This window comes from Lytechinus pictus, chromosome 4 (assembly GCF_037042905.1).
Source record: "Lytechinus pictus isolate F3 Inbred chromosome 4, Lp3.0, whole genome shotgun sequence".
In the NCBI taxonomy this organism is placed as follows: Eukaryota; Metazoa; Echinodermata; class Echinoidea; order Temnopleuroida; family Toxopneustidae; genus Lytechinus; species Lytechinus pictus.
The window spans coordinates 28947277-29019365 of record NC_087248.1 but is presented as its reverse complement, the minus strand read 5'-3'; the positions used below and the strand labels follow the sequence as shown (position 1 = coordinate 29019365).

The 72089-nt window shown below is 35.9% G+C and overlaps 4 protein-coding genes across 5 annotated transcripts in view; 3 read left to right on the top strand and 1 right to left on the bottom strand.

Moving 5' to 3' along the window:
* LOC129258727 (zinc finger protein 585B-like) overlaps positions 1–2404 on the top strand; it is a 3998-nt gene extending 1594 nt beyond the window's left edge. Inside the window, exon 2 of the mRNA XM_054896957.2 lies at positions 1–2404. This exon is cut by the window's left edge and continues 278 nt beyond it. Within this exon, the coding sequence (XP_054752932.2) occupies positions 1–1809 (1809 nt within the window). The 3' untranslated portion in view covers positions 1810–2404.
* A 3941-nt stretch (positions 2405–6345) lies between these two features.
* On the top strand, positions 6346–14443 carry LOC129258737 (dual specificity protein phosphatase 14-like). 2 transcript variants are annotated; one of them, XM_054896966.2, is made up of 2 exons: positions 6346–6494; positions 9935–14443. In XM_054896966.2, exon 2 carries the CDS (start codon positions 10147–10149, stop codon positions 10693–10695), a length of 549 nt encoding a protein of 182 aa, XP_054752941.2. In that variant the 5' UTR covers positions 6346–6494; positions 9935–10146; the 3' UTR covers positions 10696–14443. The 2 variants fall into 2 exon arrangements, with proteins under 2 accessions (XP_054752941.2, XP_054752942.2); XM_054896967.2 differs by having other exon boundaries at positions 6346–6506.
* Positions 14444–23788: 9345 nt separating this feature from the next.
* LOC129258674 (spermine synthase-like) lies at positions 23789–62524 on the bottom strand. Its single transcript, XM_064098781.1, has 10 exons — positions 62348–62524; positions 53662–53785; positions 47890–48060; positions 42026–42201; positions 40458–40612; positions 37408–37497; positions 36171–36282; positions 29705–29784; positions 29159–29274; positions 23789–27114 (listed from the first exon to the last, which is right to left on the bottom strand). Exons 1-10 carry the CDS (start codon positions 62406–62408, stop codon positions 27075–27077), a joined length of 1125 nt encoding a protein of 374 aa, XP_063954851.1. The 5' UTR covers positions 62409–62524; the 3' UTR covers positions 23789–27074.
* Positions 32350–35956, top strand: LOC135153917 (uncharacterized). Its single transcript, XM_064098780.1, has one exon. It carries the CDS (start codon positions 34739–34741, stop codon positions 35891–35893), a length of 1155 nt encoding a protein of 384 aa, XP_063954850.1. The 5' UTR covers positions 32350–34738; the 3' UTR covers positions 35894–35956.
* Positions 62525–72089: the final 9565 nt, after the last annotated feature.

Here is a 72089-nt window from a genome sequence, read left to right as displayed (position 1 = left end):
GAGGAGATGGAGATGGGGGAAGTAGAGACGGAACACACTGTTGGAGGAACAGAGACACCAGATATGGCTGAAGGGGACGCTGGAAATGCTTTGAAGGGTGGTGTCTTTGGTAGCGAGGCAGAGATCAAAAGAACCTGCGAGGAATGGGATAAAGAAGACTGTACTGATGTTTTTAGAATAAAAAGTGAAAAGATGGCTGATGCGAAAGACTTGTCTGTACGTCCAGATGTCGGAGATCTTGATATGAGCGACAAGGAAAATAATGATGTTGATTTGGAAGACAGTGGCTCTGGGAGTTCTTGTATGGATACTGGGTTGTTGGACAATGCAGCTTCCAAACCTCACACTGATGTGGTGGAAGCTAAAACAGAGGTGGATGAAGAGGAAGAATATGATGTACAGAATACAGAAGTATCAGAAGATTGTCTACAAGGGAGGTTGAGTCCTTTCAGCAAGTTACAGGGTGATACTACTCTAGATTCTATACACTCTGATCATTTAGAGGAGAATGATGATAGCAATACTTTCATGGAGCAGATACACCTTGAGACAGGAGATAAGTTTGAAGGTAATCTCAGTGATGGTGATGATGATCATGAAGAAGAGGCTCCACTTTCAGATGGGGAAGCACTTGAGGTAATGCCAGAGTATGAGGAAGGAGACTTCCGGTTTATATCTGGACTCCGACATCGACAGATTCATATTGCTAACTCCAACATGGTAACAGATATTGGTATGCAAGTATTTATATGTCTCCACTGTGACTTTCTAGATAGTGAAGCAGGACTTGTCAATCATATGAAAAAGATTCACGAGAAGATATTAGCGATGGAGTACACAATGCTACAGTTTTCCAGGGAAGTGCCTGTTGATCGGGTCTTTCCAGAAAACGTCACAGGAGAAGAAGTAATGATGCTCTCCGAGTACCATAAGAGAAATCTTCAGCAAAAGCATTTGTCGGGTGGAAGCAGAAAAAGATCTTTCAGATCTGATGTTGTAGAAGGGAAGAGACGCCATGCATGTATCAAGAAAGGAGGCACTGTAGAAAAGAAGAAGAGGTACGTTGAGAATCGGGTGCCCAGTTTATGTCCAGAGTGTGGCAAAATCCTGTGTCGAAAAAGTGCCTTGAGGACACATATCCTTGGAGTCCACAGCCGCTCCAGGAATCATCTGTGTGAGGTATGTGGGAAAGCGTTCCGGGCATCTTACCATCTCAGCCAGCACCGGAAATCTCACAGGACCAAAACCTTTAGCTGTGATCTATGTGACTTCACGTCCGATGTGCGCATGGATATCTTTGATCATCAGCAGTTGCACCCAAACAACTTTATCCTTTGCCACGTATGCGGAACAGTGCTCAAGAGCAAAACTGCCCTCAAGCGCCACATGATGGTGCATTCTGATGCCCGACCATTTGCCTGTACTGTCGAGGGCTGTACGTGGCGTTTCACCAGTGAGGCTCTCTGCAAAGGACACATCGAGGCACATAATTCCCCTGGAGAATTCATCTGCCTGGAGTGCAAACGTCGCTTCCGGAAGCGGCATCATGTCCGTCGCCACCTTAAAACGGTGCATGGTAAAGAGTCTAACGCTGAAGCTGATAAGTTCATTGCAGTGGATGCCAAGGAGATGCCTTCTGCTGAGCAGTTCGATCAGATACCTGTCACGCAGCTCAGCAAACAGCATATTGTGATAACCACAGATGAGCATGGTACTCCAATCTTCTGTGATCAAAATGAGGAACTTGTGTTCGATTCCAAGACATCATCTCTCTTGCAAGTGACTGTTAAACATTCTGATGAAATATGAAGTTTTCAGTGACATGTCTAGTAGAGCATGTCTTGCTGAAATGCAGCATCTGAAATAGTATTTCCTTTTTGTAAAGTTGTACTTGTACCTCGTCACGAGTGCCACTCTATGCAGCGAAGGCTTATTTTTAGATATGGCACATTGAACCTCATTAATTAGTGGAGACTGAAACCCTTAGCTTGTGTGAAAACAGGAAAGCAAAACAAATTAATCAATGAAACTTCGAGAAAAATTGAACCAATATTAAGAGAGTTATGAGCATTTGAATGTTTACATCACTATTAAATGTGGATTTCCTCCCATTTGCAATGCATCCAATTTGTTTCATGTCACAGTTGTACTACTTTTGACATTCAAATACTTAGAACTTTATTATTATTTGTCCAATTGTTCTCAAGCTTTCACTGATCTCATTCTTTTATTTTTTTCTGTTATTATACAATGTAACTTGATCCACATGTAGGTTATGAATAGACCAAATTTGAAATTTCATTATTACAGCTGTCTTTGATTGAGAAGGTATCTCTTGTACTGGTTTTTTTCACCTTACAGCAACCGTGTGATGGTGATTTAAAATCTAATTTGGTCATCTGAATTGAAATTGTGTGTAAGATTCATATTTTCGCTGCACTGTTCAAACCTCACATCTGAAAATTTAAAAAAATGTGGCAAAGCTCCGAAAAAAGGTTCAATTCTGGGGATTGGGGTGACAGAAAGTTAAAGAAAATTGCATTGCATATGGTACATGTATGTGAGAGTTTGATTGTGTTTTGTGATTGTTATGTGTGTTTGTGTGTGTGTGTGGGGGGGGGGGGGTGTCAGTGTAGGATGTTTCTGAGAGATGTGAGAGAGAGAGAGAATAAGACAGGGAGGGAGAGGGATGGGGGGCTGGGGGAGGGGGGGGGGGAGATTTCACCCTGATGACAAGTTGGTATGAATATCTAAGTAAAAATTTGAGGAAATAGATGCATGAATGACGGTTCCATTAAAGAATAAAGAGAGTTTATGAATTTTAAAGTTTTGCTTTAGTGATGTCTGTGCCAGTGGTATAGGACACAAATTCTATTAAAAAAAAAAATTCTCAGAAAATTGAAATTGGATTTACCTTGTGCATTCATGTATCATCAGACAAAAGTATTCCATATAAATACTTCTATGACAAAAGTTATATGGACCATCAAAAGATTGAATTCATATCTTGGATGGGGCAGCTGCTCACATGTCACATCAAAACTACTACCTGTCATCATTCCTGATCGAGGCAAACTTATGTCGCACAAAGGTGTGGATCGAGGGGGGGGGGGGAGGAGGTGTACAGCAGGGGTTATGTCCATACATGTATGTGCCCCTTTAGAGTTTATACCAGGCCCAAAGTATTACCCTGTGTGTAGGCCAATGTAGTATAACTCGTGCTAGTGAAAATGTCCCTTTTTTGTGATATTCATCTTTTTTCCTCTTTCACCGACAATGAGCCAGTTCGTAGTTCCTTTCTGCGCATGATCAGAGGAAGGTCATTTGTACTAAAGTGACATGGTGGTTTAAAATCTAATGAGATAAGCACCAACTTTGATGTCTTGATTATTCATATATTCTTTTGAATAGTGATTTTCATTTACATCCACAAAAAACAATGCGTCCACGAACGACTGGTATTTCACAGTTTGCCAAGTGCATTGTGCAACATGCTATGATATGCATTCAAATAATGCACCAAATACCTTCATAAAGTGTTCATTGGTGTGCTATTCTAGTCACCTGGTCTATTTAATTTCTTCATCCTGCTATGTAAGGCAATTAAGCTTACGTAATATCTTGCTTTGAAGTCTGCCTATCATAATAAAAAGAAATGAAAGGTCATTTGACCAAAATTGTCCATGAAGTAACTACGAACTGGTCTATTTCCCAATTCCAAAATAAGTGGGGTGAGACCAACTGATCTGAATAATTCTAACAATAATAATATATTCAGAATTCAGATCAGTGGGACGGTTTAACTGCATGCGCGCCATGGACATGCATGGTCCTCTCATTATGGACCTATATACCGTACCGGCATATAAGGCGCCCTAAGGCGGCCCTCAAAAAAAGTTTGAGTCAATTTTGAGGGCTGATATATTTTTTGTTACTGAGGTATAAAAGATGAAACTGGTATTAGTCTTTACAATGATGTGCATGGCATTTGCTGTGATTATTTCATCATGGAATGTGCAGTTTCCTGAATATAGGGGAAAGTCAAGTGGAACGCGCTGAATGCATTGTTTTCTAACCAGAGTCTGACCGTGCAGGCAGCACAGGTGTTGGTAAATGTTTTCCAAAAGTGTCAGTGGTGAATGGTGCTTTTTTAAAGTCAAGTCCACCCCGAAAAATGTTGAGTTGAATAAATTGAGAAAAATCAAACTAGCATAACACTGAAAATTTCATCAAACTCTGATGTAAAATAAGAAAGTCCGGTATTTTAAAGTTTGGCTTATTTTTCACAAGACAGTGATATGCACAATTCAGTGTCATGCAAATGAATGAGTCAGTCGATGTCTACCACTCACTATTTCTTTTGTTTTTTTATTGTTTGTATTATACAATATCATTTTTACAGATTTGACAATATGGACTAAGTTGACTGAACCATATAGTATTAAACAATGCTCATTCCACGCAGGGAGGAATTAATCGTTGTTTCACTTGACAATGAGGAGAAAATTAGAATATTTCATATAATAAAATGCAAAAGAAGTAGTGAGTGGATGATGTCATCGATCAGTCACCTCATTTGCATACCGACCAGGATGTGCATATAACTGTTTTGTGAAATTAAGCGAAACTTTAAAATATCATAACTTTCTTATTTGACATCCGAATTTGCATGATTTTTCAGTGTTATGCTTGTTGAAATTTTCTTTTTTTAACTTTTTGTTGGGGTGGACTTGTCCTATAATGAATGAAATGAGCTTGAATCAGCTTGAATGATACATACACGGGTGCATGGTCACGGCCTTAATACCCCCGTCACACTTATTCGGAATCAGCAGGAATCGAGCAGCAGCTGGAAAGAAAAAATATTCAAAAAATCTAGAAATTTTTGGGAGGAACTTATGAATTCATCAAACTGGAGTTGAAATTAAGTAAATTGACCAGGTGTATCATCATACACTAGTCAAAATGAACCGCAATGGAGTCAGATTGATAATTCGTGCTACGTTCTTGGACATTCTAGGGGCATTCTAAATATTCTGAGTGCATTCGAAATATTTTTGTCATTTCTTTTGGCCGTCCCGAAGGTTTTGGTCATGTTCAAAACATTCGAGGGGGTATTCTCGAACGATGTTGGAAGTAGATTTAAATGACCAATTGGTGGTCAAACAATACTCCTTTCATTCAGGCCAATTCTGCTTGATTCTGAATAAGTGTGATGGGGGCTTAAAGGGGAATCCAGCCTTGGCCATAAATAAATGTTGTGTTGGGAAGGAGAAAAATAAACTAAACAGAATGGTGAAAGTTTGAAAGAAATCGGACAAGCAATAAGAAAGTTATAGCTGCTTTAAAATTGAGATCACTAATAGTATGTAGATTTCAAATTGGCAACTGGGTAAGTAAATTATGACAAGGGGCAAGGACAACTTTCCCATAGGCCATGTACTTTATTATCAGGGATTTGTGGTTTTCTCCTAAGTACCCATTCCCCTGGGGCAGTAATCTAAATATAATCCAGGTAGGCCTAGTATATTGTTTTATGTCCTCATGAAAGAAAAAAAATAATTTGAAAAAAAACTTTTGGGAAAAATGACATTTTTGCCATAATATGTATTGAGTACATAGAAGAGTAGTCCTTGCCTTACATCAATATGACATCTCATATGCGGCCAATTTGAAGTCTCCACGGGTATAGTGATTACCAATATTTACAACTTTTAATAATTCATAACTTTCTTGTTGTTTGTCCAATATTGTTCAAACTTTCACCTATCAACTTGTCTGATTTTTCTCTTTCTTATAAATACAAGTTTTTATTTGGGTTGGATTCCCCTTTAATTGTCGTTGATGAATGCTATAAAAGACATTCAATATCCTGAAACTTTTTTGAAATGACAATGTCAACATTATTCCAAACACATTTAATCCATTGCGCAAATAAAAATAGAAAATGTGTGGATTTTCAGGCATCAATGCATCAACATCATTCAAACTTGGTCCATCCTCGAAACAATTGGGATTCTTGCAACATCATTTTTGATTCTGCATAATTATACCGGTATATTAATCGTGTCTGCGCATTCCATGATATTGATAACATAAGCATTACACATGATTGTAAAGAAGAATATTCATGCTTTCCAATGATACCATTTTTACATATGATGATGAGTGACACATTAAGAAATGTATTACCGCACAAACTTGAGTTGCAGAACTTTTTTTGGTATTGGGGTTTTAATAGTTCTACACCGTCGCGGCATCCACGGCGCATCTCGCAATCGCAGCTTGCTAGCTAGCTATAGCTAGCTAGCGCTAGCTCGAACGCGAACGCGATCTTGCGCTCCGATCTTTTGTAGATTGACGTGACTAGCATTGTATGACTGACTGTAAACATTACGCAACCAACGGATTGATTGAACTATTTTGACGCCTGATGCGGACGTTAATACTTTGATGATCAGATGAACTCGAGTCCAGGACTGGTAACATACCTGGTAGGTGTTGAAGTAAAAGTCTCACGATAAATGAACTTTTTAAGCTAAATAATGATCATCAGAAAGTGTTCGAATTAGCTTCGCTCAAACTTTCAGCTGGTCGAGATCTGTTGCTGGGTGGTCACCATGCCGGTGCATGCGATTCTCACGCACACATGTCGAATAGGGATATCACGATTCCATGATATACTAATGCATATTGCACAGGAGGCAAATTGCCGGGCTTGATAATACGTGTGAAGCTGAGAGAATACAGTTCTTTGCTAAACAATAAATAACAAGTTACAAAATTACAGACATGACCTCCTTCCTTAATAATCCTTCCTGTAATTTAAGCATAATAGAGTCAGATTTAAGGATGACATTGTCATGATTGTGATGATGATGGGTGATGATGTTGCTAATGCTATGCCTATGTTGATGACTTGATTTGATTCAATCATTCATTGAAATTGATGACATTTATTGATTGACATACAGTAGGCCTACATGTATGTCTGAAAGTGAAACTCTGCATCTGATTAAGTCTGATTGAATGATGATGGTTGATCTGATGGTCAGTTGCCTTGTTGGGCCTACATTACAATAATACATGATTGATACATGTATTGTAGGCGTTGCTACTGCTGGTCCAAGCAAATGCAATCTATAATTAGAGCATCGGTGGTAGCATTTGTCTCATCCACCAGCGCTAACATCTAGCCAAACTAGCCAACAAAACAATTACCTAGCAGTTTTTCTACCTTTGAGTTCTCAACACTAAGTGTCTACCGAGGAGACTACTAGGGCGTGAAACAGGCCCAAAACGAACAACAACAACAACAACAAATGCTGGTCCAAAAAATAAGAATCGTCTCAGAAAACAAGGATATCCTCATAAACTAACATTATTAATGATTAAGACAAATCATGTCTTGATAAATTGAGATTGTCCGGACTTGACTTGGGGACAGTTTTTTCACTTACCCCGGCTGCGGGCCATAGTATAGACATAGTCACTCATACTCATAGACAGAAATTACAGGGATACCGATCTAGGTAAGCATGCTAAAAGAGATTCAGTGACATCAAGTTTCAATTCCTTCCATGAACATGATGAAATTTTCTTTTCAGGCAAAGTATACGACCATACTGATAGGTGTGCTGTCATTACTATTAGATTTGGGCGACGCTCCACAAATGGGGCGAGTTCAAGACGCATGGTCATATGGCCTCTTACACAAATTACAACACACTTGATTTAAAAAAAAAAGATTTTGTGTTTTTTTCGTCAAAAATTACATGTAGGAAAAAATAATTCCTTGGAAAGAAAATATTTTTTTAGATAATATAAGCAGAAAAAAAGAATCGTTTCAATTAAAAAAAAGGTAAAGTTTGACATTGAACAGTTAAAAGTCAGATTCCAAGCTGGTAGCATCGCATTGGTAAGAATGAAAATGGGGAAAAAGGGGCGTTTTTCATGGATAGGTTGGGAATGTGAATACCCGGTAGTGTGTCAAAAACACAAAAATTAAGAAATTACAACTACATGTAGGCCTGTATGAAAATGGGAATATCCTGGTATAGGGTAAATATTCTAACGGGGTGGAGTGGTCTTCCCATGAGGCCGAGAGTCCACAAGGCCGAGGACGATAGTCCACGAGGCCGAGTATTCACCAGACCGAAGGTCCACAAGGCCGAGGGTCCCTGAGGCCGATTTTTCTCAAATCACATTTTCTTTTATCAGGATGTAACTTGTCTTCATCGATGTTCATCAACTAAGTCGCAGCTAATAACATGGGCAATAAGTGTCTTGAATAAGTTGCAGACATTTAGATGAAATTTCATTAGTTTTTTGACAAATCCAGATTCGGATTGTATTTATTTTTTTTTAGATTTCTTTCTAATATCAAATAATTTACATTGAAATTTGACAATTCAAAGGTCATTTTTATATTAAGCTCCTGATCTTTCTTTAAAAATTCTATATTGGACTTTGTCGATTTATGTTTTTTATATCTTGATTTTGTGGAATGGAATAAATATTCCAAGAAAAGAAAAACATAACCGAGAAAGAATAACAATAAAAAAAATGTTTCAACTAAAGATTCAAATTTTTACAAATAATAAACAGCCGAAAAGGGATTCAATGGCAACATTTTTGAATGATGGGTATAAAGTGAGTCTAATGAGATGATACTCTAGTATACATGAAAGTCATGTTTTCCTGATTTACAAAAGCTTCACCAAATTAATGTCCATTATCATCCGCAACTCCTAAGATTATATCCAATTTGCATTGGAGAATGTGCTAAGCCGAAACTTTTATGAAAGAATATACACTATGAGAAAAAAATCATCCTCGTGGACCCGCCCCTATTCTAACAATCAATTAAATCACTGTTCAGAATGTGCAAATCTGTGGTGTCTGCACAAAACTCTATCTTTGTTAGAGTTTAGAGTGCATGTTCTAAAACAGCTTTTTACGGGATATTCTTGCGGATGCTGTTCACTAGCAGTGACTACCTTCCTTGGTGGATAACTTGATTTTCCAAAAAACTCTTTTTTAAATAGGAAAAAAACCCAAAAAACTATGCCATACTTTGGCAAAAGGAAGCAAGTTTAATACAAAAGTATCATTTGTTGTAAATGAGCAATGTGTGTTCATTATTTACATAGGTGTCAACGCAGTTTATAGGGTAGACCTAACATACATTTATGAACCTCAGGAATCGGGAGATATTGGGTACTGGTCAGATGGTAATCACACCAAAGTGCCCTATTTGCTTGCTTGAAATGGCCCTTTTGATTTTTCTTCCATTATAAATCATTACCAAGTATTTTTTTTACTAATAAGCAATGATGCGTAATTTTATGTTTAGACTCCCAACTGCTTACTACATGTACATGTACATGTATGTACAATAAAAAAAAAGAAGCCAAATCTTGAAATGTGATAACCTTTTTGCTTTTACCTCTGATTTTAATGAAATTTTCAGGAGGCCTATCTTGGCATTGTGCTAGTTTGATTTTTCTCTTTATATTCAAGTCATTTTTTTGTTGAGGAGGACTTGACCATATTATAGGAGGAGTCCATTAGGAAGCTCCGCATACAAAATGGTACTTTTATCCAACATAATTACTACTTTAGCTGTAGGAGAGTGGTGAAAATCTATCTAAAAATAGGTACATTTAGATTTTTGTCCTGATGTGGGTTAACTTTTTGTTACAATTCAAACAAACTCAGCAGGTATTTTCTTTTGTCCATGATGCTTCAACAATTAGAAAATCTATTCAACTGTAAAATATCTCATCTTCACAGAACCATGATATGATTCGATAGCAATTATTCTTTGGATTAGATCTGTACTGCTATTCAGTGAATTAAATTAGTCATTCAAATGAAGTCAAAAGTAATTTGTTTTTCTTTTTTTTTTTCCCCCCTTATTACGCTTTAATAGATTTGGCTCCATGACGGATGTTAAAATGGAGAGGTGCTGAGTTGAAATGCAGATTATCATCGGTCACTAGGAGGTGCCCACTATGTGAAAAGATCAGTCGGGTTAAACAGTGTACATGTACGACTGAACTGAAGGTGTGCAGATCAATACTGGTATAGATTTACTTGTTTAGAAAGCTGAATAATTAGTGAAGAAACAGTGGAAGTGCCATCATGGCATCTGCTGGACATGCACACTTCCATGTCATTAATGAGATAACCAATAGCCTTTTCCTGACCAGTGCGTACGGTGTCAGTAGCCCAACAGCTCTTCGCACCAAAGGAATAACATGCATCATCAACATCTCGCTGTCGTTTCAAACCCCGACGCCCAAACTGCGCGACATCGAGTTCGTCCGGATTGCCGTGGACGACATCCCCACGGCGCAGTTGGGCGTGCACTTTGACCGGATCGCCGACAAGATTTACAGTGTGAAGAAAAGCGGCGGGAAGACCGTCGTGCATTGCTACGCTGGCCGCAGTCGATCGGCATCGTCCGTGATGGCGTATCTCATGAAATACGAGCACATGACTCTCAAACAGGCCCACAACCACGTGAAATCGCGTCGTCCGGTCATACGCCCGAATCCAGGGTTCTGGAAGCAGTTGATCACGTACGAGCATCGACTTTATGGTAAGAACAGTGTGAAGATGATGTATACCCATGCTGGTGCCATCCCGGATGTTTATGCGCAAGAGCTGAAAAATTTTGTGCATTTGTGAGCAGGGTTCCTCACTGAAGTGATGATATTTCAATTATTGCTTCTGGTCAATTCCAGCCAAAAGTTGCATTTTTCCATTTTTAAAAGTTTCTTTTCTGAGCAATTTTGTTTATACTGTTTATAAGTATACAGTTTAAGGTTTACAAAAGCACATTTATATTTACTATACCCTGATTCATTCATAAAATACACAATGTGCACTCTGTTGCACTTTGGTACTAAGATTTCATAGAAAGTGTACAACTTTCACCCATCTCTGGCTCCTGGCATGCAAAGGGTGCTGATGAAAAATTCCACTGTCCATGTGACCTCCAAGCAGTAATTTACCATTACCTGTATTGTTTTACATGCTGCAGTGAAACGGCGAGGCACAAAATACATTGCAATGTGTGAATGTTCGATGTCCCATAAGTCACAGTTTTGAGCATTAAGTTTACCTCATATGCTGCCATTGACTCCTGCAGACAAGCATTGGACTTTTTTATCTACTACAGTACATGCATGCATCAACAAATCAAGCTGCATCTGCATTGGACTTGAAATAGCTCTACTGGGGGGACATACATTTAAGTCCCATAAGTCACAAGTCCCATAAGTCACATATACAGTTCGTAAACCATGCCACCTTAAAGCTGTCCATGACAGCAAAGAGAGAGACAAGAATGCTTAAAAGCTGGAGGGTAGTCTGCTGACTGTCAGAAAAAACAGTCAGAATATCATAGGCAGTGCATGGGAACAAAAAAAACTTGCAATGTGTGCACAGCCCAGAAAGAAGGAGAAAACTGAATATGAGATATCTCGCTAAAATGCAAAGCTGAATACAGGTGAATTGGGTTTGTTTCGCCCTAGCTTTTATTCATTTTTTAGGTCCAGATCACTCTCTTGGTTTTCTTGTCCCTTGAAGTATGCATCCACTGTTTTACATATGATGTGAACTTGGTATATAGTCCCATGGAAACTCGACCTATTGCAATGTCCCATCAGTCACAAATTTTGTAGTTGAGGGACCCTCTGGATCCTGTCAAAATAAAAGCACCAGTCTTCAGATGCATAAGGCTACCATGAACAGAGCTGTTAAAAAGGCACATACAGCACTCCCTACCAGCCCCTGTAAATGCCAAAAAGTTGTTCAGAAGCTTGCCATCAAGTTTTCTCAGAATCATTCCTGCCGCCTGTCAATAGTAAGGAACATGCGCATATAGAGTACCGAAGTGTGACATGGTGACATCACGATTTCATGACATCGAATCGGCCGGTTCTAAACTGAGTCGCAGCTGCACAATCGTCTATACACATCTGTATTTGCAAAAATGGTGATGTGTGTTGTCCCTGGTTGTTACCATCATTCTGAGAGTCGTAACAGGGCACCGTTTCATAAAGCTATTCATAACTTAAGAGCGACTTTAAGAACGACTGGTGATCCTTGTGGTGAATGTTATCATAAATTGGCAATGTTTTAGCGTGTATAAAGAAAGGATCACCAGTCGTTCTTAAAGTTGCTCCTAACTTACGAACAGATTTATGAAACGGCCCCCAGGTTCTTTTAGAACCAGGCCGCCATTACACCATGGCAACTGACGTCATTGCTTCGGTACTCTATAAATGATGATGTCCTTACAGGCATTCTGAATTTCTATGAAAGAGATGACATATCAACCCAAGCAGCTCGCAAAAAAGAATTTGTGATAGGGTTCACATGCACCCCATGACATATTTTTAACCTTTTTTTTTGTATTGCCTGAAGTGTATAGTTAATGAATCTTGTTCCCTTTGCCAAACCGTGTTCCATGGGGTTCCAAATTGGCAATTTTTGGTGGCCATCTTGGATTTTCATGAAAATCAATCAATTTTCATATTTTTTGCACAGACAATGGTAAAATCTTCCATGTAAATGAATACGCTTTTTACTATACAAGTATAGATAGTAGAAATCGATTGCAATCGTTTTCTAGACAGTCCAGTTAATAATTTTTAAAAAAGGTAAGAATTTATGCCAACATTTTCATGTTTTTTGTCAAAAATTTGCATGTGCACTGATATCTGTTTTATCATAAACATCAACAATTAATGAAAAATATCAGCATTCGACACGAAAGAGAATATGTTAACGAGAATATTGATATACTTCATGGCAGTATTAATGTGTTAATTTGCTTATATGTAACACACTGAAAAGGTAACTTTCTTACCATACTGTACGAGACGGATAGAGAAAAGCAACATTTATTTGTCCCTGTAACAAATATGTCCTATCATTATGTCCCATCAGTCACAACGGAAAGTGTGTACATTCTTATTCTAATTGTTCATTGTTCATCTCTTTGCTAAATATTTATGATTGTAATTGTTTATTGATTATTTTGTACTTATTTGATTACAGTTTTTAAAGCCTGCTGACAAGTTAAGAAGCTTTTTTTTTGGGGGGGGGTTAATGTTCCCTTTATATACATGAAGTGCATGAAAAGATGTTTCTGCCCTTTGTTGAATTTATTTCTGACACAATGGCATGAATTATTAAAGGTGTCATCTAATTAGGGAATATTTTTTTATGCTGAAATTAAGTTTGACTTAAAAAGTCATTGAGAGGAAATGTAAATTCCATGAAATGAGATAGGGTCCCATCAGTCACATTCACTTGTCCCATAAGTCACACACGATTGTACACAACTACTGAAACAAATGAAATGAATCAAGTCCAATTCAAGTACTGTTAGTGAGCCCTATCACTGGTTAATCTCCAAGCCCAAATCTAAAAACATTGTCATAAAACTGAGATAGTTATGGCACTTTGAACAAAAGAGCTCAATTTGTGTGGTCCATCGACGTCCCATAAGTCACAGTGACATTTCTGAAGATCTAGCACCCTATGCAACCAAGCTGAAAGCATACATTTTTGTATATAGTAAGTTTCAACATTCTTCTTATAGTTTAATAAAGTAAATCCATGTTTGTGCAGCTACTATTCCAGATATGCACTTCAGTTATGTGGAAAAAAGTATCAAATGTCCCATAAGTCACAATGGAATTGACCATCTACATGTACAGAAAGGAATGCATAATATGCTGTATTCAAGAATGGATATTTGAAATGTTGTTTGCCTTTGCGAATTAGACATTCTTGACTTCGATCTTACTGTAAGTGAAGAAACATCATGTTCAAAACATTGTAAGTGTAATATGATGAGAAAATGCATACATGTACATCTGAGAGCCACATTGTTCATAACAGGAATTGTCCTTATTCGCAGTGAAGTGTGAATTGATCATCATGCAGACTTTACAGTTTGGAGCGATGCACTGTGCCACATGTACATGTACATGTATCCTAATGGAGCTCAAATTTTATGTGTTTCAAACTGGAGTGATTTTGTGAGCGAAATCAACATGGTATATAAATGAAGATTGAAGATGATCCACAGCTTTGATGGGGCAATTTTAGACATTTTTTTTCAAGCAATTGTAGTGATGTCACTGAATGCTATTTACCATGTATGTACATGTGTGTCACTGCATCTTTGAGGATTACTTCGTATTTGATGTAGAGTTCAAATTCTCCATGGCGATTTTTCTGATTTTCACACCACTGGATGTTTGGTCCACACACAGATCTGTTGTATATAAAACTGTGTGTAACTTGATATACAGTTACAGACAGCTTTATGAAGCAGTGCTTGCCCTGTTCGTGTACGTGAATATTCAGTGAGATAATTGAAAGTTTGCTTAATAAAATTTGTTGTACATGGACATAGTGACAAGTGTTCTGTAAATTGATCTTCATCCAAGGCTGAGAAATTTTGACAAGGCAGATGGAATATTTTAGAAATAATATTTATTTACATGTAGTTTTGTTTTGATTGTGCATTCATGTATCTATGCATGATTATTATGATTTTGTATGATCAGCATTTCCACAGCAGCCTATTGTATTGTGTGATGTGTGCCTGGGTGTGACCTCCGAAGGAAAATCATAAACTTGCCTCCCGTAACACAAAGGTTAACGATTAATCATACACTTGATTTCACGATTGATTCTACATTATAGTGAATGCAATCAATCGTAGAAAATGTTTCTACGATCATAGCTAAGCTTTGTGTTCAGGCCCCAGGGCTCAAATTAATCATGACCTCAGAATGGCCTTGATGGCCATGTACATAATTTGTAGACTTAGGCCGAAATAAGCTCCCTTTTTGACTGAGGCCTTGATGCCCTTTGAGCTGTGGTAGTCCAGATATTAAGTACATTTTATTATTGATGCCCTTTTTTATGACTGTAGATGCCTGTGTGCACCACCTTCCATTTCCTTATTAAAAGTGCCCGATTTAAAAAACGGCCATGTCTATTTATATTATATTATAAACCTGTATTTGAATTTAAATTAAACTGAAGAATTCCCACTACATATGCATTGGAATCTATTGTATTATTTGTCTTTTGAAATATACGACACTTGAAGTGACACAATGGGCATGGTTCTATAGAATTCAATATTGGATGGTTGTTTATGGGAGGAAGAGGTGGAATTGTGTAAAAGTCTTGTATGTTCGATTTGTTCATGAATTGACTTAATATGACCATGGAGGTACATACATGTACATATGTAGACAGTGTATGTGAATGTAGTTGTCTGCGTCCAGGATTTGTGGGGAAAATGGGGCACTCATTTTACAGGTACATACATGTACAAGGGGTTTTGAACCAAAATTAGGGATAGTAATTTCTTCAGATTCTATGAAGATTAGTTTAGTACGGTATATGTTTTGATTCTTGTGTACCAGTTTTCCTAGCCAGGGCATACCCTCTGTCTGCATCCTAAATTAAATAGCTTGTGAAAAAGATTGCATCATTGCAGTGAGTTAATTTATTTAAACTTTAAAGTTTGACTCCAAAAGGTATTAAGTTTAATGGAGAGTTTTTGTGGTGCAATATGTACAGTTTTTCATTGATGCTACCAAAATGTGCATTTTTGTGCTTTATTCTTGTCTGAAATAACCTGTAATGGTATGTCAGGGTTATGTGCTCAAAGTATGCTTTATACCAACATATCATTTGCGAATCATCTGCCATTTGATTTGCCACCATTCTGCATTATGGAGTCTACATGACTATCGCATTGATTTGTCTACTGGGCCCCGTCTTACAAAGAGTTATGACTGATCCATTCAATCGTAACTCTATGGAAATCCATCAGTGTCATAATTTTTTCTACAGGAAATTTGCACAATGTCCTTTGTAAACAAAGAGAAGCACAGTGAATTTTCAAGAAAAACAATGAATGCATGAATATACATGTAGTATACATCATAGTTGGAAAATAATTTGAACAAACATGAATATAAATAGATGTTGACGTTGCTGGCCGCCCATAGTTGTGATTGATTGGATCAATTGCAACTCGTTGTAAGACGGGGTACAGGTATTCCAGTACCTGGAGGGTGTTTCACATAGAGTTATTAATGCCTAGACTTTGCATGCGTTATGAAAGGCATGACCTCATTGGTCAGATCATGCCAAGAGGACACGCACTATTGCGTATTGATCAATAAGACTGGGCGTTCCATATCGTGTACGCGTTTATTTTTGTGCGACTCTTAAGTCATGCTTAAATCTTTGTGAAACACCCCCACGTTTTAAATCTGGTCCCTGACTATGGATCTCATACTTATTATGTATTACATATATAGTTCTGGAATAGCTGTGGTGTAGTGGTTCTGACCCTTGCCTTGTAATGAGAGGATTGTGTGGTCCATCTCGGCCTAGCATCTTTTCGCAAGGTGTTTGTTAATCCACCCTTTGCCACTCTCCACCTACAGTAGGTGCTAAATGGGTAACCCGTAGGATGTGAAAGTCACTGTAGCCTGTCTGGCATTGTTGGGGACTGGCTGGAATACTCCCTAGGGAGAGGAGGATGTGCATACATGTACATTGGGTGATTTCAAGTTCGGTGTTGACCTTTTGGTGTTGGTGTTAGGTCAATTTTTACACGATTATAACACCTAATATAAAATGAAGATGGTCCCGAAAAGTCACTCACTAGTTGTTGAGATGTCAATTATGTGATGTGAATCAGTTTTACAAACTCTGAATAAGTTTTGGAGCAAGGGGAAGCAATCCAAATTTCAACACCTACACCAACACCATTGCCAACACCGAACTTGAATCACCCATTGTGTGTGGGAATCTGTAAAGCGCCTTGATCAATGTATGTATTAAGCGCATTGTTTGAAAATAACCAGACTGATATAAATGAAGTATAATTTTTACTTTCTTTGATATTTAACCATTTTACATACTCAATTTGTGACAAATACATGTAATTGTAGTGAATTTAATTGCAATGAAAGAAAGAAGTCAGTACATGGCAAACATAATTTTATTTGGTACATGATTTGTTTATTTTCACTGTGATGCTTCAATAATAATCTTGTACAGTATGCATGCCCAAAGATTTTGTTTAAAAATACACTGTATATCATCTTCTCTGGAAAGTATACCCTTAAAGGTCAAGTCCACCCCAACAAAATGTTGATTTGAATCAATAGAGAAAAATCAGACAAGCACAATGCTGAAAATTTCATCAAAATCGGATGTAAAATAAAAAAGTTATGACATTTCAAAGTTTCGCTTATTTTTAACAAAATGGTTATATGAACGAGCCAGTTACATCCAAATTAGAGAGTCGATGATGTCACTCACTCACTATTTCTTTTGTTTTTTATTGTTTGAATTATACAATATTTCAATTTTTACGAACTTGACGATTAGGACCTCCTTGCCTGAACCACAAAATGTTAAAATAATGGAATTCCACGTATTTAGGGAGGAATGAAACTTCATTTCACATGACAATGACGAGAAAATCAAAATATTTCATAATTCATATAATAAAATACAAAAGAAATAGTGAGTGAGTGATGTCATCAGTTCCCTCATTTGCATACCGACCGGGATGAGCATATAACTCTTTTGCGAAATGAAGCGAAACTTTAAAATGTCATAACTTTCTTATTTTACATCCGATTTTGATGAAATTTTCAGTGTTATGCTTGTTAAATTTTTCTCTTTTTATTCGAATCAAGTTTTTGTTGGGGTGGACTTGTCCTTTAAATAAAACCATTAAATATTATGTTGAATGCTTCGATTCTATTTGATGTAGAGTGTTTTTGCATGACTAAACAGTGATTAAAAAAAAAAAAACACTACAATTTTTTACTTGTGTTTTTTGTATGCTGTTCAATAGTGGGGATGGGGCTATATACAGTATAAATAACAACTGGAGTTCCCCCCCCCCCCCGGTTTTTCAAACTACCATAACTTTATAACAAATTGATTTCACTTTCAGCAAATTATACATGTACATTCTATCAAGTATGAGCATGTGAGGTCGTATGACGTGGTTGAGGGAGAACACTTCATAGGGAAATTCAAAATTCAAATTAAAAAGACTTTTGTATTACTTAAACCATGGAGCTATTCTGCTTAAACTATGTACCGGTAGCTGTTGGGTTTTAAATACATAAATTTATGTGCTTACTGATGTATAACTTGAGGATCAAGGAGACTAATTATACAAAGTATTTATAAAGTCCACAAATTATTGAGATAAAAACAATTTTGAAAATTGGTTACTTTTTGTTGTTTATTTAAAGATTTGCTCAATTCTTATACATGTACATGTACACCACGATAACACAACATTTGCTCCTGCGACAATTGCTCCAGGCTTTAATGAGGTTAGGGTTGCAATAGTGTTCTATGTTTAGGTATAGGTGGGGTAAAGTGTTAAACCCAGGGTTGAAGTTGGTCATTTGATAGTGTGTGGAATTTAGAGCGGAGTAATTGTCACTGGAACGCATGTCATGGAATCGTACACCACGGCAATTATTAGTGTATACAGCTTGGTATGATAGACCCCCCCCATATTAAAGTCTTACTTCATGCCATCATGTTTAAAATAGGGGCACATTACAGGTCTGTAGTGTAGTGTGCGATTGTACAGGTACTGTAGTTTTCAAGTACATCTTTTAAATCTGTGTGTAGCTGTTCTGAAATGTAAAGATGACTGCACTGTATGTATTCACACTTATAAATATGTTTTATTATTGTGATGATATTATTTCTATTATTACCATTTTTACTATTGCAAATCATTACTTTGACAGGAATACTTCATCTTCTGCCCCATTTACGTAAATTGCACATTTAAAGACTTGGGTACGCTGTACAGTGTATAAAGAACAGTAGGCCCTCAGTTACTATAATAGGCCCAGTTTGCTTCATGAATTTGCATGCCACATTGCAAGTCAGTGCAAGTCATCCATGGATCGTCTTTCCAACGGAAGGATCGGTTTTATTTGGATGTCGTTCGGCACTGCTATTTGACATTTTGTTGGATCATGTCCTACTGATTATCATTTGTACATGAAGTGTGTAAATAGAGACCATCAATGTTAGTCTCTTGATAAGGCTCTGTGGTACTTCCTGGGGCCGAGTAATGACTGACATGCTAGTGACAGAAAATATATCTAGATCTTGGCCCCGTAATACACAAAGGTAGTGATCAATCATAAATTTGAAAGAACAGTTCTGATTGGTTCCTAGTCAGTCTACGGAGCAAAATGCTCCTGTAACAATGATCTTGATAGGCCACTCAATTAGGAATGAATCACTGAGCTTTGTGTTCTGGGAACCAGAGATGGGGGGTTGGTGAAGGCACCGGCCCTGTTCACACTTTCCTTCTCTTGTCAGATTATGGCAACCAGGGCCCCGTCTTACAAAGAGTTTCATTAGATCCAATCAAACTCAACTGTATGGAAATCCATCAATGCCACAATATATTTTCTACAGATTTGCACAATGTACTTGTGAACAAATAGAAGCACAATGTATTTTTAAGAAAACAATGACTGTATGAAGATATCAACATATCTCTAGAAAATATTTTGAATTAAATTTTAGATGTTGACATTGCTGGCTTTACATAGTTTTGGTAGATCAGATCAATTGCAACTCAAAAGACGGGGCCCTGGTCTGTATTCTGAAGTCTACATGTAGTTTAATATCTGACCATATGGTCTAATTCTGTGCAGAAATTATGGGAAGCTGAAAATGTCAGAAGTTTGTTTACATTATTTGTTTTATACCTCGCTTTTCCTCAATGCATTAACGATGAAGAAAACAATTTTAGTTTTTATTTCCTGACTATTATGAATGATTTGACAGCTAGTCAAACGAGCTGATGAATTGAACTTGAAATGTGAGGTATTAACGTCACAGTTGGCTTTCCATAGTCAAATCACAACTTAAGGGTTGAAATTCAACCAGAGTTCAGAATACTGACCTTAATTTGTATCCAAAATGGGTAAATTGCCAATTCGTCCACTGCCAACTTTTCCACTCACCACATGGTCTACCTTCATTTAGTCTAATGCCATTCCATCCATCAACATTTCGTCTCGCAACCATTTGGTCTAATAACCATTTTGTCCAATCATCACTTCGTCTAATCACTATTTCGTCTTTTCCCATTTTATCTAATAACCAGTTGGTCTAATACCCATTTTCTTTTCCTTCATTTTGCACAATTAACACTTTACTTTAAATAGACCAAATAGTATATGGACTAAATGGCTATTGGACCAACTGGTTATTAGATGGGGTGGCATTAGATTATGAAAGTAGACCATGTGGTGAGTAGAGGAACTTATAATAGACCAAATGATACATGTAGTAGACGAGTTGGCAATTGGATGAATTGGCATTATTAGATGAATTGGAAATAAACCCCAAAATGTAGCCTTTTGTTGTGATATAAAGACACAGAGCCTTGCATAAAGACTAGAAGATCATCGATGAATGACGTTCTTCGGTAATGCATGCCTGCCACTATATGTGTATTATGCTCTAATTAGTGATAAAAAACCAATGAGTCACGTCAGTCTACATTGTCCATAGCTCATTACATTAGGGAGCATTGATCCTGACCTTGCCCGACATCAAATTATAAAAAATTCATAGATAAAGTTAAAGAATGTAGTTGCAGCAAACAATTATTTCATGAGAAAGTCTTCCAAGGTTAATTGTCACCCTATATTATCATAGATGATCTAGTAATGAAATCTTGGCTGAAAATTGATGACACAGTTTAGTCCACCCCAACAAAAAAGTTGATTTGAACAAAAAGAGAAAAATCCAACCAGCATAATACTGAAAATTTCATCAAAATCGGATGCAAAATAGGAAAGTTATGACATTCAAATTTTGCTTTATTTCACAAAATAGTTATATGCACATCCTGGTCGGTATGCAAATGAAGGGACTGATGACATCACTATTTCTTTAGTATTTTATTATATGAAATATGGAATATTCAAATTTTCTTCCCCATGAACATAGGGAATTACAATTTTCACATATGCTTCAGTCAAGCTGGTTCTCATTGTCAAATCTGTAAAAACTGAAATATTGTGTAATTCAAACAATAAAAAAACAATAATAGTGAGTGAGGGACATCATAGACTGTCTCATTTGCATTTCAATGTTTTGTGAAAAATAAGCGAAACTTTTAAACGTCTTAACTTTCTTATTCTACATCCGATTTCGATGAAATTTTCAGCGTTATTCTTTGATTTTTCTCTTTTTAATCAAATCAACATTTTTCTGGGGTGGACTTGACCTTTAAGGTCACTCTTAGGAGAAAAGCAAATGTGGGTCAGTGTATTAACTGCTTGGAAAAATACCAGACACTTTATTTTGCCTATTTCTCAGCAATTACACATTTTCTTACTGAGCCAGGATTTGGCATATTTTTTTTAATCAATACATACAATCCCTTTGGTGATAATTTTATTGGCTTCTGTTGAAACTAATTTTGAGATCATATAACTGCAAATGGCATCTTTTCAAATCCATAACTCTCTTATCCTTAAATCAATTTTGATGAAACTTGCATTAAATTGCTCTTCTTATTTTACTCTTTCTGATAAGATTGAAACTCTCCTTGGGTTTTGGATATTAATGAATGACATTTAAGAGTTATAGTATCATGCGCGCACTACCACTATGTTTGCTATTCTCGCCACCATCAAGGCTTTTCGCACTTAAAGATACAAGTTCAGTTTAGATTTGTAAATATATTTCAGTAAAGAAACGCCACTATAAAAATAAACTAAATTTGGCTGGTGTTCCTCAAATTAGCTGAAATATATAAGGCACTCCCAAATACATTTTGGATAAAACACAACTCTTTATAGCGTACATGTACATGCGGCTGAAAGTTTTATTTCTTCTCATTTCTAATATGAAAGCATATGAAAAGAAATACTTTTCAGTGAAGCCTCTCACCATGCTATTCTTCTTCAGTGAAATGAAAATGTGTAAGAAAGTCCACATATTCATTGGAAACTATCCCAGGGGCAAATTTCCCTTTAAACATCATTGATCAAGTCCCCCCCCCAAAGTTGGCAACGTATTTTCAATCATTTAGCCAATGTAAACAACTATGTGCCAAATTTTGAAAGACAGGAATGATTATTGTCAATCCACACAATGACTATGTTTGATTGCTGCAGCTATAGATAATTCCCACCCAAAATTAAAGGAAACCAAAACCCAAGAAGAGAAGCAATCTTATTGGAAAGAGTAAAATGAGAGGAACAATTTAAACAAAGTTTCATCACAATCGGTTTATATGAAATAAGCAAGTTGTGGACGTTTAAAAAGTCTTTTTGTACTTTCTATGGGATCCTCAGATTGGCAAACGTGCTTCAAAATGGCTGATTTTGTGGACAACTCTCCATTTGTTTTGTACACATATTTCCCCCTTTATTTTACATATTTCACATTATCTCCTACTGACCTTGATATATGTGATGTGAATTATATTTTCCCATGACACATGTTGTGTTCAGAGGGAGGCAAGATGCAATTTGAAAGATATTTAGGAAAATCTGAAAATGTGTGTTTACCTGTCTGTAAAGGGCATACGAGGTACTATATGTGCTCATATTGGGTGATCACTATAGGATTCACTGTACCACTTTTTTTCTACTAGAGTAAAATGCATGATATACACTGTGGCCCGTATTCTGAAGTCAGGTTTAACTTAAACTCGGGTTGAAAGTTGTGGTTTAAGTATGAATAGCCAATTGTTACATAAATCACTAACAGTAGAGATATCATATTTCACCTCATTTGGCTCTCAAATCATTCATAATTGTCAAGGAAGTAAATAAATGATTGTCTTCACCATCGATGAATCAGGAAAGAGCAGATCGAGTGAACATAAGAAACATACAACTTAATAAAAATGTTGACACCTTTGGCTTCCCATAATTCTAGCACAGAGTTAGACCTGACTTCGGAATATGGGCCTGTATGTCTCCTTCTGTACTGCATTGGCAGACTGTATCTAGGCTTAATTGGCTATCACAGCAGCTGCTGTACCTACAATATTATACTTGGAGTTATTCAATTTGACACCCACGCTCCAACAATGTACATCATACATCTCATCAATATTAAAGGGCAAGTCAACCGTAATTGAAATTTTGTTCTGATTAAAGCAAAAAAAAAAAAGCAAATGACCCCCCCCCCTAAAAAAAATGATAATAATTGGTAAAACTTCTGCAAATTGTCATTTTTTATGATTCATGTTTGGGATTTTTTTTTCAAGTTTCTCGGAATATAGCGCATGTGGGGAGCTGCTTGATATAACATCAAAAATCAAAATCAAGATATCAAGTTTGCAAGTCTGTTTAATTTTTTTTGGTGGATTATTTTTTTTAAACCAAAACTTATTCAAAAAGTTTCTAGAATTTGTCTGCTTTTATTAAATTCAAATTGACATCAAGAAGGAAATGCGTCTTTAAAATTTAAAGGGGAAACCATCGTACCTAGTCAATGTGGCTTATGACAAGGACAAATTGATTATGTAACTTTGGTAAACCACTTGAATATTTACACTTTTGACAGCACATTCTGACCCAAGAGTAAACAATTTCTCTTTGCTCGTGCCCCAACATAAACAGAAAATGACAATAACCCATTTATCATGAACATACAGTGCAAATACATACAAATAAACAAATTAAACAAATTTCAGTAGAATATAAAAAGAGATTTATTCAAAATTGATCACAGATTTATTTTCCAAATGAAATATCCTCTACAACCCCTCTACAGAAAACCCTGTGTATCAGCATAAAAACATTAACTATCCATAAATTTTTCATCCCGCTACACCACAATTACCGTAGCTAATTCTTTCACGATTTATAATATATCGCCTACAATGAAAATGCCAAACTCACCTTTATACACTGTATTTCATCTACAAACATGTAGGAATGTCTGAAACATGTCAAATTTAGACAAAGTCTACCCCAATTTATGCATAAGTTGAAAACAAATCAACTTAAATTGTATGCAGTGTACACAAGAATACTTGTAGCTGCACCCCATCAACTTGCCTCAAATAAAATCATCAAACATAAAACAAAAGAGTGGAAAAGACAAAACAAACACAAAACATCAAATGAAATTACATACTCATTATCAACATCATCACCTGCCACTTTAACCCTAAAAGGACTGGGCTATTTGAGATCTCTTGAGGACTGGGGGGGGGGGGGCATGATGGCCCCCCTTCTGATACCGGCCGCCGTTAATGCGATCGCGCTGAAATTTGGCAAGCACATTCTTTACCACATAAACTACAAGCCAGTTTAAAAAAAAATTGAAATTGATAAATGGTTATTTTTTTTTTATTATGAATAAACTGCAAATTTATTCATGAAAAACATTTTTTGCATATTTAACACCCAATTTCACTTAAAATTTTTTTTTTTTCTAGATGTCATCTTTGTAATCTAATTTAAAGGTTTCCAGAAAGAAAATTGCGAAAGCCAATTTGTTCCTTATGTGTTTCTTTGTTTTTAGAATTTCTTATGTATTTCTTTGTTTGTTTCATTGTTTTATTCAATGTAAATTATTACCGACCATTTAACAACTAAATCAAACCCTAAATTAATTAAGCAGTCCAATTAGAATGGAAAATAATCGCCCTTTTATGAATTTCATCTCCCATAGACTTTGTACACAAAGTATAAAAATGAGCCATTTTCAGCATGACTTTGTCTCGTAAAATATTGTAGCGTTGCGATGCTATACCTGTATGTCGTGAATTTGGTCTCAAATGTTGCATGAGACTTCAAAGAAAAAATTTCGTGTGGCGTTCTTTTTGCGTTTCAGAAGTATCGCGTGAAGCGTTGGGGGGGGGGGAGGGCCATGATGGCCCCCCCTCAATGCTTCACGTTTAGGGTTAAAAAGAATGAATTACCATACTCACATTTTGAAGATAATCATCACTTACATAAATACTTTCATACACTATTCAATATAACATGCACTAGCATTGTTTTTTTAAAATGACTAATAATTTCAAAATATTTGCATTGTTTTTTGGCAAAATAGATTAAAATTATTTAGTATCAACACTGATTATACCTTTCATTAGTTAATCCATTGGCATACATAAATAAAGTTGGCCTACAGATATAATGCTTCTAATACTGTAATCTTAGTACATGTATGCAGTACTGTACAAGGGGTGAACCAATTTCTTTTGATTTTTTTTAATTTACTTCATCGAAGTTTTCCACTTTCCCTGGAATTCTTTTCAATGCAATTTTTACTCTGAATGAAAGTTGTTTAATTACATTACAGTATCATATAAAAATAGTATGAATATAAAGATATTTGTTTAACATGGAGAAAACAACATGCACTGTGATTTTGTAAGATTTGTGTGTGTGGAGGGGGGGGGGTGGTAGGTGAATGCCCCTTCCCATTTGAGGGGGATCCCCCACTTTATGGCCCATAGAATATACCGATTGAAGGATTCGTCTCAGGTCAACTGAACACTGTCTTCATACAGATGACATTACCCACAGGATTATGTAACATTCTTTTGGATCAAATAAATGAGGGAATGAAAATGAAATCCATATTTTATGAATTGAAATGGAAATCTGAAATGGATATACTCCAAAGATTCTTCTTAAAGCCTAATTGATCGTTGGCTGGCAACCACTGTGCAGTGCCAGATCCACATTGTTCTATCCCTCAAATGGTTGAACGCCAAACAGAGTAGCAGCACCTCCCATCTTTTGATGTTTATTTGATCTGATGTGGCTAACCGGGGCTTGAACCCCCGACCTCCTAGTTGTGAGATGGGCCCTTTATCGACTGAGCAAACACACCAGGGGCCCGTCTTACAAAGATTTGTGATCGATCTGATCAATCGCAACTATGGAAAGCCAGCAAAGTCAACATATAAAATGCATGTTTGTTCAAAAAATTGTCCATATATGAATGTATATGCATAAATTAATTGATTTCTTGACAATTTGGTGTGTTTTCCTTTGTTTACAAAGGACATTTTGCACATTTCCTGTAGAAAATATTATGGATTTCCATAGAGCTACGATTGATCCAATCGATCGTATTGGAAATCCATTAGTGTCATAATTTTTTCTACAGGAAATTTGCAAAATGTCCTTTGTAAACAAAGGAGAACACACCAAATTGTCAAAAAATCAATGAATTCATGGATATACACATATTCATATCTAGAACTTCTTTTTAACAAACATGCTTTTTATATGTTGACTTTGCTGGCTTTCCACAGTTGCAATTAATTGGATCAATCGCAACTCTTTGTAAGATGGGGCCCTGATAACTGACTAAGACATGCATTCATCATCAGTTTTCCTGAAAACTCTTAAACACAGATCCTGAATCTCCAAACTTTGATCCTTTGCTTTGCTTGTCCCAAATGTAGTTATCAAAATGAGTAAAAGATAGTATAAATATTGCATGAACCTATTTCATAATTTTAAAATAACACCCCCTCATACAACAACAACATGCATTTACACATAAGCCCTCTATCCTCTGGTTAGTAATAACAAGCGTTCATGTTAGTCTGGAAGCACAGACTCAAAGTTGACACTTAAACAAATTATACCAAGTCAAGGTGTGGAGACTAGACACTCCAAACCCCCTGTGTCAAATAAAGAAGCAGCCACTGTACAAGAGCGAATCTAGTCTACTACTTCAGACTTTGCACTATGCAAATTGCAACCACTACGGGTCTGTGCCTGCAGACTATATTCATGTTTTCTCAGCAATCGGGAAACATATCCGCACCACCATATCAATTTAAAATCCGTAAAATATCCATCGAGGCAACAAGCCGACAATACCCGACACCACATTCATACACACACATATATCCAAGGTTGCAATTATTATTGGCATTATAAATAAAGATTGAACATGTAGAAAGCATGAGCTAGTTATCTATCCTTGTGATGCGGATTTCAGCTATCGGTTTGCTTCCAGATTTCGTAGAATACCCACCTGAAAGAGGAATGTCTGTCAAGGAAAGTTGACAACTGTAAAATATATAATTGATTCCCTGTTTGCATATGTGACCTACCACCCCAAAACCATCAACAAGTTGCCAGGTAAGGTTCTCTGTCAATAGCCAAAATAGTAATTTTGTCTCCACCCCCCCCCCAAAAAAAAAAGCTTATCTGAAAGAGTGATTCTTCTTCTTCATACTGTAAAAATTTGAAGTCGTGAAGTTGAATAAAAGAAAAGAGTTTCTTGGGCACTTCTTTTTCGGACTGCTTGGAAGTTTCACTGAGATTACACAGTATGCATTCTCATGCCTGAGTCAACCCCAAGCTTCAAACCTTGTTTTCTCCTATTTTTTAAGCTCTTGCTGAATTTCCTCTGCATTCAATCAAGTAATTGTAATGGTTATTGTTGGTCAATTTTAACATATTATATATCACTTTAAAGCTTAGGAAATAAATTTTCAAGCTCAATAAAAATCTCAATATTCATTTTGGTCGACTTAATGTTGGTTTTGGGGTGGCAGGTCACATATGGTTTACGATCATCCAAAGGCCACAGCACACCTTACGATTGGTCTGTGAGTCCAACATCTGGTCACAGACTGTGACCCAATGTTAGAATGTAATGTAGTAAGATTTGATACAAATGCAGAGACACGGAACATGTTACTATGTAAAGTTCTAAATCCTCATTGGAATACTTAAGTTCAAACCTGTGACAGTGCTTCAAGTATAAATGACACAATAGCGATAGTTTATTGGTTACCATTTGAAACTAATTTGGCTTTGTGACAACACCAAACCAGCCAGAACACCATACTTGAAATGCAGACCTGCCAACCTCTGGGAATGAAAAACTGTATTCTGTGATAAAATAAACTGTATTTTTCCCCAAAAAAGTGTATTTCATATTAAAATGCTTGGCGCACTCGCTCATCGCAGCGCTCAAGCTGCAGGCAAGCTAAAATGCGCACTGCTCTTGCATGAAAAACAAATACATTGAAACATCACCCTGGTTTAATAAACAAAATGATTGAAAAAAAAAACAAGTTACCTGAAATTACATTGATCCAATAACCATATTTGTGTACGTTTAATGAAATAGAGACATATAGAGATGATTTTTCTCAATAAATTACGATTTAGTAAAAAAAAAATTAAAAAAAAAATTATTATTTTTTACAAATTTTTTTTTTTAAAGAAAAAAAGTACTGCCGTATTTTGGTTGCAAAAACGTACTAAATACGCTTAAAACGTACTGGTTGGCAGGTCTGGAAATGATGCTGGTGTTGGGATTGACATATTTCTGGCAGTTCGTATTGAGCGCGAGCGTAGAACGCCATCTGCTGAACCGAACTTCACAGCTGGTGTTGACCATCTACGTGTAGTTTGCCCTTCACCAACACCAACCCCCATAGATTGGGAATATTGTGGTTTTAAATTCAGTGTTAGTGATCTGAAGCTCACGATCATTAACAGGCGGCGAACAGGATGAAACATCCACATAGAATTAGTTCTTCCTGTTGAGACGAGTGCAAATCATTAGAGCCCTATAAATTTTAACGAATATTAATATTTACTCTTTTGGAAATTTGAAGGTGATTTAAGCTTTTACTTCAATTTCTCCCCGATTCACTTTTGTTGTCAAGACATTCTCACTTAAATCTATACGATTAGCAGCAGAGGAGTGACTGTGATGCCATAGGCTATCGTTAACTCAATTTGTATCATAATTATGAACCTTGGATATTTGAAGATGATTTAAGCTTTTACTTCAATTTCTCCGCGATTCACTTTTGTAATCCAGACATTCTCACATACAATGTGTAAAATCTATATGATTAGCAGCAGAGGAGCGACTGTGATGCCATGAGCTATCATTAACTTGATTGGTATCGTAATTATGAACCGAGCTTGGTGTTGGAGCTCGGTTCAACAGCCTTTTCACGCTCTCAACACTAACACCAAAACCAAAACTAACACCAAACAACACCATACTTGAATTCCCCTATCTTCTTTCAGCATCGAATTACAAAGGATACATTTCAAGGTAAGATGGAACACAGACATTTTCCTTGCTGAATCCAACTTTGTATTTCAGTTTGGTCAGCTGTTCCTCATACATGGCCAATGCTGACTTATTATTGAATCCGTTGCCCTGAAACGCAAAATGAGAGAAAAACATGAGTCAGTGTCCATAGCTCTATGAAACAGTGTTTCATAAAGGTATTGTGTTATCTACATAGTAGGACAGGTGAACCTTTCTTTACTACATGAGATACCCCAATTTTCTCTGATTTGACATTAAACAGGGGTCCACTTTGTCCACAAAATTTCCTACATTTCCCGCATCAAATTTACAAATGCATTCAGGTGCTTCTTACCAACGTTGATTTAAATCTACACAGATTGGACTTCAACTATAGCTGATTTAGCACCCAAAAAAGAGTCGATCATTGTTAAGTCAGGAATAACTTACAAATGGATTTCATCATGCTTTCGGGAACATGAATGTATTAATAGGCAGACAAACATTTATTTATTCTCAGTTGACTTTTTTTACCTTAGAACAATCTGTATGGACATACCTGAGTGAAATATTTCCCGGTTGGTTTGAGAAGTTCCATTGACAGTTCTAGGATTAGGCGGAGAAAGTCCCATTGGTTTCCTGCATACATGTATATGAAACGAGATGAAAAAATAACATACTGTAATTGAGTATGGCTTCCTCTCTCTACAATAGGATCACTGAGAAATAAATCATGTTGAATTGTCACCGAAAAAACAAAATACAATAAAATCATACTGGTTGGCAGCTCTGCACAACACATTCCAATTCAACACTGGTCGATTTATTAATCTCTCACACCTTCACATGAGGACAAGCAATTTTTGTTGTGAAATGATCGAGCCTTTCACCCTTGACATGGTGAGTGTGAATCTACTATATTGTCAAACACACCATGTATATGAGACAAGTTTGAAGTTGATTCGACCCATAGTTCTTGATGAGTTTGGGAGAACATGCCATATTCAATAATCTCTGAGACCTTTGTTTTGACATAGTGACTAAAAAATCTATAAAAGCTATCATCATTCACATGCATACAAGAGTTAAAGATCAAAGTTTTACTTTGTGAGGGCAATCCTACATTTGGCAATGATGCTTGAAAATTACAACATTCTGTAGACAACTTTATTCAACTGGAAGGTTCTGATTTGAACAAATTGTGTATAATAGACATTGAGTTGAGTTACATCTTTCCTGTTAATTAGGTCTCACGGATAAAAGATTCTTAAAAATAATTCAAACTTCCTCATCTACTTTTTGATGCAATGTCTTTTAAAGGACCATTCTACTTCCAAATCAGCTTTTTGTTCCTTCTAAATTCCTCTTAAGAATATAACAACTGGATTTAATATTTCTTCTCTCTGAACAGAGAGGTAACAAGAGCATATTTGGACCGGCAGCCTAGCATAGCCCCACCTCAAGTCCTGGGGAGCGTTTCACCAACATTTTCATCCGACAAGTTATCAGGTCTGACAACTTTCCTTGATTATGATTGGCTGAGAGGCACTGTTACCACAGTAACTGTCGGATAAAACAGTACTTGTCTGATATACGTCTGACAAGTCCTTTTATGAAACGCTCCCCAGAACTGCTCATATCTGGCCAGTTTATTACCCATAATGCACCATTCTAAGCAATGTAGTCTTGTAATAACACACAAATTCACTACTCAACATATGAAATATCATAACTATGTTACCAAGTGGCAAAACAGGTACCTTCCTACTCAAAAACATTGTTTTTATGTTTATACACAAATAAAATTGGCTAATTTACCCACTACATCACTAATAGTAAATATCAAAGGATATGTATTAAAGACTAGCAATTTGAAAGGTCAATGTTGGCCAGTTTGCTTCCCCTTTAAAAAGACCCTTCATTCTATCAACAAACTACTTAATAATAATAATAATGCTCAATTCTTGTATAGCGCATCACACATAGCATAGCATGTCCCTATGCGCTTAATAAAGAAATAGTAAACATAATTTTATTGCCAACTAGTAAATACAAATCTGTATAAACATATTTTTATTACCAATAAAACCACATTTCCAAAGCCACTAAATAGATAAAATCTGTATAATCAGCTATTCAATAGTAAGAAAACAGACATAAAATCTGTATGAATGTGATCAGTTGATTTTTTTCCTTTGAAAACAATTATTTAACAAAGGCATCAGTACAAATTACACGTACAAGTTATCTTTGTTTAAGTTCAAACCCGCGTCTTAGAAGAAACAAATGCATGGTCACATGTGAGAGCACAACCAATCAAACTTGTAATTAAACTTGTAATCCTATAAAGATTTTAATGGTATTGTTAATCTTTAACTTATTATCTGTAAAATGAAGGCACATACATGTATCAAACAAATGTCAAGTCAAAGTTTGTCCTGTAATTTGTGATGGGACAAACATGAAAAAAGACAAGGCGACACAACATTTGCTCCTGCGACAATTGCTCCGAGCTTCATTTTGTCTGAGATGTACATGTAGGATCATGGTTTAGGGTTGCAGTAGGCTTTGGTGTTAGATTTCGGGTAGGGTGTAGTGTTACATTCCGAGTTGAAATTGGTCATTTGATTAGAGCAACTGTCGCCGGAGCAAATGTCATGGAACCCCCCCCAAAAAAAAATAAGGGCAAGCTCTTTCCTTATACTACAAAATATAAGTCTTTTAATATTTTATTTGTATAGCTCTAACAGAGAAATACATGTTTCAGATTTAACTAATTGATTCAAACAATGAACTACTGTTATATTCGACCAATAACTTTCATCAGGTTTATCATGAATTTTAAATGATATGGAGACACAATTTACCCCAATGTTCAGATTATATGCCAACATTTATAAACTTGATTGACATACCTTATCACAAATAAAACACTCATCACGTTGTTGTCATTTGATATAGGTTCATTATCCAAAAGAAATTTCCAAAGTTTATCAATGCTGTTAAATTGATATTTTATTGAATCATAACTCCATTACAAAGAAGTAATTACATCCAAAGTCTCTTATTTTGTTGAAATAGCAGAACACTGAGTGCGACAAAGTAATAAATTAAAAATAATATAGGATTTTTATTAGTGCACATATCCACCTTGTTACGTGCTCAAAGCACTCCTATATTTAACCGGCTACGCATGTCATTTACATTTTGATAATAAGATTGGGATGATGCAACTTCAGGAGCAGAGTAAGTCAGGATCAAGTTTACCCAATTCTGAAATTCCAATAGATTTTCTACAGGGATCATCCGGTTCTGGTAGGTATAAAATTATGGGCAAAAAAACAAAATCTACCTTGGTCTTATTGATGTCTTTTCTACTTTAGTGCTAGATATTTGACTAGCACATAGGACAGGCTTTCTATTTGCAGCCATAGGTCTTTTTGGCTACATTGCTCATTGAGGTTAGGGCATGGTGGGAGGTGTGAGATCATTTGCATTTAAATATTAAAGACAAATATTAGGAATGCCCAACAGAATTTCAAATTAATGCAATTTTTGTGATGAAGTGTATTGTGTGTAGAGTACTTGAGAGATCTAGAAGAGTGTTCTTTTTGGGCAGATTTAATTATGAGTATCTTTCAAATGGCATGCCCGAGCATCACAAATTTGTTCTTTAAAGACTTGAAGAAAAAGTCACAAACCACAGCGATGAGGGCTTTTTATGTTGCAAAAATATTGTGTGAAACATGAAAAAGGGGGGGGGGGGCAAATTTTTGAAATTGGGAATTTTTTCTTACCATGATCTTGGAATGGACGATTTTGCTTCAAACTGGTGGTTAAGGAATTTTTGTTCTTTACGTACAAATATCTGCATAAAAATTAGCATTATTATTTTCCCATTCTAGCTTGGGCATTTTCCATATATATTCATTGCATGGTGAACAAGAATATACATTACTCAAGTGACTGCTTTTCTTCTTGTGAACGTTATTTCATTTGTCATACATTTCCAAATCATATCTGGAGTTAAGAATATATCAAAAAATATCAAAAGATTTCTTCAGCCTGAAAATTGATTTCAAAGCAGTTGTAACTAATACAGAAAGAAAATAAATGTCAAGTAAAGGAAATAATACAAAATGACAAACTGACATTCCTGATAGAACTATACACTACTAACCAATTGCTGACAAAGTTGTTCGTCAAAGGTAATAGTTGCTTTTCCATTTCACTTGAAGAATGGATTGTTAAAAAAAGTAAATGTACATCCTGTACATGTACCAACACTGCCCTTTTCTCATGTTTTCTAAACCCCAGACTATTGTTAAATTTGTAGTAATCCAGGACTAGTGGTAGTCATTTGTGCAGGGCAAATTATCCTGTACTAAAAAAGTAGGGTTAGCCCCAAACCCTGGACAAAAGGTGGGGCCAACTTGCCATTTAGCCCCACCTAGAGAACAGGGTTAAAGGACAAGTCTACCCCCAACAAAACTTGATTGAGAGAAAAATCCAACAAGCATAACACTGAAAATTTCATCAAAATCAGATGTAAAATAAGAAAGTTATGACATTTATAATTTATTGCTTAATTTCACAAAACAGTTATATGCACATCCTGGTCGATATGAAAATGAGGAGACTGATGACATCGCTCACTATTGCTTTTACAAGTATATATGAAATATGAAGTATCGGGAATTCTAATTTTCTCCTTATAATCATATGAAACAAAGTTTTATTCATCCCTGAACATGTGGTACTACCATTGTTATAACTATTATGGTTCAGTAAAGTTGGTCCATAATGTTCAGTAAAAATTGAAATATTTTTTGATTCAAACAACAAACAACTAAAAAAATAATGAGTGATGGACATCATTGACTATATAATTTGCATGTCACTGAGTTGTGCATATATCTGTTTGTGAAAAATAAACAAAACTTTAAGTTGTCATAACTTCCTTATTTTACATCCGATTTTGATGAAATTTCCAGTACCGGTATTATGCTTGTTTGATTTTTCTCTATTGATTTAAATCAACATTTTCTGGAGTGGACTTGATCTTTAAGGAAATTTTGCCTGTGAAAAAACAGTATAACAGTAACCAGCTATGTGACATAAGTTTTCTTTCCCTTTTCTATTTTAGGAAATGGTCCATCCCCTTCATGCACGAAACTACATAATCCTGATATAGTTCTGCTAAATCAATGGACTATATTTTTTGAATGCTTAAACGTACATGTGTGGTGGTAGGCAGAAACTACAACCTGGTCACACATATACATGCATTCTGCATGTATGTATCACAAGTAAACTTGTTTGGAATGAGTAATAGTTGTAAATATAGAGATCTTCAATGTTACCAACACAACCTGAAATTGAGAACAGGAGCTATTTGTGATTTCAGGTAGTCAACATATACACAAGCAGGATATTGTCAGGGCTTCAACTGCAGTGCTGAATCTAGCTTGATATTTCTGAAGGAATACTTTTAAACACTGAAAGGTGGTGGAGGGTTTTTCAAGAAAATCAAGTCTGGTTTGCCAGCAACAAATACTGACGGATCGCTATACATTTTGTGATACAAGTAAAAATGGCTTCGTGTAAATGGCATGGACTGATATCAGTCTTCACTGCACTGATGATGATCTCACTATGTAAATGTGATTCTATTCTTACTGTTACTGAGGATGAGGACGTCACACTTGAATTTTTATATCCATGTGACAGTTATAAAGTGACAATACAGAAAGCAAACGGGCTTCCCTTTTACGATTCAAACAATCAAGATGGACAAGATCTATACTTGCCCATCTATGATGCTGATAGGTTTAGTGTGGGTCATGAGAATTGTTCAGTTAGGGTTTTCATAAGTCCTGTAAAAAGAGGCGATGAGGCAACTTATATCTGTTTAGCTTATAGGTCTGGCATCACTCACATTGAGTTCACAAGGGTAAGATTAAATGTGAATTACCCTCCAGGTAAAGCATCTTGTTCCTTTGAAATAAGTGCAAAAGCCGGTTGGGAATGGTTACCACTGCATTGTACAGCTTCTGTTGGCACTTTGGAAGGGGAGATTCAATGCTACCAAGATTCTAAACGTTTGCCCCCTCAAAGTAGACTAGTGAAAGCTAAAGAAATGTTCGAACAGACCATTTTGGTTTCAAAAGAAAGCCCTGTATTCTGCTGTTCTTCCAGACTTAATAGTCAACCTAAAGATATGTGTGACTGTAGGGATTTTACATGGAAGCCATTGAGGAATAGTTCACAGACTAAAACAATCGTTGACCCTTGTCCCCTTACTACACCACACCTGTCCACAACATTATCCCAAACCACAGCAAGAAAAGTTGGAAACACTCAACTTCTCCAATCTGAAAAATTACAAAAAACCATGGAATCAGCAAAACCAATAGATGCAAAAGAGAGTCAGAGTGTTAAGGTTTTGGCATTGATATTTGGAAGTCCATTTGCTATGTTATTGTTAGTAGCACTACTCAATATACTTGAGCAGTTTCTTAAAATACTGAAAAAATGCCATATGAAAGAACCAGCACATACATGTACACATACAAATGAAGCTCAAACTCAAACAAACTTTCATCAAGAGGAAGAGAGGAATCCAGCTTCCTCATTAAATCGAAGTCAATGGGAGAAATCTCCAAACCAAAGCTTTTTGGCAACATTTGTTAGTAATGAGTTTAAAAAGAACGATAGTGCAACACCACTGATATCAGACCAGGTATAAAAAAAAATCATGGAAAGGATTCTAAGAACATATTTCCAATAATAGGCAACTATTTCTAACAACAATATGAAGAAGAAGAATCAGAAGGAATAAGAAGGAAGAATAAAAAGGAGGAGAAGAACTAGGTCCATATCCTTTCTAAGTTATGATGACATTTCAAAACCTTAACCTTGGTTAAGATTTCAATGTTGACGACGCGGCCGCCATCGCCAGAAAAGCGGCACCTACAGACTTGCTCTATGCAGGCAAGACAAAAATCATTAAAGATATAGTTTACCTCTTGGTTCTGTGGTAATAGGAATAGCTGTTAGGTCATTGATGATATAGTCAAACATCTTGCCTTCTGTAATGTACTGTTGCATTATGGGTATACAGTCTGCTACTTTAACCTGTAAAAATGAAGAGATATGTGTGTAATAAAGAATTTATTTGAAAGGTAAACTACTCATGTTTCCAAATATAGGCTGAATGTACATTTTGAAGGAAGAAAAAATATATAGCTAAAACTGTACATAGAATTACAAACAAGATTCTTATGTAACCCTTTTTATAAAATCTGTATCAAAGCCCTTTACACTTTTGATGCAATAAAATGAACAAAGAACATGAAATTAAAATTATATAAGAAAACATAAAAGATAATAAATAAAAGTAACTGGATATAAAACTATGTTGCAGGATTATTAACCCTAATTCTCCCGGGGGGGGGGGGGGGGGGGGGGGGGGCATTATGGCCCCCCCCTCGACAATTTTTGCGATATATCTGCTTTAGCATTCTAGGAGCTTTATTTAGTGAATCAGAGCAAAAAGTATGATTTCATGAATAAATTAGCATAATTAATTCATATAAAATAAAAATATATGAATTCAGTGAAATTTACCAATGCAACTGCGTAGATTACGTCATTCTCTACCATCATGCAAATTTTCGTTGTGATCGCGCAATCCACGGCTGAGATCTTAAGGGGGGGCCATAATGGCCCCCCCCCCCCCCCCCCGGGAATGACAAGAATCAGAATACCCCGGGAGATTGAGGGTTAAGAGCTGATTTTTAAAATGATTTTTGAATTAACGACCATCACATTAAAAACAGAAGACAATAACAATATACCCAAAGCTGGGAGAATTCACTGAGGAATGATGGTGACCTTTCTCGATTACACACGATCAAAGGAAAGAAATCAATGTATGAACCAGGAGTTTTTACCTCGAAAATCAGTCAATTTTCAGAGAGTTTCCCTGACTATCAGCCTGGAGATTTGGCATCTCCGATATACCCACATACAAATATTTACTCATGTTCATGGAATAACAAAATGTACTTTTCGTCAATATAATCACTTACATTTGAATTAATTCAAGTTCATTTTATTCTCGATTCAAATTCACACGACTCCCCTTCCCCCCTTTTTTTTTTTACAAACATAGGAAATACTTCTGAAGAAATTCAAAATGAAGATGACATAGGGGAACTAAATAAAGTCCTAAGTGTCTTGTTATAAAGTGAGATTAACCTCATAATTGTCTCCTGTCAGTGAGTCCATAGAATCATAGCAGATCCCTCGTAGGTGCTTGATGGCAGCATCTATGACAATCTGATCTATGTGAGGTCGGAGGTCAAGGGTTAAAACTAAAACATGATATGAACCAACATACTTAATAATAGTTGATTAGATTGGACAGCTATGGTCTCTTTGCCTCTGCACCATTTCTGTATGGTTTTCATGTACAACTGTCCATAGGTGCTCATTTTATATAAAATTGACATCGCTTTTTTTCTTTGTAATGTAAGGTTGCTTAAAGTATTTCTTAATTTTCTTCTTATCAGCAGGAAAAGGAAAGATTTATCAGTAACCATTTTTAATGCAGGTTAAGCTTTAATGAACATCATGAATTTTACAAACCTTCATCATTTCTTGTATATACATGTATGTGTTTACCGTAAATGGGATTTTTGGTATCCTTTGTAGTTTTTGCAAAAGAATGAAATAAAAAAATAAACGTATGATGTATATTTCCTGGGCTGCACATGTAAACAGCCCCTTTTCAAAAGATACTGAATTCATTCTTGCATCTTTGCAGAAAGTTGAATTTTAATGTGTCCCAGATTTTAAACAATTATCAATGTAATTAGATACGTCTGGTTCATTTTCAACATGACAGACATTGATTTCAAGTTACTACTTTTGTTTTAGAAGTAAACATTTGAATATTCATTAACAAATAATTTGATAGTAATAAAATATCAACTTAGTTGCTTTTGGCTCTTCACATAAAATTTCAATGACTTGGAATGTCATGTACCCACTTGTTTTGAGTGTTCGGTATATCTTGGTATTAAAGGAAACCAAAACCCAAGAGAAGCAATCTTATTGGAAAGAATAAAATGAGAGGAACAATTTAAAAAAGTTTCATTAAAATCAGTTATGAAATAAGCAAGTTATGGACGTTTAAAAGGTCTTGTTTTACTGTTTATGGGATCCTCAAATTGGCAAACATGCTTCAAAATGGCTGATTTTGTGGACAACTCTCCATTCGTTTTGTACACAATTTTTCAGATTTTCCCCATTATCTTTCAAATTGCATATTGCCTCATTCTGAGCATAATACATGTCATGGGAAAATATGATTCACAACACATATGTCAATGTCAGGAGGAAATGTTGTGAAATATGTAAAATAAAGGGGAAAATCTGAAAATTTGTGTACAAAACAAATGGAGGGTTGTCCACAAGATCAGCAATTTTGAAGCATGTTTGCCAATTTGAGGATACCCATAGAAAGTACAAGACTTTCAAACGTCCATAACTTGCTTATTTCACCACCAGTTTTGATGAAACTTTTTTTTAGATTTCTCTCATTCCTCTCATTGTACTCTTTCCAATAAGATTAATTCTCTTCTTGGATTTTGGTCTCCTGTAAGGATTTAGTATAGTATTTACTCAGTATTGAATTGTTAGGAGCTCTTTTAGATGAAACTATTTTCAGTTTATATATCTATAAAAATTGCTAAATATTAACTGGTCAATTATAGTATACTACTTTAACAGAAGTAAACTTTGTTTGGAAACTCTTTCCGCAATGAGGTGTATTTCAATATTCTATTCATGTACTTTTATTTTGTGTTCCGGACATGCATAGGCTTCAGTATTTCAATATTCTATTCATGTACTTTCAATTTGTGTACAGACCATGTGTAGGCTTCAGCAATGCAATATTCTATTCAATGTACTTTCATTTTGTGTTCAGGCCATTGGTTGGCTTCAGTATTTCAATATTCTATTCATGTATTTATATTTTGTGTTCAGACCATGGGTTGGCTTCAGTATTTCAATATTCTATTCAATGTACTTTTATTTTGTGTTCAAGCCATGTGTTGGCTTCAGTAGATGTTTTGTTGATACCTTCAGGAAATATCAAATAATAATTTTGCTCTGAGTATAATGAATTAGTATTTTGGGACATCAGAAGAAGAGCTCTCAACTACATGTAAGTTCTGTACAGTCCTATGGCAAAATCTGCTACAGATTTTTTGTGTAGCAATGATGATAAAATATGGAGCAAATTGAGATGTGATACATGGAAAATCATCATGATTTCATCTCATATTACTGTAAAAAAATAAATAAAAAAATATCATGATTTATTAAAAGCTGCTTATAATCGAATGATTGATGAGTATTTTTGCATGATGGAAGTCATAATTCACTTATAATAGACCATGCAGCCCCCCAAGAATCGATTTGTACATGGAAAATTGAAATTACATTTCACTCATTAGCATAAATTCATCATATGTACAAATGTGACTAGTTGAAAATAAAACTCATTATTCTAACAAGCACAGCTGCTGTAATTGTGCAAACTGTAATATGATACAGGTCTTTAAAGTGTGTGCGAGATGAAAACATCTGTGAAATGCTAATAGTTGTTGGGATGTAATTGTAATGGGTCTGTGTTTTGGTGTGTGTGATTGTATGCATGTGAAGGTGGTACTTGTATAGCTGTTTCTCCAAGGACAGTGCACAAATATATTCTTGACAGAAATGGTCAAGAGCTTAACTATTGTCTTCAAGAGTAACAAATATTGGGCGCTATTCTATCGACTGTCTAAGGACAGGGAAATGACAGAGAAGAAAGTACTTCTTCCTGAATATCATGAAAATAATAATAATCTGCTTTTATATAGCGCTACATCGGAACGACGTCTCTAAGTGTTTTCCAGATATATTATTATCAGATCCTGGCATGCACGCAAACAACGTATGCACTGCCTCCACTCGCTGGGGAGCATTCCAACAAGACTCAATTGCTAGACATATAGGCTTTCGCATCCTACCGGCTACCCATTTAACACCTGGGTGGAGAGTGGCAAAGTGTGGATTGACGCCTTGCCAAAGCACGCTAGGCCATGGTGGGATTCGAACACACGACCCTCTGACTACAAGGCAAGTGTCAGAACCGCTATATCACGCACTTCCACAAAAAGAGTTTTACTGCTCATGAATAAATGATTGAAACCATCTTTCCCTTAATTTTCTTTTTTCTACCATTCAAAGGATATTTCCACCATCGTGATAAACTTTGGGTTTTCTTTGAGGACTTCATGCAAGATCCCTCCATCTCCTCCTCCTAGGATGAGAACCTCTTTACCGGTGTAAGACTCTCTCCCGTTACCCGTGATGGCTTTGGTGTATGCCAGGTCACTCTCAGCAAGATCTGTATTGGAGTTTGGCAAAAGAAAGATAGTCTTGAAAATCATAAAGGGTTATTATCAAAATGAAAAGAAAACGCCACATTTCCTGAAAATCAAGTCTCAACAATCATTTGGCCCACAATCCCATTCAAATGCAAGAAGTATAACAGACAGCCAAACTGTTTATGTGGTAAAGAATAAGATGCCAAATTTAAGCGTGATCGCATGAATGGCAGATGAAATCAGGAAGAAGAGCCATCATTGCCCCCCCCCATTCCATAATACATCTCAAATAGTCCAATCCATTTAGGGCTAAAAACAGCATCATATGGTACCACATTGGGTGATTTCAAGTTCAGTGTTGGCCTTGGTGTTAAAATTTGGATTGCTTCCCCTAGCTCTAAAACTTATTCTGAGTTTGAAAAACTGATCCAGATCACATTATTGACATCTCAACAACTAGTGAGTGACTTTTCGGGACCATCTTCATTTTATGTTTGGTGTTATAATCGTGTAAAAATTGACCTAACACCAACACCAAAAGGTCAACACTGAACTTGAAATCACCCATTGTTGTAGCTCTTGATCTATAAAGTAACCTTGATTTAGACCTCTTGGTTTGTAAAAAAATTAAATCTAAGCTGAAAAGGCAAGCATACTGAAGACCTCCAACACATTTAACCATACATGTATGTTGGAACATGTATAGTATCACTATAAAAAAAAAGAAACCTGTCCCTTAGAAGAATGCTTATTTAGCTTTACTTGACATCTTTGGTACACATATAATTTGGCACTTATTTTCTATTAATTTAAGCAAACACTTGGCTGATTATTTAATTGAATTTTGACTTATTTCTATATCATTACCACAAATAATATTAACATTTAAGGCTTTCCTCAAAGCTATTGGCCCGAATTCACAAAGGTGGCTTTTAAAACCATCGGTTGAACCCATGGTTTATGCAGATTTCCTGTATTAAATATGCTTATTTACCACGTATATTAAAAAAACTTAACTTGAAAAATATCCAATGCTGATTTTGTCACAGTACGCCAAATTGACGCCTGTTACCATGGTAATATACGCTATTTTATTCATGAGTCCACTGTTTGGAGAGTGGAGTGTGGACTCATTAATTCAAAACAGTGGACTCATGTATAAAATAGCGTGGATAACCATGACAACAGGCGTCAATTTGGCACACTGGGACAAAAGCGTGCAACAGCATTGGACATTTTCTAATATACATGGTAAATAAGCGTAATTTATACAGAAAATCTGCATTTATAAACAATGGGTTCAACCGATGGTTTTAAATCAACCTTGGTGAATTTGTGCCATTGAGTTTGACATCAAAATGGTCAAAGCCATGCATGGTAACCACCATGGTAATAAAAAAAAACTTATTGGGCTAATGTTCCTTTGCACTTACTTGGATCATTGTCCAAAATCAGCATGTTGCCATACTGTGGCGAATGCATGATCTTGATATTTTGATATTCTGAGTCCGCTTCAAACGTCGTAGCATCAAAGTCGTATTCAACAAGCCTCCTGTCCGCGGTTGGAACGTATCGATCGATGGCTGCACCTCTTGAAATCTCTGGGAACCTTATGTAGTATGACAGACAAGGTATAAAGTAAACACAATGATGAGCGTGATCGGTTCATCACGGACGGACATTTGATAGATTTTGAAAACTTTGAAGGCTTGTAACAAATTAGGAATAAGATGAACATGGTTCCTTTTTGTTTTATAGTGAAGGGTAGGACAAAGTATGCTGAATGATGAAAAAAGTTTGTTGCCATGGTTACCTACAAACATAGGTAGCCACTAAATGTGCCATATCACGGACGGACATGATAGAAATGTGGTTTTCAGAATTTTTGAACATTTTTATTGTTTCTATCTAAATAGCTTAACTTTGACCAATAATTGTTAATGCAACTTACACTCAGGTATGTTAGCTTCTATGTTCAGCATATTGAATTCTCAACCAATATCAAACTTCTGAGAGAATTGCAAATATTTTCCATCATGGACGGACATCTCGGACGGACATCACGGACGGACACAATTAAAATACATTGGAAGTACCTTGTAAGAAGTTCTTATTACTTGTTTGGGGGAACAAATGCTATTGTATTGATGATTTGTACATTTTTTAATATGATTAAACAATATTAGTTGCACAATCAAGTTGCTACAACTTGATTTAAGTTGTAGCAACATGATTTCTATGCTAGACACACAAAATAATCTAGCCATATGATTGCTTTTAAACACAGTTCTTTTCAAAATCCAATATCCTATTAAATGCACATTGTCTTCTTTTCAATTTAGAGAATACTATAATTGGTACCAAATCAACATCCAGTGGATCAATGATCATGTTGATACTATTTACGATACATCATGACGATACATGTTCATACATTTTTAGGCATTAATTTTCGAAGAGCACAGATTTTTTTTTTTATGTCCATTGACTAAATCCAAAAGATTCACAGGTTGCTGATCATTATGCTTGTTTGGTAGATCAAGTATAACCACAACACTTGTCCAGGCTCTCTTCAAATTCATCTTTTGTCCATATTAAAGTGGAGACACCCCTTCACATCAACAGCCCTCATGTATTTAGGCCCTGACCGAATCCAAAATTGAAATCAGATACCAATTAAACTTCTAAACACTGCAGTGCAAGCTTTATATGAATTGTATGCATTTTCAGATTACCAGATCAGCAATTTGCCCAAAATTAGCTCCAAAATGGACTTTAAAAAAAAGAATTCTTGTACTTTTCACAAGCCTCAGGGACGTGATGTCATGTTCTATTAGAAGCATTGTAAATCCATAGGTTTGTACATGGAAAAAAATGATGATTTTTTTTCTGCTTATCAGAATATGCATTCTACTTTCTTCTTTTCCATCACTTTCTGCAAGCTTCAATTGATGAAATATACAGCTTTTGACTTATTCTTGCTCTATTTCATTTCCAGCTTTTTGGCATACATGTAACTTCCAACTCTATCTGCATTCCAATTATGTTTAAAAAAAATTTCCTGACAACAATTAAGCCCCAATAACAGCCAAAGAAAGAAATTGTGAAGAGTTGTAGGTTTCCATCCATTTGAGTTCTGAATAATTCTCAGTACCATTTTTCACTGCAAATTGGAACTAAAATTAAATTCATAATCTGCTCAGTATTTGCTCATTGTCTGTCCTTGATGAAATTAATGTCCGTCTGCGATTATTTTGATTGATTTATGATATGGATAAAATGTATGGATTTTAGCTATATTCAAATGAAATGATGTACAGTGTCTAGTGAGATGCTTCTACACACTTTTATTTTTGTTTTTATTCTGATAAAGAATAAAAAGCTGAATCCATACAGATTATCCATATCATAAACTCAATAAAAATGATCACGGACGGACATTAATTTCATCACGGACGGAAATTTCAAAATGGAATGTTAAAATCTACCAGAAAAATCTATTTCCCATATTTTTTCTACTATTGATGATAGATTAATGTTCAGAGTAAAAGAAAATCCAAACCAAATTGGAGTAACTTTGAAAACAATAAAAGTAGAGTGAATTGAGTTTGAGTGAATTTACACTGTCCGTCCGTGATGAAATTAATGTCCGTCCGTGATCATTTTTGATTGAGTTTATGATATGGATAAAATGTATGGATTTCAGCTATGTTCAAATAAAATGATGTACAGTGTTTAGTGAGATACCTCTACACCTTTTTATTTTTTATTTCTATTCTGATAAAAAATAAAAAAACTTTTTACATTTTTTTTCATCACGGACGGAAATTTCAAAATGGAAATGTTCACACCTACCAAAAAAAATTACTTCCCAATATTTTTTTTCTACTTATTTATGTTTGATAATAGATTAATGTTCAGAGTGCAAGAACATCCAAACAAAATTAGAATAACTTTAAAAACAATAAAACTAGAGAGAATTTAATTTTAGTAAAAATGTCCGTCCGTGATGAGAGGTAATAGCACCCCCACGAATAAAATGGACTATTCCAGTACTTTCGGATTTATCAATCTTCATGAAACTGAGTTATTTGAAACCTGAGATATCAAAGATTATCTTAAAAGCAATTTTGATAGAAATATCTAAAAAAAAAAAATTCACCTCAATGCTAACCCTTAACCGATCATGCTCTGATACAAAATAAAGAATGTAAAGTATGCTGAATTTTAACATGATATTAATAAAAACAAAGAATTCAATAAGTTTGTTTTCGGTAAGATACAAAGTTTCCTGGCGAAAGTTGATGAGAATGTAAAACACTGTCTTTGATAATCTGGGTCCCGAATCACAAATATTTACAACTATGGTTAAAATTTTCTATTATCATAACTGCATGTAAGTATTATGGAAATATTGCTTTTAATTGGCTTCAGAGAAATGTTACCATGGTAATTGTCTTGATGACAAAGTTAATGATAATAATAATAATAGGCAGGTGTATTTTGCCATCTACCTCAGCAATCTATTCCGAGGCACATTGTTGTCATTATTATTACCCGGCCTTAGCCCGAGCTGCATTTCAGCGCTCGAGCATTCAAGGAATTAATCCTATTATGAAAGTTAACATAGTTGTAACTCTTTATGACATGGGTCTCTTAAAACCTGAGCTATGAAAAGTAAACTTATGACATTAATAACTCTTTGTGCAAATAGTGGAATTTATGAAAGCACAATATTAGGTAGTTTTCGCAAAAAATAAATGTTTTATTCAACATCTTCATCAATCAAAATCAAAATCGAATATCAATGGTAATAGAATAAAAATCTTAAATTTCAAGGTCAGGTCAATTCGACAAAAAGTTGATTTGAATAAATACAGAAAAATCAAACAGACATGGGTTTTATAGTGAGCGTGTCCTGGTCTAGTGGTTCTGAATCTCGCCTATCAAACAGAGGGTCGTGGGTTCGAATCCTAGCCATGACGTGTTTTCCTTCAGCGAGAAATTTATCTACACTGTGCAGCACTCGACCCAGGTGAGGTAAATGGGTACCGGCAGGATGTAATTCCTCAAAAAGCTGTGCGCACCAGAATCAGTAGATTAGCTTAGCCGGGGTAATATAGGAGCGCCTTGAGCACCAAGCAAGGTGGATACGTGCGCTATACAAATCCCATATTATTATTATTATTATGACTAGTGGACCTTGCATGTACTGCCACCGGAAATTCCAGCTATTGCCTTCAGGTATTAAAGGCATTATCTCACTTTCCCTGGACTGACAATTTGCCTGTGGCTACAAGGGCTTGGTCAAATTATTCATTGCTGGTATTTGCTTCCCACAAAGAAATCTCTGTTTAAACAGGTATTCCCAGTGCTTTCCCATAGTCTAGATAGGGGAGAAGATAATTATCCACTCCTCATGAAAGTTGGTGTCCATATGATATGATTATAATTCTGTAAAGATTGGATTTCATAATAATGATAATACAGTGCACGACACTGGCACTTGTCCGACGGTCCAAGACCAGTAAAAATTGCTGTTGGGCCAGTAACTTTTCAGAAAAAGCCAGATTTACTGGTCCGACATGACCAGTAAGATTATATCTACTAGTATCTGATACAAAATATATTTTCTTCTATTTTGTAAATTAAAAAAATGGCTCTGGCGCCTCAAAAAATGGCTCTCATGAATTATGTTGTGTGTACTTTTTTTTTTTTTTGGGGGGGGGTAACAATAAACAATAAAAGACAGCAAAATAAACTCAAGTATTTTTTATATTTTTTGGTACCAGTAAATTTCAGGTTCGGTCCAGTAAAAAGTGGGTATGTACTGGTCCGACATGATCAGGTCCCACCAGTAGAAAAAGAGGGTTATTGTGGAGCCCTGGATAATAATAATGATAATGATGGTGATAATAATAATAACAATGATAATAATACAACTTCCTAATATAGCTCTTTTAAAACACTTTGTCCCTATAATGCGCTCTACAAACAACGCAGCATAATTGTGCTAGCTTTAGACGAGAATTATGCGTACTGTGTTTCAAGAAATGAATTCTTGCCAGGCCCCCATTAACCCCACCTGGGTTTAGAACAGAACAATATTGATAAATTTCTTGCTGAAGGAAATGGAAGCCTCGTACCATGACCCTCTGATTAATAGACACGAGTCATAACAACTACACTATGACGCCTCCTTTCAAAATAGACCTGTTCATAGTTACCTCAAAGGCAAGTTTGTACTATTGACCTTTCCATTCTTCCATCAAGTTAGCAAATTTCAAAACAAGATATTACGTAAGCTAGCCTGACATAGCAGGATGCACAAATAGCAAAGACCAGCTGACCAGAATAGCATAGGCTATCAATGAGCGCATTATGAAGGTATTTGTTGTATATTTATACTTTGAACGAATTTGCATGTTATCATGAAAGTTCATCTGTTTTGGTTGAAAATAACATAAAGTTGAAACTTTTGGTCTCAACACAAAGAAAAAAAATTTAATGTTGGAAAATTACAATGTAAAATGTACTTTGACAACTCTTGAATACAAGTTGATAATGGATGCATTATTGCTTTCCTGTGAATCTAGTGAAAATACACCAAAAAAAAATATGAATAATCAAGACAGCAGAGTTGGTGCTTATCTCACTGAATGCTGAGCCACTATGCCTTTAGAGTATAAATGTCAATGACCTTCTTATGACAATGCGCAGAATGGAACTACAAACTGGCTTATTGGGGACTTAGGGTGTGTTTTATTTCAGTTTCCAAATTAAAACAGCAACATGGATCATGATTGAAAACATGATTATAAAACGCAGATATAATGAGAAACAAAGGTTGTGTTAAATGTCCACTATTCCCGGTCATAAAAGTAAATGTCTTTCAAATCACGATTCAGAAGAAAAGATATAGGTCGAAAAAGATGCGTTTGTAAACATGATCAACTCAAATTTACGATGTTAAGCATCGCGGATGCAACATTGAACACAATTGCGTTTTGAAACGTCTTTAAATTTTCTCTCGCAGTGGAAGCCTACACAAACAGGTGCCAGAACTGGCCTTTCTTGTGATGGGTCGAACTGAGCACTAAAGCTGCGCTAACGAAAGCGGGAATTTAAAGACGATCAACATAAACGGCTTTATATTTTCGACACTGAATGGTGCACCGCTGATGGTGTCTGTGTTCGGTGTTTTGGAATTGAGTTTTCAATCATGATTCATGTTGCTGTTAAAATCTGAAAATCGACATTGAACACACCCCTAGCCTGCTGTAGCTGTATCACTCACAGTTTGCACTTCTTTGGGTTGAGCACTTTCTCCACTTCTTGTTTCAATGCCTCAATGCTTCCATCATCAAGAACAGGTGGACTCTCCTTCAAGGGTGGTGCCTTTGGGCATCTGTCATAGTGAAAGGTCAAGGTCACCAGGTCAGGGCGGTGACAGTTGAAGATTGCCCATCTGTGGAGAAAGAGTTTGGAATCAGGATACAAACCAGAATAAATACAAGTATCTTGTCCCAGACCCCACTGTTTTTGCTTTTGGGCAGTTCCATAAAATATGTACATCCGACCCCATATATGTTCAGTTTCAGTTTCAGTTCAGTTTAGTTTATTTCACTTCCATTTTCTGATAATAAACATAACAAACAACCAAAAAATTACACGGGGGCGGCGGGCGAATTCGCCCCGGAAAGTCCAAAAAGAGCCCCGGAAAAGGGCTAAAAACATTCACAAGAGGGCGACTGCAAAACTCATAATCGCCCCCGTCAACACTGTATATTCCACAGTGGCAAATTGTCCATAGACTGTGTACAACGAATAGACCGTCTCGGCTCAGCGAATCGGAGACCGCTGATTGGCCAATCGCGCAGATCACGTCATGACTACGTGGTCGCCAAAATAATTCCTTCGGACTGCGTGCGAAAGTATCGATAGCGATAACGATATCCGGTCACATTGTCTACGCGGGAAATGGTCTTGGTTTGTGATCGGATCGCTCCAGTATCGATCGAAAATTATCGAGACTCTGCAATTTCATGCATATTCACGCGACGCTCCGAAACCCGGAAATCAATTGACTTTGTACACGTTGCGATAGACTCTACAAACTCCAACGAACACGATGCTATATCAACGCTAATTCGTAAGATTTTGACCGAAAATCAAGAAGTAATCGAAATTCGTTTACCTGTTCGGTATCGGTGAGAAAATAGATCCTCCGAGAATACCTTTCATAATTCATATAAATTATAGGAAAGTGAAATTCTAGGTCGATTTTGGTACGAGGTGATAGAGTATTGCACACTTGTTTTGGTGGAATACTGTGTGGGGCTATGGAAGGCTTGCACTGCGCATGCTTACTATATTTTCATTCATAAATTGGCTCTCGGCAGTGGCTGGATGACGTCATGTAATAAGCTGACCAGCATCCCTTCAATGAGGCACACACACACACACACACACCCTCACACGCAAAAAGGCCACGAAATAGCTCCAAAAATTGTAGCCCTGGAAAGTGGAAAAAGAGCCCTGAAAAATGAAAAAGTAGCCCTGGAAAATTTTTAAGTTTCTCCAAAAAGAGCCCTGGAAAGAAAAAAAGTAATTTTTTGGTTGATAACAAACATATATATACATATGTATAAATGTACAAAACAGAATAAGTGTCATAAGAATACTTCAATAATCAATTAACAAATTCGTAGGAAATAGATGAAATGTATACAATTTTTGTTCAAGATACATTTTGATGATTAGACAAATTATAGATAACAGTTAGCATGTGAAAATGAAAATGAGGGAGTTATTAAAAAGCGAAGCTTGTAATTGTAAGTCCCTTAGGATAAATTTGTTGTAATCTTAATCTAGACCATATATGAAGAACGGCAAAATAGGTTTGAATAACAAGGAAAAAAAAGGGGGGAGCAGTAACTACATAGGTTAGAGGGATAAGGGAATATTAAATAACTGGGGGAAAAAACAAAACAAAAAGAAACGATTATGTGCCCAGCACAAAAGGAAAGGGGAGGAGAAAGAGAAATAGGGTCGAGAGGCAAGTATCGTGGAAAAGATAAAGCAGTTCATGTGTTTCATACATTGTACTCATTAAGGAATGAGAGTTTAAGGTGTTTTTTGAAGGTGTTTATATTTCTATATTGTTTAAGGCTTTGGTGAATACCATTCCAGTATTTGGGACCTGTGTAAATGATGGTTTTTTTGTGCGAGTGTGGTTCTAGTCAGAGGGGGTGATATTGATGTTGTATAGCTTGTCTTGTGGGGTATGTATGGATGTCAGTGTTTTTGGTACAGAGTGAAGTAATTGCGGTGGGTAATTCGTTTTTTGATAGCTGGAACATAAAAGTTCCAAGGTTTAGGAGATAGAGATCGTGGATTTTTAGTATTCTATTTTTTTTTAATAACGGGCTTGTATGAGCACGGTATTGGGCATTTTCCATTATTCTAACAATTCGTTTTTGGAGCAAAAATATTCTATTAGTAGGAGTGGGCTATAAATGGGTGATTTTTGGTTTTACTGTGGGAACAGTTTTTTTGTGTTCCTTTTACCTTATCTCAACATGAAATGACAATATTTTTTGTCTCGGGTCCGAGAAAAAAGTGTGCCGGGCCAAAATCCAAAATGGCCGCCAAAACCCCCCAAAATCACAGTTTTGGCCACAACTTTTTTATTTGGTGGTCATTTTCTCTGGTTTTGGTGTCTATTCATATGTTTTGGGGGGCAGGCAATTAGTTTTTCCTATAATTAGTACTTTTAAACCATTATTTGTAGAGTTAAAAGGTATTTATACCTAAATTTTCCCATTTTTGTAACCTTTTTTCAGCCAAAAAGTGGGTTTTATCATCCTGGGGTTCTGGGATATTAGATGGTACGAGGTCAACAATAGCAAGCAGCTTCATGTAGCTATATTGCTTTTATTCCTCCACTTTGGGTTTTACGGATATTTGTGAAATATATCTTATCAAATAAAAGAAAATGTCATTTATCCATACGTCCATCTATACGGTGTACAATGCACTGTACATACTACACTGCATATATCCATCCATGCATTGACCACCATGGCATATGACAAGGCCTGTAGATATAAACTATAGTGTCATAGAAATGAGCTTCAAAGGTTTAGAATTAGATTGTGAATTTGATTCCTTGTCAGCTGATGTACATGGTGAAACCAGTAACGTAAATTAAACTTACATGTAAATATCACATACATGTATATATACGTACATCACATTTTTAGCCATATCTTCTTCATTTGGAGGCTTTTTTTTAAACCTGGTTCTGGTGTCTAACTGCCTGGGCCTATGTTTATGGGGTCAGGTAACTACTATTATCATGGTAACGCTGATCAACAGCCAATCAGAATAAAGGATTGCATGCAAGTTACCATTAAGTTAAGTTAACATAATGGTAAATTTTTATGCAACGGGGCCCAGAATAGCTACAGTGTAAATTACCTCTCTCCGCCCCCTGAATTAGCATATTTGACAAAACATGTCCTCAATTTCTGAGACAAAACATATCTTCAATTTCAGAGGCATCTAATTCAAAACCTGAGAGCTCATTTCTATGACACTATAGTTTATACAAGCCTTGTTATCTGTCATGGTGGCCAATGCATTTATGCAGTGCAGTATGTATGTACAGTACATTGTACATATGTATACTGTATAGCCCCAATGGATAATTGACATTTTTTATTTAATAAGATATATTTCACAAATATCCGTAAAACCCAAAGTGGAGGAATAAAAGCAATATAGCTATATGAAGCTGCTTGCTATTGTTGACCTCGTACCATCTAATATCCCAGAACCCCAGGATGATAAAACCTACTTTTTGGCTGAAAAAAGGCTACAAAAATGGGAAAATTTAGGTATAATTACCTTTTAACTCTACAAATAATGGTTAAAAAGTACTAATTATAGGAAAAACAAATTGCCTGCCCCAAAAAACATATGAATAGACACCAAAACCAGAGAAATTGACCACCAAATAAAAAAATTGTGGCCAAAACTGTGATTTTGGGGGGTTTGGGCGGCCATTTTGGATTTTGGCCCGGCACACTTTTTTCTCAGACCTGAGACAAAAAATATTGTCATTTCATGTTGAGATACATTACAAGGAATAAAAAAAAACTGTTGTCATATTGAAATTACAAAAAAAGTATTTTTGACCCATGTATAGCCCACTCCTACTATTAGTTTGTGTTATTTGTGAATTACCCCAGGATAAAATTCCGTAGTTTAGATAAGGGAGGATGAGGGTTGAGTAGAGGTTCAAAAGTATTTTGTGAGGTAAAAATGTTTTAAGTTTGTTGATGACACCAATGTTTCTTGCGATCACTCTGTAAAGAATATCAATGTGTGTTTTCCATGATAATTTATTGTCGATGAATATGCCAAGAAATTTTGTTGATTGGGTAGAGTCAATATTAATGCCATTAATGTTAATGTTACCATGGAGCGTTTGTATTGTGTTACTAAATAATATGTAATTTGTCTTTTTTATGTTTAATGATAGTTTGTTCGCCCGTATCCAAGTATGGACCGATTTCAATTCGGTATTCATAACATTAATCAAAGTTGTTGGGTCACGATGGGAGAAAAATATGTTGGAGTCGTCAGCGAACAGAATGAAAGATAATAGTTTAGAAGATTTATGGAAGTCGTTTATAAATAATATAAATAATAGGGGGCCGAGAAGTGATCCTTGTGGTACACCACAATTTATGTTTTCCAGGTGTGATTCGCACCCATTAACAAAAACGTATTGAGTTCTGTTAGTTAAGTAATTCCTGTACCACTCCAAGGCCTTTCCTCTAATACCGTAATAAGCAAGTTTATATAAAAGAATATCATGATCTATAGTGTCAAAGGCCTTGGAGAAGTCCAGGAATATTCCAACAGTGTGAAGGGATTTATCAATAGCTTTGATGACTTTATCGACGAGTGTAATCATAGCATAAGTTGTTGCGTGTTTTTCACGGAAGCCATATTGGAATTCGTTGAGAATATTGCATTCATAAATGAATTTTTTTATGCCTTTCAATAAACATGCAGATACTGTTTATTTTTGTTCAGCAGTACCTCTCTTTAACATCTTGAAACAGTATAAATCAATTGAGGACCTTCATGAAATTTCTGTCTCCGATTTCTGGTACTTTTGACAGTCTGTAGTGCTCCCAAATGACCATGTATTGGTCAGTTTATGAAGTGAAGTAAAACTTGGGGAAAAATGGGGGTCGGATGTACAAAAGGTTGATTACTTTTATATGGGATTGCCCTTTTGCATTAAAAAAAAAATGCACAAAAAGACAAATTCTCAATTGATTTATACTATTTCAAGATGTTAAAGAGAGGTACTGCTGAACAAAAATAAACAGTATCTGCATGTTTATTGAAAGGCATATTCTGACACAGGACATCAGCCAACAAAAGTCAGACCCAGGAAAACTGTTCCTTTGTTAATGAGCAGATACATTTTGGTAGTCATGGTAGTCACTATATTGTAAAAAACACCTGTATGTTCATTAAGATGCACATACTCAGGTGAAGGTCACTTTCAATCAAAGGAAGGCTTGCGTTTATCGTCCATCTCTTCAGAGAAACTACTGGTTCTTTTTCTTCTCAGGTCACTACACGTTCACAAGTCCTGTCCAGTGGAGGGTACAAGATCTGGCTTTGGGGTTAAAAGACTCCAGCTCTTTGGCAGTGCACTGGGGTCCGTTGCAGAAAGAGTTGCGTTTAAACGCAAGTAAAAAAAATCAATCGCAAGTCCCAAATGCACGCTGTTGATTGGTGGAAAATCAAGTTGCATATGATTTTTAGAGTTGCGATTGATTGCAACTCTTTCTGCAACGGGCCCCTGCTCTGGTAAGAGGGCAAACCAAAAGGTGTCGCATATCCGATCCTCCCCACAGTCACAGGCAGCTTCTCTTTCCCTGCTGTAGCCCCATTTCTACATCAGGACTTTGCACTGTCCTGTTCCAGACTATTAAAGTATAAAACTGTTGCATCAAAACAGGTGGGTAATCTGACTTACCTGCCATTGCCAAAGCTGGAGAGGAAGATGACGTCTTCGCTGTGATGAGACTGCGTATGTTTACCTAATCCAACCGAGGAAAGAACATCCCTCAATTGTTCATTGATCTTTGATGTCCCATGACCTGAAAATGAAAAACGCAGGAAAATAATACAGATTGAAGGAAATACAAACCACAGCCTTGTATGGCACCACCTCAAGTCCTCAACTACATGTACCCAAATCTGGCCAGATTCCTGACCCATAATGCAGTCTTGTTTTTAAATATAAGCCCACTTGAATGAAAACACAGTAAACCACTACTCAGTACATTCACACTGCAATAATCATACATGTATTTAATTCCAAGTACAAGTTTTTCCTCTCAAAATATTTCATTTCACAACACACGTGAGCTTTACAACACATTTCAAAATTGATTTTCTCACAGACTGAATGCCTGATCATATGGATATTTGCAGTATTGGTAGTCCATGATGAGTACTTGGAAGATTTAGTATTAATTAATTGTTCTTACAAGACAATGACCTTGAAAATACAGCTGAAATTCACACAAAAATTCAATAATCCGCCGATATCCCATTATCATATGACTTTATGTATTATTTGGAGCTTAAAATAGAACCAGAAAGGAACATGATTTGCAATCATCAGCTTAAAGTCACTATTAGTATTGAAAGTGGGTGTAAACAACCTATAATAATGGGATATCGGCGGATTATTGAATTTTTGTGTGAATTTCAGCTGTATTTTCAAGGTCATTGTCATGTAAGAACAATTAATTAATATTATATCCCTTGTAAAGATTGTTGTATTGAGAGTGCACACAAGGAGAAAAAGAATAGTTTTACTACGAAAAACGTTTGCCATGAAATAGTTCATTTTCCTTGCTGACGTCACGCATAGTCCATTTTTTCCCTAGGGAAAAAGTGAACTATACGTTTTTTGACCCCGCCCCCTACTCGATTCGCGAGCTGTGCGACGCGATGCCAGCAGAGCGCTGCATGCTCAGCCCAACGGTACTCTCTACTGAATTCCACAGGAAACTTTTGGCGAGCTGCACTAACCAGGTGCGCTCGCTGAACAGACGATCAATACGGCAAGGCTTATTGTTTTCTCAACTTCTCAACGATTGTTCCATCATCGACTTATTAAAAATCATTTTGCTGTAAAAGTCGGGTATCAACGAAGAATATCGTATGAAGAATACATATGAGTGGAAGGGATATAAAACAAATATACAATGACCCATTCTCGGAACTGGCTAAAACTATTTGCACTCAGGAACATCACATAGTACTATTCTACCTCGGGCCGATGACCCTCGGGAGAATAGTACTATATGATGTTCCTTTGATGCAAATAGTTTTAGCCAGATCCTCGAGTGTTATTCAGTCATTGTATATTTTTATACTATATCTCCCAAGTACTCATTATGGACTACCAATACTGCAAATATCCATATGATCAGGCATTCAGTCTGTGAGAAAATCAATTTTGAAATGTGTTGTAAAGCTCACAAGTGTTGTGAATATGCTAATGTTAGGGCATTTATAGCTATTTTTAGATCAATGTCAAGGTCAAAAGATAAAGATATGACTTTATGTATTATTTGGAGCGTAAAATAGAACCAGAAAGGAATACGATTTGCAATTATCAGCTTAAAGTCACCATTAGTATTGAAATGACACACAAGTGAAAGTGGGTGTAAACAACCTATAATAATGGGATATCGGCAGATTATTGAATTTTTGTGTGAATTTCAGCTGTATTTTCAAGGTCATTGTCATGTAAGAACAATTAATTAATACTATATCTTCCAAGTACTCATTATGGACTACCAATACTGCAAATATCCATATGATCAGGCATTCAGTCTGTGAGAAAATCAATTTTGATATGTGTTGTAAGGCTCACATGTGTTTTGAATATGCTAATGTTAGGGCATTTATAGCTATTTTTAGATCAATGTCAAGGTCAAAAGATAAAGATATGACTTTATGTATTATTTGGAGCGTAAAATAGAACCAGAAAGGAATACGATTTGCAATTATCAGCTTAAAGTCACCATTAGTATTGAAATGACACACAAGTGAAAGTGGGTGTAAACAACCTATAATAATGGGATATCGGCAGATTATTGAATTTTTGTGTGAATTTCAGCTGTATTTTCAAGGTCATTGTCATGTAAGAACAATTAATTAATACTATATCTTCCAAGTACTCATTATGGACTACCAATACTGCAAATATCCATATGATCAGGCATTCAGTCTGTGAGAAAATCAATTTTGATATGTGTTGTAAGGCTCACATGTGTTTTGAATATGCTAATGTTAGGGCATTTATAGCTATTTTTAGATCAATGTCAAGGTCAAAAGATAAAGATATGACTTTATGTATTATTTGGAGCGTAAAATAGAACCAGAAAGGAATAAGATTTGCAATTATCAGCTTAAAGTCACCATTAGTATTGAAATGACACACAAGTAAAAGTGGGTGTGAACAACCTATAATAATGGGATATCTGCAGATTATTGAATTTATGTGTGAATTTCAGCTGTATTTTCAAGGTCATTGTCTTGTAAGAACAATTAATTAATACTATTTCTTCCAAGTACTCATTATGGACTACCAATACTGCAAATATCCATATGATCAGGCATTCAGTCTGTGAGAAAATCAATTTTGAAATGTGTTGTAAGGGTCACATGTGTTGTGAATATGCTAATGTTAGGGCATTTGTAGCTATTTTTAGATCAATGTCAAGGTCAAAAGATAAAGATATGACTTTATGTATTATTTGGAGCGTAAAATAGAACCAGAAAGGAATACGATTTGCAATTATCAGCTTAAAGTCACCATTAGTATTGAAATGACACACAAGTAAAAGTGGGTGTAAACAACCTATAATAATGGGATATCGGCAGATTATTGAATTTTTGTGTGAATTTCAGCTGTATTTTCAAGGTCATTGTCATGTAAGAACAATTAATTAATACTATATCTTCCAAGTACTCATTATGGACTACCAATACTGCAAATATCCATATGATCAGGCATTCAGTCTGTGAGAAAATCAATTTTGATATGTGTTGTAAGGCTCACATGTGTTTTGAATATGCTAATGTTAGGGCATTTATAGCTATTTTTAGATCAATGTCAAGGTCAAAAGATAAAGATATGACTTTATGTATTATTTGGAGCGTAAAATAGAACCAGAAAGGAATACGATTTGCAATTATCAGCTTAAAGTCACCATTAGTATTGAAATGACACACAAGTAAAAGTGGGTGTAAACAACCTATAATAATGGGATATCGGCAGATTATTGAATTTATGTGTGAATTTCAGCTGTATTTTCAAGGTCATTGTCTTGTAAGAACAATTAATTAATACTATATCTTCCAAGTACTCATTATGGACTACCAATACTGCAAATATCCATATGATCAGGCATTCAGTCTGTGAGAAAATCAATTTTGAAATGTGTTGTAAGGCTCACATGTGTTGTGAATATGCTAATGTTAGGGCATTTGTAGCTATTTTTAGATCAATGTCAAGGTCAAAAGATAAAGATATGACTTTATGTATTATTTGGAGCGTAAAATAGAACCAGAAAGGAATACGATTTGCAATTATCAGCTTAAAGTCACCATTAGTATTGAAATGACACACAAGTAAAAGTGGGTGTAAACAACCTATAATAATGGGATATCGGCAGATTATTGAATTTTTGTGTGAATTTCAGCTGTATTTTCAAGGTCATTGTCATGTAAGAACAATTAATTAATACTATATCTTCCAAGTACTCATTATGGACTACCAATACTGCAAATATCCATATGATCAGGCATTCAGTCTGTGAGAAAATCAATTTTGATATGTGTTGTAAGGCTCACATGTCTTGTGAATATGCTAATGTTAGGGCATTTATAGCTATTTTAGATCAATATCAAGGTAGTATTGAAATGACACACAAGTGAAAGTGGGTGTAAACACATTTTAACGCCCTATCATTACGGAAAATTGACCCGATTTATGATTTTCAGCTGTGTTTTTCAAGGTCATTGCAAATAAGACAAACTATTTGTGATGCAAATCCTTAGTACTAATTACAGACTACTATTACAGACAATACCAGTGATTGCTCTCTTTTCATTTTTGATTTATCCCAATTTGAAATGTGCTGAAAACTTGTACGTGTCGTTTTACATCGATTTAGGGGTGTTTACGACCATTTTCGAATGCCTAAACCAGCTATTAAACACATTGGTCACAAAATTTTTTAAGTATCCCATGAAAATATAGGTAAATGTCTATCAGTATACAGAAATTGGGGTCGCACCTGGATGGGGCGAGGGGTGATTCGTGACCTTGAACTTGGCAACTTTAAGAAAAAATCAAACTTTGAGGGAGCCCTACAAGAAATTGTCCCGCATGGTAGGGCCAATTTTTTGCAGGTCTGTTGAGCAAGTCATAGTCTTCAAATATGCATAAGGCCAAGTAAAAAAAAGAAAGTAGTTGATCGTCCTCGCGCGCATCTATTTTGGCCGCCGCATGAAATTTTTTACTATTTACTATTTTCAAAAATTGGCTAAAAAAAAAAAAAAAAATTGTGATGTTTCTCGTCCGTGCCCGTTTCCCTTTTTGATTGCAGCATCAATATTCTTGATATTTACTATTTTTATGGCTGCTGAATAGCGAAAAAAAATCACAAGATTGGCGAGCGATTTGCTCTCATGTGCTCTGGGATCTCTCTCGCAACTTAAAAAACAATTGCAAAGTCCGATATCGCCGTAACTGCAAGAAAGAAAAAAAATTCTGATTTGGTTTTTTATTGGAATGTTGAGGATACCATCATAAATTAGCGAGAAAATAAAGTTTGCAAACCAGGAAAAGATCACAGATTTCTTCATTTTTAGTGCATTTTCGGGGACCCCGCTTCCTAAATGTAAACTGAAATCATTTCTTTTGTCCAGTTATGGACCCCGTTAAGACGCACTGGCTAAATATATATAATGTATTTCATTTGTACCTTTTTAAAGGTATACTGCCTAGTTTGAATTTTTTCATTCTACGCTCACCCCCCCCCTTCTATTTCACATTTGTCCACTTTCCCTCTCATTCTTTACCCCGCGATTTTCCGCTAATCTTTGGCTTTTCCTTTGTAGTCTGATTATTTTTGTGTGTCCGATCTCCTTGATTACTAATTTCATAATTACTTTAAGGAACCTGCAGACATTACAAGCTCTGCTTTTTATGCAGGTTCCTTCATATTTCACTTTATTTACTGCTATTATACATGTTATATTTTGTATGTAATCAAATGTATTTCTCAATTTTATTATGTTATTATTTTGCTATCTTGTGAAGTATGAAAATAAATTCAATTCAATTCAATTCAATAAATCTGAACTAATCCGTCGCGTGCTTTGGAAATATGGCGCAGATAAATAAATTTTAATGACGTAATTTGTATTTCAGCAGGTTTTTTTGGTGAGTGATAGCGCCTGTACTTCGATGTGTGTTACAGTGATTGACCATAGACTCTAGAGCTATTACTGTGCTTGTGACTCTGTTGGGTGAATGCATGTGTGCTGGGATGATGTGATTGACTGTGCTGGCGCGAATGAATTGAATTTTCTGGCAAGTTTTCTATTAAACGTCAGCAGGCAATGCATTGAATATTCAAAAAATAATTTCAAGTGGGTTATTCATTATCAAGATTGAAAATCATTAATGGGATTCCAGTAAGTGTCAATTCTGTTCAAATTTGATAAACTTCATTCTTCCTTGAGCTATTCAATTTGATGGACAATTGTAAAAATTAGTTAGTAAATAGATCTAACACTAACAGTTACAAATATTGAAATAATAAAAATTTTGTGAACAATTAACAATTCAATAAACATTTGATATCAATTTTAAAAATGAATAAAAATTGAACAGTATTAATCATTATGTAAACGAATATACAAGCAGCTGGAAACTGCGATGCGAAACCATGCCCAGAGCTAAAAAAAGGATTGGCTCTGGAAAACTGAACATGGCTCAATGGTAATAAAATGACCCCCCAATGCATTTTTTACCCTTACATATATATTAATATAGAATAATGTTTAAATCATTCATTGACATGAACATTTTGTTTTACAACAATACAGTACCGGTATACATCAGTAATACATCAATATATTTTTATCGCATAATACATTTTCCATAGATTTTCAATCAATTGAATATTATGCATATATATATATATATATATATATATTGTAAAGAAATGGATGAAGAGAACAATGGTAGGCGTAGCTTAAATCAAAGTTCCCCAGAGCTATCTACCCTTTGGAAAAATTGGTGATGCCGAAAAAATGTCTCTGCCGGGATATATATATATATTTCTACTAATTTATTATTAATATTGAGCATGCATCAATCACATAATTCGAGCTTGACATGGCCTGACAATCATTTGAATAAAAAATAGCAAATAAAATAGTAAATAGTAAGGACCTCCCTCATCACTGATGTAAAAAAATGGGCCGAGAAAATGCCTCCTTGTTTTAAAAAAAATTAGTAAGATAGCAAATAGTAAGGACCTTCCTCATCACTGCTCTAAAAAATCCCGGACGATCAACTACTATCTTTTTTTACTTGGCCTAATATTGGGTTCTAAGCTCCCAAAAACATTGACTTGGACGCTTAACACCATTTTCGGCGACCTTGTGCGCAATAACGGCTGGTCCAGGGACTCAGTTTTAAGGGGAGTGAGAGTGATCACTCGCTACCGCTCTCCTTAATTTTTGGTAGAGCGATTTATCACTCGCCTCAGCAAATTTTGCTTAACAAGAGTGTCAGTCAATGATCAAACTGTTCAAGTCATCCTTGAAAACTTAATTCGCTGTCAAGGTTTTGTAAATGACACACAATGGTATTGTAAGCGATTAAACACACTTGCAAGAATGACATTAAAAAGTTCAATGAGATAAATATTGCATAGATCAGATCTATATCTGATTGTTTGTCTCCTTTGGTTGTGGGTTGTAACTTAGTGTACGTTTCTCCATCCATTTTGAAATCGGACAAGAGAGCTCCCCTTGTCTGTCAAAGAAGAGCTTTTTATTGCTCCCCTCATAATAATAAAACTGAGTCCCTGCTGGTCAGATCCACGACATATTATATTGTGTGTGTTAAGACTATAAAGTTCTTCCAATTTACAGAAAATTAGAACACTGCGTCATCAAACTTGGCTCCAGCAGTCAATCAAAAATAGCTAATTTTATTTAAACTTTATTGTTTGGCCACGCATTGGTTGCTAAGGGAGGCCATATCTTAGCAACCGTTTGACCTTGGGGTAAAATATTCCAGAATTTTCCGTCAGACATTTGGGGGCACATTTGTTGCGAGTTTAAAGAAAATCGGAGGGGGTCGGGTGACAAGCATTGGTTGATTTGATATGGATTGACCTAGACCAAAAGCTTCGGTCTCTGTTATGTTGGTTGTTCAGCTGAACTCTGTTGGCTTCACTCACCAAATACAGAGACCGAAGTTCTAGCGCGATCTGTACAGGGGACTCAATGGCCATATGTTTATGTATATAAGTTCGGATAAAACAGGGAGGTGAAGTTGCGCGACAGCCGAGGTAAGTCACTGTTTTTGTTCCTTTTAACTTGATTTTCCCCCGTTTTTTGGCAATTAATGCCAAGAGGGAATATTAATTTGCATTTCGGACGCGTTAATTTTAAAAAGTTTCATTCATTAAAGACAAAAAATTGAAGAGCCCCGACGGGGGGATTTTGCATTGTAAGTCCCCTAATGGTGGCTGCACGATAGCAAGCCGTCTGTGTACGAGGAGAAAGTAAACAAATACAAAAAATTCAAAAAACTCCTCGAAACAGACGGCTGCCAGCTGTCTAGGATTGACCCACCTATTAGTATTAGACGGATCATTGAAAAACAAGCATTTCATTTTCACAACAAAGCAGCAGATATTCCGATTTCCATTTCGAATTCAATCCGCCGATATGTCCAATGTTTGGGAGAGTGCCTTATTTGGTGGGGTGTCTAATTTCCCGCTGTGGTCGTGGGGAACCCCTGCGGCGGTCATTGCAGAATTTCTTGCAATAGGCCTAGGCCTAGATTAAACATGTGCGATCTCGGCGGCGATATTTCCAGCGGAAATCACTTCCCCCTTACAAGATTTTTTTTGTGAATTATCGGATGGTCTAAATCTAGGCACTAATACTCATAGTCTAATACCACAGTCTCACAGAACAAAATCTGCATATTTTCCCTTGTAATTTGGAATATCTCCGTCACTATATCACTATCAGAGTCAGACAATGTCAATGAGTTGAATGAAGCACCATTATTATTATATTTCTTATTTCACAAGCTTTCCAATGATATCAAATTTGTTGGGATTCTTCAAGATTTCATAAAGTCACCGAACTCCCTACCTCTCTCTCTCTCTTAACCGATCCCTCCACTTCTTTGGAGATTCCTGTACCGTCGGGGTGGAAGTACCGTACTACTCGGCCGCAGCCCTGGCGGTCGGCCGGCCCGGCGGAGCTTCTTGTACAAAGTAACCTCGCTCCGCTCAGCCGCGGAATCTTCGCTCGCAGGCAAAGGCAATTATTTAAGGTGCAAAGGGGCCCAACTTGGGAGAAGTTATTATACTTACGCATGCTTTCAAGGATATCTGGTTCTACTCGAAAATCATATAGCACTGTTCTAACATCCATGGCTAAGTAAGATTGCAAGAAAGGGTGCAAAACCTCAGACCAAAATGAAAGCCGGATAAGCCGATCTGACTAATGCAAAATACACGTGCAAAATAGACCAGCGTCACCAGCGTAATATTAATATGCGTGTATATACTATTAATGGTATTCTCAATTGAACATATACCCGACGAATTACTCCGATCCACCGACAAACTGCGACTGCTTGTTATTATAACGGAAATTATTGAGGCCCATAAGTTTAACTTCAGTAATAGGCAAAGTCATGGAGGCCATTATACGCAATGTTTTAATAGACCATATTGACAGTAATAAATTGTTACACAATGCCCAGCATGGATTTACCTCTGGAAGGTCATGTATTTCGCAACTTATGAGACAAATGGAGGACTGGACATATCTTATGGATAAAGGGAGACCTGTAGATGTAATATATCTTGATGTTAGCAAGGCCTTTGATACTGTACCTCATCAGCGACTACTTAATAAAGTACAAGCATATGGCATCGAGCAAAGAGTTTTTGAGTGGATCAAAGCCTTTCTAGTAGGACGTGTACAGAGAGTGTCGATTCGTGGGGATTTCTCCCAATGGACCCCTGTGATTAGTGGCGTACGTGCCTCAAGGGAGTATTCTCGGACCTCAACTCTTTGTCTTATATGTAAATGACCTCCCAAATGTGATTAGTAATGACATTCAAATCTATGCTAATGACACTAAGATATATGGTGATGTCTCTGTAAACCAACAAACCTCGCTACAGGATGACTTGGACGCAGCAACCTTATGGGCCCAATCCTGGCAACTCTCCTTCAACCAGGCTAAATGCAAAACCATGCATATTGGAAGAGTTAATACTAGAACAACATACAGTATAAACAACCAGATTTTACAAGTATCTGTTGTAGAAAAGGATCTTGGAGTCATGATTGATGAGGAGCTGAAATTCCACTTACATGTAGCACATATCGTGAATAGAGCCAATCAGATGCTTGGACTAATCAAAAGAACTTTTACTGTCATCTCAAGTACAACATTGCCAACCTTGTTCAAGACATTATAGTACGTCCTATTTTGGAATATGGAAATGTAGTGTGGCATCCAAGGTTCAAGGAGGATGCTGTTAAAATCGAAAAGGTACAGAGAAGAGCTACAAAGCTAATTCCAGAATTGCGACATTTACCATACCAGGATAGACTTGTAAGCCTTGGAATGTACTCACTACACTACAGAAGACAAAGAGGAGACACGATCAAGGTATTTAAGATTTTGAATGGACTTGTTAATGTTGACTCTTCTGTATATTTCATCCCTGCCATTCAAGACACAACAAGAGGACATCATCTAAAACTGTTTAAACAGAGGTCTTATACCACTTTAAGGAGGAACAGTTTTAGTCAGAGGGTTGTAGACCTATGGAATAATCTTCCTCCATCTGTTGTGTCGGCACCCTCTATTGACTCTTTCAAACATAGGCTGGACAAACATTGGTCTTGCCATCATCAAATTCTTCCCTAAAAAAAAAAAAATAAAAAGAATCCGTCCACCCTCCACGCAACATGCATGCATGTAATTTTACAAGACATTTAAAATAGTCAAGTTGGAACAAGTACTATCAGAAGGAACGACCGGAAGTCTCGACAGGCTTGCCTTCTTCTTCCGTACACTGATGATGATGATGATGATGATATACATTATTCACCAATCAAAATGCGAGCGCGCCTCGCGCTGGCTGATATAGGTTTTGACAATCAAACCTGAAAATTAAGGGATATTTTGAGAACTATTTATGGAATACATGAAGAGAATAGGTACCTGATAAATCAGACAACGCGAGCGCGCAGCGCGAGCTGAACATTTTGATACTGAGACAATAAAACGGACATTTTACCGAGCACTTTTTGAAAGTCAATCTATAAATCAGACAAAATGATTAAAGCTCGACGTCGGAGCTGAAATATGTTTTGATATTTTAACTTGATATTTTAAGCCCCATATCAGCCTATTAAGGATCGAAGAATTTCATGCATAGGCCTATCGGCTCATCAAACTTTATTATAATATAGTGACATGAAATGTTTTTTATTCTATTTTCCAAGTCGTCCCCTCACCTTATTTTATTCACTCTTCTCCATCCTCTTATTTTCTCTCTTTTTCCTACTTTTTCTTTTAAATGCCTCCCCCTTTTTTTGCTCCGGCAATAGGGAGTCCCGGGGCCCTTGGGCCCCCTGCATCCATCTATGTATTATGACAAGCAAAACAAGGTTTCACTACAAAATAAAGGTCGCTTTGGTGCTAAGAAATTTGATAAGCCCCCAAAAGGGGTTTCAACACAAGATGATGGTCATTATCCATACATTTCTCTTATGTGACACGTACCAACCAGAATTCCAGGGGGGTGCTGCCTATGGAAAATAAGGCACTCAGCACCCCCACTTCCCAGGTTCATGGGCTGTGGTGGTTCGGGTGGTGGTTGTAGTTGTGGTAAGCCCACCAGCGGATTGCTTTCCTCGAGCTCTGGAACTGGTTGAAGGTATATATACCGTCTGAATCCATTTTCATTTGATATAGTGAGCGACAAAGTGAATGACGGCTATTTATAAGACTCCAGCGGATAAACTCGCGTGACCCTCCCTAAATACCTTTATACCAGCTCTCTTTCTATACGTATTATCTCTCTTACACTCTCTCTTAATTTTCTTCCTTACTCGCGATCCAGTCACATAACCTATACACCGAGTTGATTATAAGTGCAAACACGCTACGATACAAAAAAAATAAACCCACAAACGTTTGTTTACTTCATAATTATCTGCCCAAACAAGAGCCTTCTTGCTTTAAGTTACCAAAATCATTTCTGTCAGATCTACGTGTTTATTGGTTGATTTTTTTAGACCTTTCGCTCGTGAAAGATTCACCGGGGAAGTGTCCGAACATGACCTCCGTACCCAACTAGCTTAATTCCCCGATAATAATCGAGAGAGTTATAACAATATTCCCTTTTGTATCTGTTTAATGCGTTCATTACTCCGAAGTGTCTCAATGTGAACTATAAACTCATCAAATATCATTGAGTGAATTAGGCATTTACATTTAGATTCCGACGTGTAGTGGACAACGTGTGATTCTTATACCTTTTCTTAAAGTTTTTTTTTCTTCTCACACGCGATACCGAATATGATTAAACGTACAAAATTTTCCCCTCTTTTAGTTCACTCGTATCTGATAGCTTTCGCCCTTTTTCTTGTGTTGTTTTCTTTAAAAGAGGGTATCATTTCATACGGTCCACTCTTTACAAAGTGAGAAATTACACGGATATCTATTGTTATCCTTTCAATAATAATTGCGCAAATATCTATATCGGCAATGTTTATTACGTTATAATGCTATAAATAAAACTTTAGTCTACTCCTGATCTCTTCCCTTTCCTCTTTCTGACATTACTTCTTCCTTCGTTCTCTCTGCATCCCATTCCCTATATTATGCTTCCTTTATTATTGTTTGATTTTTTTTGCACACTGAAATTTTACTCTGTATCAATTCTTGTTATTCAACCTTGGGCTGCGAATTGAATTTTATCGTAGTAATACCATTTATCTATCTTTGACCAGTAGGTCGATCCATGCTTATGACTGACTTCTATATTTTTATGCCGTTGTCGTAGAAATAACGCCATAATTTCACATGCACACACACACCCACACCCTTGCACACTCACGCAAACACGCGCGTACTAATACATCGTGAATCGACGCTGCGTCGATCGTGTACCGTAAACTTAATTGGTATCCCTGATTAGTATTGAATATCGATTAATTGGTATGTTAATTGATCATAATCAATTAATTCATTACCTGTTAAGGTGACCGCACACCTTACGATTGGTCTGCGACCCGATTTCAGGATAAAATGTAGTAGTAGACTTTGATGCAGACTTGGAATATCTTACTGTGTAATGTTCTAAATCATAATACGAATACCTATATTAAAATCTGTGACTATGCTATCATCCTTCTTAGCATAAAAGTGAATTTTATATCTATTCGTAATGCCTTCATAGCAGTCGTACGATGGGCTACGATTTGAAACTAATTTGGCCTTTACTCCGAAATAAAGGCTTGCAATCTTTAAAAATGGTTAGATTAGTATTATTTCAATTAATTTAAACCTCAAATAAAATGATTAGTTCCATTCACATTTTTAGAAAATGAGCAAAATGCGATTTGTTCAAAAATCGGATCGCGAACAGTCGTAAGGTGTGCGGTGGCCTTTAGGCTATAACGTAATTCTCCCTGAGGTCAACCCCTCCCTGAGGTCTACCCCTTTACTAAGATTCTTCTAGAATCGGACAATTCAAGAAAGTAGGAGAATGTTCTTTTTAAAGACAATACAATTAAGAAGCTTCCAGAATACTAGAAAATTTATATATACAGTATAAGCTGGCAGTTTCTTCATCATCATATTAGATCAGAACTCAAGAGTTTAACGCCGGTCTCCATGTCAGAGCATGTTCACTTCTTATATGTAAAATAGAACACTAACTTGTGTGGAATTATTTGCACACCATCAATTATAAACTGCAGTTATTTTGAGAAAGGAATTATCAGTTCTCATCAGGACCATCAACCTGTTCTAAATAACACTTTTCAAGTCATGGATTGCTGAAATTAATTGTTTATCATAACCAATTTCGTCTTCACGGACATTTCAACTAAAATGTTATTCATCGTGTTTCAACATCAATTTCATAATCGCCAGCATTGTGGACCAGAGGAATCTCTGCCAGCCTGTATTATTACTATACAGCGCGTCCCAGAAAAAACGAAACCGAGATTTAGCGATTATTTATCATAACTTAATCATAAATAAAATAGACAAATGACCTACCAATGTAAAGCTTAGAATCTCCTCTTTCATCTGATATTAGTTAGATTATCCCTCATTCACGCATGAGTGAGCAAAAACAATTCGAAGAAAGGATGCCAAAAACTCATTTGGCGGGGGGTATCTGAATTTTAAAAAGAAAATCACATGACTAAAAAGTTCAATATCTGCTCTTTTCTTTGATACCTTAATCACAGAAAATGGTCAAGAAGTAAAAAAGTTATGATCCCTCGAAACAATGCTTGTATTTCCATAATTTCATTAAATAAACGTGTTTTCACCGGTTTCCCACAGAAGCTATCGCACAGTAACAAAATACTTAATGCATGGCTGATCGTCAACAAAACGGAGTGTCGAGTGAGTTTTAATGCTAGCCTGTAAAACCTCTTCATTTTATGAAATTATTGAAGTTCAAGCCTTATTTCAAATAACCAGAACTTTGTTATTTCTTAACCATTTTCTGTAATTGAGGTATCAAATTAAAGAACATATATTGAACTTTTTAGAAATGTGGTTTTCTTTTTAAAACCCAGATACGGCCCGCCAAGTGACTTGTTGGTATCCCCTTTTCAAATCGTTTTTGCTCACTCATGCGTGAATGAGAGATAATCTAAGTAATTTCAGATGAAAGAGCAGATTCTAAGCTTCAAAATGGTAGGTCATTTGTCTATTGTATTTGTGATTAAGTTATGATTAATCATCGATAAATCTCGGTTTCGTTTTTTTGTGGGACGCACTGTATTATTAGTAGTAATCAGAACTGACGCTTCAAGATATGTAAGAAATTTTTTATTTTGTTTAGTGTATAATCTATTTCCTGTAAATAAAACAGAAAGCAAATTTAGAATTAATCTAACTTGTAATTTTTGCAGTATTGTAATAAAGAGTCATTTTTGATTAATCCATAATTATGTCCTGTATTAAATAATATCCAAATTGGCTGGCAACGATTCCTTAGATTAAAGTCCACAATGCTGGTGATGACGAAGTTGATGTTGAATCGCGATGGATAAGAGTCACTGTATAACGAGTTGAAATGTCCGTGAAGACGAAGTTGATGATGATAAACAGTCGATTTCAGCAATCAACATGGGTTGAAAAATGTTCTTTAGAAACTTGATGATCTTGATGAGAACTGAGAATTCCTTTCTCAAAATAGTTGCAAACAGTTAATTGATGGTGTACAACTAATTCCACAGGGGGTAATGAAGTATTCTTATTTCTATATTTGTTTTAGGGTAAACAATTTGGAGCTGATATTTTGATAGTTTATTATACCATTAATTATAATTCATGATTTTACTTATAGTTATGTGAAATGATTTATATTCTCATAAGAGGATGTTGGTTAGGACATTTTGAATAGTGCCATGTGAATGATTGCAGAAATTATTATCACGAAGGATTTTTTACCATTGACCGAAAGGATGAAGTTGAAAGATTAATGCTAATTGGTGTTTGGTTTATTTCAAATATGAACTAATAATATAATCTTGTCATGTATGTACAGCATTGTTCTGTAATAAGGAGGTTTACTGTAATTATCAGGTGGCACCTATCTTATGTTAGTATTCCGGGACGATTTTAGGTGGGTCAATATACGACCAAAAATAGCCTTACCCGGGACAAATTGCAACAAATGTTTTTTTTCAACGGTTTTTGGGTACTATTTCACCTGAGAAATAACATACTAAAAATCTACCAAAATCGGCATCCGGGAAAGTGGTTATTTTCAAGATGGCCGCCATTCACTGAAAATTGATATAACTCATTATCCATCTTAGAACCCTATTTCGGTTCATATTCCATGGTCCAGGGGGTAAATGAAAGTAAGAGTGAATATAAGCACTCCAGGTTACCTAAAAATCCAAGATAGCGCCCAAAATGGCTGCCATAGGCTAAAATCCACAATCCATCTATTACTTATTTAGGGCAGTCAGTGGTCAGTATGTTAAAAAATCCAGTATGGCTTCCAAATATTGATTTTAAAATGGCTGCTGATACTTAAAAGAGGCAAAGCTCATTTTATCTCCGCCTGTGAGATATGATTTTGGTGTCTAAACTATGATTCCAAGGGTCAAATTATGTACATTAGGACAAATTACAATGACAGTCAGTGGACTATGTCCAAAATTCCAAGACGACTTCCAAAAATGGAGTAAAAAATGTCTGATGTTACTTTTGAATGATTGATTGATTGATAACGAATTTATTTCATTCCAAAATTTCAACAAGGTTACAAAGTAAAGCAAAATATAATATAACATTATGAAATGAAATAGAAACCTTCTGAAAAGCAAAGATAGTTATTGAAGGTTTCCTTCAATAAATAAGACAAATTAATGCAAAAATACAAAGTTCAATATATACACAACAAAAAAAGTAAGTCTCCCCTAAATCAAATTGCTGTAACTTTTGAACGGAATTATTTTGAGATATGATATTCCGTAGGTGGTTTTCTACACTCATTAAGCAACTCCTGGGGAAAAATAAGGTTGATCGGTTGAGTCATGCATGAGTAATTAAAGATTGAATTAAAAATGACCATTTTTGAAAGTCACAAGAGTCGTTTTTCAGATTGTGCAAATACAAAGTTGGGCAAATGTTGTCTTTAGGTGAATTTTATGGTGTTATGCTGTTTTACTATCCATCATTTAGCCACTCCACACACAAGCGGGGGGGGGGGGGGGGGGGGCTGGGCGGAGAGCTTCAGTCCCCCCCCCACTTTTTCCAAAAGCATGTACAAAAATGTAAAAATGACCATACGATTGTGATTTTTTGCATGGCCAGCCCCCCCCCCCCCACTTTGAAAACCCTTCCCCGGCCCCTGTATTGTGACGTATCATCATAGGGGTTTATGGTAGTATCCTCTACAACTTGTTAGATCATGTTAAAATTTGAAAATGTTGGTGGCTCCCCCGATTATAGGCCCCTCCCCCATTTTAAAATTCTGGACCCACCACTGATTTGTCCATAGATTAAACTGATCGTGAGGAATTGTTAGGAAAAGAATACATTTATGCAGTATAAGAGTATTCATTCCTAAGTTTTCAAATGTGCTCGCTCAACCATGAAAATGTTTAAAGTTCGGAAAGTGTGTGGTGATAGAAATGATGGATGATAAAAACAATAGCAATTTGAAACCGAATTTGCCCCCAATATTCACTTTATTACCCTTTAAAATGAGTCTGTGGCATTGAAAATACCAATTTTCCCACTTTGATGCGTGCTCACTCATCCATAAATAAACAAATCGATTTTATTTTTGACAGAATTCTGCCCATAGGTTGATAAACATCACTGCCAAATGACATTGCTAAAGACAGCCGTGAAAAAAAGTTCCACTATATTGAATAAGGGGTTACTTATTCTTAAACAGGTGCACCCATAATGTACACAAGTCTATGAGAGACGAAGTCAAAATTTTAACAAATATGAAATGAGGGTTTGTTTCATGGACGGTTTTTGTTACTTCTGCCAATAGTTATTTCATGAAACTTCGTACATGGCTTCAGAGTAACACTATCCAAAAGGCGCGCACACCAAAATAACCATTCGATACGACACAGAGTGGGGCCAAGGCCTTGAACTTTCTTCTCATTTGCATAATTTTCGAATATTGTGTGCTCACTGATGCATTAAACATCGGTATTTTCATAAAAATCAAATCAAATGAACTATGCAAGGAGGTTTGTGACAGATATCCATAGTAACAAATTGCATTTTTTCCAATAACGTAAAAAAGAGCTAATCGCATTCCACATGTTCATTCAAGCGTGGATATTTAATTAAACGCGTTTGAATCACTGAAGCATGTTAATTGGTCATGAACATAACGAAAAAGTTGAGAAAAGATCATTTTCAGTTCCCAAAATGAACCAATACTTGCCTATGATATTTGAAAATCGTATTTTTTTTTTCAATAAATGTCCATTGAACCGTGAAACGATGAATATTGTTGAAGAAATTCTTCCAAAAATAACTGTCATCATATTCTATCATTTTTATTGATATAAATGTGTAAAAAATCAAATTAGAGCAAATTTGGACTTGTGTTTATTCAACCGTGAAATTAAGCCAAACAAGTTGTATCGTCTTTTAGAGAGTACCTTTTACAAGCCTTCTGACTATTTTTTATGATGAGAATGTAAAATTAGTTCCAATAAAATGGAATCAAAGTCATGATATTTGGCTTGTGACTTTTGAAAAGTGACATTTTTGCCTTCTGATGGTGCTCACTGAAGCATGAAGTGAAATACGTCCATAACGTTTATTCAGAGGGTAGCTTATAAAATTACCTACACGCTCATGTAAAAATATATTAAAAACTCGCATTGGTTCGGAAATTATTGATGTTTGTTTAAGGGGGGACTTACTTTTTTTGTTGTGTATATATATAAAATATACAAATCATATCTTTCTTGTAGAAGATCAAAATATATATAATACACAAGTCGTCATATCTTTCTTGTAGAAATTAAATGTAAATCCTTGTTAAATGTATTTTTTACATATTCTCTCAAGTAAGAGATAAACAAGGCTGGATTATATAACAAGATATGAAGAAAAAGTGAAAAGGACACACAAAACAAAACTTTACAAAAACAGGACGTGACAGAACGGTACAAGAACAAGGCATGGCAAAAAGTTATACAAAAACAAGAAATACGAAATAGTATAAGAACAGACAAATTGAAATAAAAAAACAACAAAACAAAGGACAAAAAACGAGTAAAAGAAAGCAAACAAAAGAACAAACAAAAAAACAAATCTGCACAGGTAGATCGAATAAAAAGAGA

Excerpts from the sequence above, each read along its gene's own strand:
- LOC129258737 (XM_054896966.2), top strand. The coding sequence starts at position 10,147 with ATGGCATCTGCTGGACATGCACACTTCCATGTCATTAATGAGATAACC.
- LOC135153917 (XM_064098780.1), top strand. The coding sequence starts at position 34,739 with ATGGCTTCGTGTAAATGGCATGGACTGATATCAGTCTTCACTGCACTG.
- LOC129258674 (XM_064098781.1), bottom strand. The coding sequence starts at position 62,408 with ATGGATGTTAGAACAGTGCTATATGATTTTCGAGTAGAACCAGATATC. Across the intron at positions 48,061-53,661 it reads TCCAGCTTTGGCAATGGCAG|ATGGGCAATCTTCAACTGTC; the intron begins GTAAGTCAGATT and ends CTTTCTCCACAG. Across the intron at positions 29,785-36,170 it reads TATTACCACAGAACCAAGAG|GAAACCAATGGGACTTTCTC; the intron begins GTAAACTATATC and ends ACATGTATGCAG.